General features: G+C 33.9%; 1 protein-coding gene across 8 annotated transcripts; it reads right to left on the bottom strand.

The window, feature by feature from the left end:
* Positions 1 to 14,182: 14,182 nt before the first annotated feature.
* Positions 14,183 to 68,635, bottom strand: FMRFaR (FMRFamide Receptor). Of its 8 annotated transcripts, XM_036370755.2 has the most exons (4): positions 68,499 to 68,629; positions 66,885 to 67,218; positions 42,126 to 42,267; positions 14,183 to 19,398 (listed from the first exon to the last, which is right to left on the bottom strand). In XM_036370755.2, exon 4 carries the CDS (start codon positions 17,871 to 17,873, stop codon positions 16,209 to 16,211), a length of 1,665 nt encoding a protein of 554 aa, XP_036226648.2. In that variant the 5' UTR covers positions 17,874 to 19,398; positions 42,126 to 42,267; positions 66,885 to 67,218; positions 68,499 to 68,629; the 3' UTR covers positions 14,183 to 16,208. The 8 variants fall into 8 exon arrangements, with proteins under 8 accessions (XP_036226648.2, XP_036226650.2, XP_036226649.2 ...); XM_036370757.2 differs by lacking the exon at positions 42,126 to 42,267 and having other exon boundaries at positions 68,505 to 68,635; XM_036370756.2 differs by lacking the exon at positions 42,126 to 42,267 and having other exon boundaries at positions 68,495 to 68,629.
* Positions 68,636 to 72,089: the final 3,454 nt, after the last annotated feature.

Raw genomic sequence — 72,089 nt, 5'->3', positions numbered from 1 at the left:
CTATTTCCGTACAAAGTTCAAATAACATAACCGGCTTGTTTGGTACAAGGCGGCGAAGTATGTAATGTTATAATATTTGGAACCCTTTTCTTAAATTCGTATCAAAGAAACTGCGAACAAGTATTATATTATGTTATCTATAGTGGCAAACTAAACAGATATGCACATGTAGTTTTATAAATTTATACATATACCTATTTCTATCGTATACCAAACGTTTTGCGGGCTTGCGGTAAGAATAGTGACGCCAAAAGTGAAATGGAAAAACTTTTACTGTCCCACAGCTCTGCTTGCGATAAAAGCAGCAGAATTTCATCGAAACGTGAAAGACGGAACCTGACGCAAAAGGATACGCTTGTAAATTACAACAAAAAGCGTCGTCGACACATACAGCGGTTGAGTCACTTTCAACTGACTTTCGATGACGTAGTTGTAAACATGCATATTATAAGTATTACAAGTAGTACCCGAGTGTGTGTTTGCAAAGGGCGAGCGAAGGTGATGGTAAATAGATTTTTAACTGTAACAATTCAATGAGTTTTGGCACGTCGAATATAATAAAAGCCAGAAATGAAATTCAGGCGCAAATTTCGGATATTTAGTATCAGTCACGTCGCACAAATTGTTCATGACATCACTGAACAAAGACATTACTATTACATTACTGAACATCTCTATACTTATATAAGTAATAAATTCTGCATTAATTAATTTAACCGTCTAGGAGATTAAAAGCAATTTGCATGAATTATGAAGTGTAGACTGATTGCTGAACTTTATAACGGAGGGTATACATGAATATTCACATACCTTCACTAATGACAAGGCTTTATTTACACTATGGATAGCATCGCTAAGCTAGAACAGCTAAACATATATTAAAGGATGTTTTTTCAGAAGAATAGAAAATAAAAAAAACGAATTAAATAGTGAATATTTTCAACTTATTCATTTAAAATTTAATGACATTAGGTGTTAGGTGAATTTTGTGCAAATGATGACTGAGATCGTGGTTTATGAAAATAACACTGTCGGCTGCATATTGTGCCTCTTTTCCATTATAGCCAGCATTTTTTCCAACTGGCCAGCTATCCTCTTAGAAAATTCTAAAGTTCTAAAAAAACATAGTATAAACGTCCTTATTGAAAGCTAGTGGAGAACTACATTGTCAATTAGCGTCACTGATTTTCACATGTCAGTGTCCTACAACGGCTCTTCTGGAGTACAGATTACTGGATGAGACAAAATGAATGCGTGATAGCATTTTCATATAATGGAAAATAGTCAACTCCGCCAACAAAACTATTTTAAACATCAAGAAGGAACTTGACGGATAAAATTTGCATATTATTACACCATTAGGTGGGCTATAACTTTACAAACTGAAAAGGTATATAGAAATCGACTAATTTCGATCGATTCGATTAAGCTGTAGTAGATCGACTATTATACGTTCACTTAATTTTGCTAAGGTCTTTAACAGATTGACCGTTAAATACGGTATAAAGCTAATCGGCCGTTTAATATTTTTATACTATGTATATTGGACTTACGGGTAGTATTAACCCGATTTTATGCATTTTTCAAATAAGGGTACATTATTATCAGAAAATTATTCTCTCTGCATTTCAATTTAACATCTGACAGATTGCCCGATATTTTTTTATAAAAAATCATTCATACGCACTGGGGTTCACATATTCGGTATCTGGGAGCTGAGAATCTCCCATAGGAAACTTCCCATTGAACCAAGGAACAACTGTATAATCAGTCTGTTCAATCACGTTATCTCAACTCGTCTCGTCAACCCATTCATTTATATATGGTATAAAATATCCTTGCTACAAACTTTTATCTCCTCCCCGAAAGTTTTATATTTTTGTAGTTTTTTTTTTGTAAATTCGGTGAAATTTATTCGAATTCGATGAATCAGTTAAAAAGTGACGAATGTGCTTTACGTCGCACCTTAAGTGTAACCCTGACCTTTATTTTGTTTGACCTAAGTATTTCAGATGGTTTATTTAATCTTGGCGGGTGTGCCAAAATAACTTTTCCCAAATTTTTTTAGAACAAATCAAGTAACAAACAAACAAAGAAAGTTTCAAAAGCAAAGATGATTGCTCGAAGCAAAACATCACAAGACATCTACATAAGTATGTAGTACACTTAACACATTTTCTCCGTGGACAGATACTTGTAATCAAGTGTTATTCGACGCACTGTACTAAGTTCATCTTAATATTTGTAAGGATTGTTTCCTATCACTAGGATTACAGATTTGGATAGGGTGGCAAATCTAACTGGTATAGATAAAACTTTCGTATTAACTTTAAAACTTTGTTGCTCCTTTCATATGTAAATTTGTTGATAAAATTTATGTATCTAGTCAACTGGAAGAAGTATTATTTTCTTATTCTTGAACGTATACATAAGCAATTTACTATACATTTTAAAAGCCAGGTGCCATGTTGTCTAGTTCTTTTATGTCTAGAAATAATGACACTTTGGCAATATTCACATTTGGCAAATTTTCAACGGCAATTCTTGCGATTCTATTAGTCAGTGAAACTAGAAGTATTTCATTTTATTTCCTACATTTTATGTGGGCACAAAGCACTCGATAGTATTTCGCTACAGCATGCCAACGGCAAATTGAATGCGAAAGTTATTATCAAACGAAAGGACGCCATGTACGTCATTAACATGTAGAACACAGTGTTATGCTATTTTATACCATATTTTATACCATTTACTCACATACATACATATATTATATATTTATATATACTGTGTAAATACAAGCAAACCCTATAATACTTGTATAAGTAAATGTATAGTTTTACATTACCATTGGTTTTACCCGCGAAAATTCCATTGTGTCCAAGAGAAAAATAAGAGATTAACAGAAACGCTTAGCGATTAACTAAAAAAATCCCTGGTGTCTTTCACGCAAAGGCTTATGTGGGAGTGGAACCTGTAAATAAAAGGTCCATACGTTGCGACAGTGCTTTTTACTTACATCTCTGACCAAACTTACCGAGGACGCAGATTTAAAAGAAAAACGAACACTTTTAAAAGATAGAACAAGAAAAAAAGTTAATTCCTGTTGCACCGAAGCTATAATACCGTTCACAAATACAAAGACTCCTTACAAGAACTTGATTCCGATCGTTCAATTTGTGTGGCAGCTATATGATATAGTGATCCGATCTAAACAATTTCTTGGGAGATTACATTGCTGCCTTAGAAAATAACATGCCAAATTTTGTGAAGATATTCAAATAAAAAGTTTTCCTATACATGTACTTGATTCCGATTTTTCAGCTTGAATGCCAGCTATATACTGTAGTGATCCGATATCGGCCGTTCCGACAAATGAGCAGCTTCTTTGTGAGAAAAGGACAGGTGCAAAATTTCAGACCGATAGCTAAAAAACTGAGGGACTAGTTTGTATATATACAGACAGACGGACATACCGACGGACCTTAAGACCGACATGGCTAAATCAACTCAAGTGATCATTTATGTACATATTTTATCTCCGACGTTTCCTTCCGGGTGTTACAAACTTCGCGGCAAACTTAATATACCCTGTTTAGAGTATAATAATCACTTAAGAAAACCTTAATGCTTTTAAGTAACTACATAGTATATATAATGTTGCAATAATTATAAATTAATAAGCTACATTTATAATAGAGCATAATTATGGAAACAATTTATGACGGCTACAAAGGTCATAATAATTTTTTTAACAAAAACATTATTTTAAAAATTATGCTAAAGGATTTTATTGATACACTGTTATAAGAAAGAGATTATTTCTTAATTTCATTGAGATTTCTTACGGATTGACCGACTGATGCGCTATAAAGTCAACCAGTAGTTCGAAAATATTGATATTATGTATAAGGATACAACGGAATTTCAATACAAGACCTCACAGAAAGTAGACGTCGTTGTAAAGCGATTTCACCCACTTTCACAGTGTGTGACACGAATGTTTGGGTAACCTTTCTTTGAAAGTGGTCAAGAAATTCCCGAGGTATACAATAGGACTTTACCTAATGGTGGGCGACAGACAGACAGCTACTTGGAATTCAATTTGTCGTGTCATCCTGATCATTGATGTATGTATAACTTCATATCTAACTCTAATAGTGTCAGCTTATACAAACAACCGTTAGGTGAACAAAACTATTGTACTCTCTAGCAACAAGTGTGAGAGTATAAAAGCAGCAAAAGTATACATACACTGGGCAGAAAATGTCTGCGTACAAGGTACGAACAAAAATAGACTGTTGGAAAAAAAACTTTATATTATTTTTATAAAAACCAATTTATTTGATATTCATTAAAGGACGTTAATTATGTAGTTTTATTAAAATAAAATTTATTAAATAACCGACAGTAACATAATAACAAAACATACGGACGAAAAAAAAATCTATTAGAAAAAGTCTGCGTACAAGGTACATCGAATATATATTTAATAGGAGTTCGGATATCCCCAACGTTTTAAACGTTTAAAATTTCCGCTAAGGGGTTTGGCATGGAATATACAAGCTTAGAGGTTTCTGTAGAAGGGATGTGAGCCCATTCCTCGTGCAGCACATCTTTGAGCATATCGTTTGAGGTAATTATGTGTTGTCGGATTTTACTCTTTGCTTCAAATTTATTTCCAAGATATTAAGGTATTTCACCTAAACGATACAAAAACGCCGGGTTTGTAGTTTTTATTACTCTTTGTATGAAAGAATGTGTTATTCCAACAATTCGACCTATTCCAGTGAATGTTTTTTCTTCTCCAAAAAAAAACCATTAGTTCCCTTCCAAAGGGAATTATTTTCTTTATTTTATGAACCTGTGGTGTCAAATTTTTATTGCTTTAAATGCTATGGGATTATGCAGTAGTCTAAACAAAGCGCATCGAAACCTAGGAAAAAATTATAAAATATCATAAAACTTTTAAGAAAAATCTGCTGGTATTCGTAAACAACGAAAACCTGAATTTTATGGCCAAGTAGCCAGGAAAACGCCCCTATTAGCAAACCAAAAACAAAAAAAAAAACAAGTAAGGAAATTCTAAGTTCGGGTGTAATTGAACATGCTATACTCTCGCAAGTTGCAAGCATCAAAGCCCGAGAAATTACTTCAGGTGTTGGCAAAATTTTATATTAAAGGAAGTATTGATCCGATTCAACCAATTTTTGACACAAAACATACTATTATCGAAGGTTTCATTTACTTATTATATGAAATACAAGGAGCGTTCCAAAGTAAACAGGACTTTAAAAAAAAAGACAGAACAAATGGTTTTATCGACAAAAACAATTAATTTTATTCAAAATAGTCTCCTTTTGCTTTAATACAGCTTTTTGCACGATCCAAAAGCATGTCGAACGAGTGTTTTAGCTCGTTGCCCGGTATGGCCGCCAGTATGCCGGTGCAAGCCTTTTGAATGGCCTCCACGTCTGCATAACGCTTTCCTTTCATCGGCAAATGCTTTTTCCGAAAAGGTGGAAGTCGCACGGTGCCATATCAGGTGAATACGGGGAGTGGTTGATTGTTAAAATGTGATTTTTGGTCAAATAATCGGCCACAAGCGTTGATCGATGAGACGTTAAAGATACCTCAATTCTTACTCAAGTTACAGCTTGCACAGGCGGACAGACAGTCACCCGGATTTCAACTCTTCTTTTCATCCTGATTATTTATATATATATAACCCTATATCTAATTCGATTAGTTTTAGGTGATACAAACAACCGTTAGGTGAACAAAACTATTGTACTCAGTAGCAACATGCTGCGAGAGTATAAATATAACTTACGGGCGATCTGAGGTCGGCAAAAAAATGGGGAGGTGAGCGATTGAATTTTTAAGGGTCAAAAATGGTTTATCTCGGCAAAACTACGAGTCCTATTGAAAAAAGTTATGGCGTTGTTGTAGGTAATGAAAAGGTCTAGAACTTTTTTAATAGACTTTTTTCACGTAACCTTTATAAAAAATTTTTTGAAAATTTCATATAACCAAGTTTTTGGGTATTTTTATTTTTGTCTTACACAAAAAAGTATTTCTTTTTTGAAATTTGGTGGAAGCTTACCTTCTTATGTCCAAAATACACTGTATTAAAAATATTTATTTTGTTTCCTTAATTTGTGGTAATATAAAACAACACTAAATAAAAACAAAAACTCTTAAGTTAAAAGTCAGTAGGCTATATAAAATATGCTGAAATCTCTTCTTTCTGGTATTAAAAATATATACACTACTGTGGTAAACTGCTGCTATTACGAAAGACTCGGTCCGTTCGTGCAAGCAATAGCATGGGCAAAAACTAAGATTTCTTGATGAAACTTCGTACATATATTCACTGGGGTTGGTATTGCAGATGGTCGGAGTCAGTTCCTTGCCACGCCCACAAAGTGCTGTTAGGAGAAAACTTATATAGTGCCATAACAAGCACTTAATTAAGATACAACTGTAATTTGGTATAGGGGATCACAGTAACAAAGGACAGCTGTGGTTTGAAAATGTTTAGAAAGTGGGCGTAGCCCCGCCCTATAAATAACTTATTGTAGAAATCTACCAAGCCGCTTAAACTAAATTAACTTGCTGTGAAAATGAGTAAAATCAGATATTAAACACTCCCCTTATAACGGTTTTGTTGAAAACTACTAAAAATGCAATAACTCACTGAATAAATACGCCACAATCATTAAAGTTCCCAACCAAGATGGTAGGGAAGGTCTTTATAGGAACAGAAGTAAGAATTAGACAATTGGCGTTGCACCGCTTATCTTTAGCAACTACCCAACCAATTTCATTAAAATATGGTATGTGAGGTTAACTAAACATTCCTGTATCACATTGTCAAAATAGGCGAAATTCGATAGCAACCACGCCCCATACAATAAATTGTTAAATTCCTTCTGATTCTTTAACTTTATATTATACAAATCAAGTATCAATAAAGTTATCAAAATCAAACTTTACACAAATAGTATCCTCAAGGTATGTCATCTAAAGACCAAAAATTGTCGAAATCGGACTATAACTTTCTTAAGCTCCCAGCCATCAAATATGTGAACCCTAGCGCATACGGCTGATTTTTACCGAACATATCGGTCAATATGTGAGGTATAGTATTGAATCAGATTACAACAATGCCTACTTAACATAGAACACAATTTTAAATTCCACCAATGGAGATATCGGGATAAAATCTTGTAAATTTCAAATATTTCATCTTAAGTCTAAAATTTGTTAAAATTTAATCGAATATGTCGACCTCCATGTCGGTAGCTGATTTTTGACTGAAAATATCGGTAAAACTCTGAGATATATGATTGAAATTTAGATATTGATTGTTAAAATCCCTTGCAAATTTGAATTCACACAACAAGGTCTACCAAGAGTTGGTAATTGTTGAAACAGACACAGTATTCTACGAAAAATTGCTTAATGGTTGAAAGACAGTACAGATCATATGTGAATACAAAGTTCAAAAATGTAAACTCCTCTTAAATAGTTAATTTATACTATTTTTCGTGGAGAAAGCAATGATGTTGTGGAACTAAAATTTTTTGAGGGATTGGACTACCGACATATGTACGTTTTTAGCAACACTCTTTTGCTAATGTATTTGCCTCTCGACTTTAAGTTTTAACTACCAATATTTGTAAAGTTATTTCAATCTACCGAGTCGTTTGTGCTAGCGATCATTTCCATTCCATCCATTTTAATTGAATCCAAAAGTGGATATACTCTTGCATATATTGCAAGCTTTATAACAGTATTTATGGAGAAAGTAGCGTTTGTGAATATGGGACTTGACTGGCTTTCATGCTGTACGAAGCTGCTGTAATATTATATGTTATATTATATTATATAATACTAGGCGCCCTCCGCTGCGTTCCGGGACGCTCGCTTCGCTCACTCGCCTACGTCCGCCCCCCGCCGAGCGCGAGCTAGCTCGCTCTTATGTTAGTTGATTCTCGACAGCAGCAGAAAACTTTTATATATTATATAATAGAGAGATAATATAAAATGTTTCGTAATATGTTAAGATGTTTTACTGTTTGCCATAGCACAAAAGAATATGAGATTGTGTAAGTATAGCTTATTTAAACAGGGAAAGCCTTTGAAAATAAGTGTCTTTTATTCACTATATGACATCAATGGCCCCACTTACTTTTCTAAAAGAAATGACAAGAGGAGCGAGTCTAGTGATGATCGCGGACAAATTCTAATATATTATAGGCTGACGATTGTTGTCGACATGGTTGAATCTCGACTGAAACGTCTCTGTAGGCTGGCTTATGGCAACAGTATTTTTTAGTTGTTCCTTATTTGGTCATATTGTAATCCAGAACAGTTTTTAAATTGTGAAATATTTTTGATATTTGTTTCGTACCTCACTGTAGCGCACTGGTGAATTTAAACTTTTTTTTCGAAATTACAAATCTACTACGTAAACCATACCTATCATTCAAAAAACTATTATTTCATGTTTGCAAGAGATTATCGCCAATTTAATCTGTTCCACACGAAAAATATACTTGTATTTTAGTACAGATGGTGTCGACATGGCAGGTTTTCTTTTTAGTTTTATTCATTTATTTCCAGTCTTCAAAGGTATTAATTACTACTTACAAAGTAATTAATTAATAACTAATAAATATGTATAGATAATTATGTTTATGAGTTTACATATTCATACTTACATTTCATGTTTCCTTGCCACCCTGAAATACTTAAAACATCAGATATATGTGCTTGATATATTGTCAAGCCCACAAAACACCGAAAAAAATATATTGGCAAGAGGCTCACAATAGAAAAGAAAATACCTAATGAAGAATCTTTTAACAATTTTAAAGGACATATGTCACAAACTACTAAAGCTATATGAACCAAACTTTCTTTAAACCTTCCCTCTATGAACAAAAACATGAAATTGAAATCAGACGAAGTCCGACGGTAAATTTTACGGCCCGCAAATGGGTGAAATCAGGTCAGCACTTCCCTTAATGTCATGTTCCGACCGACACCTAATCACATGATTTAGGCTGTTGAATGATTATATCACTAGTCTACTGGATTTAGAAAGATTGCGCCATAGAAAAATTAGACATGTCAATCTCGTCACCGAGGCGATTTGAATCTAATCTACACGAAATCTCCCTGTTCGCCTCTTATTTAGCGCCATCTGATTGTCAGATGGAAAATTTATCACACCAATACAGGGGATTTACCATAGATACTACAAAGAGTAAAATATGTAGACAAATAAATAAATTATAAGCAATGCATTCGAATTCACCCGGCATTCGACATACCAATTAAAAAAATTCGTCCATTATTTCCATTAAACTTAAAATAATGATTACTAAGGGACCCAGTTAATTGGGAATACACTCAACACCGTAAATAAGATATTTATAGTTGTAATGCACCAAAACTCGCAGTTAATGTTTAAGTGTAATTTTTATATTTTCTATTTATTCGTGCACTACAAGTATGTTACTATATATAATATATATGTACAATACATTCGTAATTAAATTAAAAAATGTAAAGTTGACGCGCAAGGCGGCGAGGATCCAAGTATGTATCAAAAATCACTGGTGGAGCTGCCGATTAAGTTGACACCGAAAAAAAAAGATTATGTGTAATGTCCAGTCACTGCATCGAGGTGACGTAGCGAAAAAAAGGGCAACGCGTTGAATCGTTGTTTCATCGAAAGAAAGTAGCGCACTGGATCGCGTTCGTATTGAATGTGTTGAATTGAAGATCCAATCCCTCTTTTATTGTTGATTGTGTGGGGTGTCATCGAGTGTGGTGGTAACTTCTGTGGTGAGATCGTGTCATATATGAAATTTCAGACTTTCGGTTGGCTTTATACACTATATATTGGTCAACCTGTGACATATCCTGATGAAATTCTGAGTTACTACTTTCCGAAGCTAGGATTTTTATACTTCAGACTGATTTTATATATAACACTATATCATTCAATTTCAATTTCTCGAACATACTTTAGTATAATGTCAAAAGTAAATGCGATCGGCTCAGAACTCGCCTTAGAACCAATATATCCAATATTGATTAATTTGTTGACTTTATATGTGATATTTTAGTGAAATTAAGTTGGCATGTTTTTTTTACGAAAATTGTCTTAGCCTGGAGTGTGAATGAAATCGGTCGAAGCGTTTGACTAGACCCTATATACCCAAACAATTGATTTCAGTTCTCTGTATGACCTCATACGCCTAATATATTGAATTTAATTTAAGTTTATAACGCATACATACATATGTCGATTATGCCACCCAGTAACAAATTATTTTTTTATTAATTCTTTTTCATCCTTTTTTTATTTACAGAGAAATCGAAAAATTCTACGACGAACGTAAAATTTAATTAAAAATTTAAATCTACTAATCTACAATTTTAACCCATGTAACTATTTAACCATTTTAACAGTATTCCCTAAATTTTCACTGAATTTTATAAGAATATAAAATGTTTGGCTGCAACCTATCTTAGCCTTAGTTAACGTAAATAGAGCGTCAAACAGACGCTGGAAGTTCTTCAGTTTTCAACCCAACTTTTGGTTGAATTTTTGAAATCCGGTATTATCGATATGCGATATGAATTGCGGTTGAAGTGTTGTCAAACTTCCCCTTTTTATTATTACGGGATTACGGGATTACGGTTTTCCACTCTGTGTAGGTGGGGTTGACTGTAGTATTTAGGTGTATCCCAGTGTGATAATTTAAAAAAGTCGATTTTTTTCATATTTCTATAGTTTATACCTTTAAAAATAACATATAAATCGATATCTCAAATAGTTTTTGTTTTGAAGACATTTAAAGGGTGGCCGTTCAGTTCACTTCGGTACACCAGTTTATTTTTAAACACGTTTTTCTCCAGACAACATTTTTCGAATTTGCTGCATAGTTCTATATATAATGCTACATATTTTTTGGTTTGATCTAAATAGGAATGGTAAAATTATACTTTTCTTTGAAAACGCCTCCATTTTGTGAAATTTTATACTCTTGCAACATGTTTCTACAGAGTAGCACAAGAGAACGCAGTAGCAAGGGGCACCTACGGGCTGAAAAGTTTGAAAAATGGGCGTGGCCCCGTCCTCTAAGAGGTTCAATGTACATATCTCTTAACCCAATAAAGCTATAGATGGATCTATTTCGAGGTTTCCTACTTTTTTAATGGGAATGTTTATTATCATTCGAAAGAACATTCTTTAGCATTTATTTTTAGAGGAGTATCACTTTCAGTTGTCATATGGTCCATCCGTTGAGTCTAATTTTCGATGACTCGTTCGAGTATCTTGACTTCGAATAACACGAGTGTTACGTCAGAGACTGCACCTATTATAACAATGCAATATATTTTATATATGAACTATAGGGCGATAGTTCACTATGTTTCTCTTATGTATAAAATTACCACTCAGCAATACATATATTGCAAAACAATCACCGTAGTTGATAACTTTCGATTACTACAATACATTGTTGTTACCAATCTCTCATTTCATTTGTTAGTGTATTTTTTTTTGATATTTCTTATTGACATCATATTCCATTGCTTCCTTCGAATTGTTCTTTGTCACAACAAAGCTACAAATCAGTGCTACAAATCAATTTGTGTTGTAACACTGTTGCCATTGTTTTATTGTTTACAAATAAATTTGAAGTGGGCGAACCCGGAAATTATTTTGATGTTTATATGAAAATTTATGAATGAGTAAGTAAAGCAAATTTTTTGTATAAAAGCCATATATTTCAATTTTTTTATTATTATTTAATAAAGTTAAAATAAAGAACCTACAACTCGTCGTTTCTTTTACTCGCGTGATATTTTGTTCCAAGGCCTGAATCAAGGGGTTTGTCCGTATAGACTTTAGATGTTAGATATCTCCTCAGAAAAAAGGTAAACAGTGTAATATTACACGATCTTGGTGATCAATCGACCGGCTCCAAATGTGAAATTATCTCCTCACCGAAGTGTTCTCTTAATAAATCCAATGATTGATGCGATGTGTTGGAAGTGGCGCCGTCTTGTTCAATTTCAGGCATCAAATTGTCGGTTATCATGGCGCGACAACGGTCGCTATTGACGATTATGTTCTCACCGGCATCATTTTTGATTCCACCGGACCACAAACCACACCAAACCATTGGTTTTTCTGGATGAAATGACAGATCTTAAATGTCTTCAAATGCGGCAATTTTGACACGACGAAATTTGTCAAAAAAAGGTATTAAAAAAAGTACGTCTTATTGGATCACCCGTTAAAACATCTAAATTTGCTCAGTATAAATCGCTTAAGCACCACTACTGACACTGTACAAATTGATGAAAGCCCTGCCCACTCCATATATAACGGTACTGTTAAAAACTACTAAAAGCCTGAAAAATCGATTTATACATACGACATAAACATGAAATTTTACATCCGAGATGGTGCGGGGAGACTTTTTATCTCGGAACCCGCTCGACTGATTTTAACCAAATTCGGTAGATAATAATGCCACCACGGCATTCTTATGCCGCAGTGTGAAAACGGACGATATCGGACTACACCCACGGCTGCTTCCTATACTTGTATTGTACAATTTAAAATTCTATCTGATTCTTTCACATTCCAGTATAAAAATTAAGCACCAATCAATGTATCAGAATAAAAGCTTGAACAAATACTGATTTTTCTAAATTGAAGCAAAACTGTTCAAGACCCCAGACACCGAGAGAATATGAACGTGGGACAATAATGGGTTAAATCAGTCTCCACATTCCTAATAGAAACAAGTAAGGAAGGGCTAAGTTCGGATGTAACCATACATGTTTATGTATTTACTGACAACACCAGGTATTATATGAATTTCAATTATATATCTTATACATTGACCGTATTTTCAATAACAAGTCCAATATAGGCATTGGAGTCCAAATATTATGTACATAGGCGCTTAAACAGTTTAGTTTGATTTAGACAATTTTGGTTACAAGGTGTCATATATGAAACGCATTATTCACGCAAAGTTTTACCCCGATACAATCATTGTTGCTTGATTTGCATAGTGGAAAGTGAACGAATCTGATGGAATTCAAAATGGTGTTATATGGGAAATAGGCGTGGTTGTAATCCGATTTGGCACTATTACATATAAATATGGGAAGAACGTTATGTACTGAATTTAGTTGAAATCGGTTAAGCAGTTCCCATGATATGGACTTTCACCTAAACGTGGGCGGTGCCACTGTCTAATTTGGAACCCCGTTCCTATAAAGTCATCTCATACTATCCCAGAGAGGAAATTTAATGTCTGTGGCGTGTTAGGTGCTTGATTTATCGCGCTTTTAGTAGTTTTTGACGGTACCGTTATACGGGGTTGTCAGCCGCTTTCCCCCAGTTTCAGACTGCCGATAGAGGCGCTAAAATCATTTGTTCTCAGTGAATTTAGTTATTATACAATAGCTGTAACTTGAGTAAAAATTTAGTTGTCTTGGTGAAACTTGGTACACATGTTTCTTGGTGCGTAAGACGGTTGGTATTGCAGATGGGCGTAATCGAACCACTGCCACGCCCACAAAACGCCATTAATCAAAAACAAAAAAAATGCCATAACTAAGCTCCGTAATAAGATACAAGATTGTTATTTGGTATGCAGGATCACATTGGGAAGGGGCATCTGCAGTTTACATTTTTTTAAAAGTGGGTGTGGTCCCACAGCAATTAAAGAAAGCCTTCTTGTTCTAACAAGGAGTTTGCCCACTACAAGGAATACATATAGGTATGTATATATTTAGCGGCTTTAAAATCACTAAAGTCTTTCAGGGTTCTAGTGGCCTCCAAAAGGCTCAGGTGCGTCGTCTGACAATCATTCTGCCTATCTATCAAAACTAATGTCTCTAATAAATCTTCACCTTTTCACAAGCAATAACTGAATTGAATTGTTTTTATTTTTCGTTGGAAAACTTTCAGCTGTTTAATTATCTGTCAAATATTAATTTTTTAGATTGGCAACCCAATGAAGCTTCGATTTAAAATAGTAGAAGTTCGTAATACCAAAAAAGAGTGGGATGAATCTGAAGTTGAATTGGCGTAATACTCACCCAAGGTGGCGGTAAAATAAACTGCATATTTTCATTTCTTTAAAACTGTTTTATTTGAGTTATTTTATTTCATAGATTTTGTATTTAACAATGCTCATTAAATACAAGGCCACGCCACGTAATTAGACCAATTCTGACTTTTGCCAAACTTATGAAAAAATATATAAAAACCTAAAAAATGTATAGTGTATAATTATATTTCGTGATGATTTAAAACTTTTTTAATTCTGATTAATTTATCTACTAATTCTTTTTATTTAGTACCAAAACAGAACACGCGCAACTGCTGCTTTAAGTTTCAGCATTTGTTCTAATTCTAATCGACCAATCAGAGATCAATTCTATATTATGTCACTGGAGGACGACACATATTTTTGTAACTTGAGTGGCGTGATCTTTTATTTTATAAACCGTATGTAGTTAACCAATCCGTTATTATTGTTTGTTTTTGTAACAATTTTGTCATTTAATATTTTCAGCATAACAATAGATACACATAATATATCGCTTGAATAAAATTCAAATAGTTACATGATACTTGTTTACTTATGTCTAGAATTTGTCATTTATATTTTTATGTAAGTATTTACATACACATGTAAATTTATAGGTGTCTATTCGGAAAAATAGTTCATATTTGGAGATTTAACTATTCAAATAATTAACTACAGAATTTATACTAAGTTTTACAGCTAAGATTTAGGTCTAATATTTTACAAACTTTATTCATTTGCATAGATACAGTTACCTACATACTCGTACATATAAGTAGTATATAAATTCAAGGGTAGCGAAAGTGTGCATAACGCATGAAACTGTTTAACTGCAAATAGGATGTGGATACGAGTACGCATTACGCAGGAGCGCCTTACAATTACATACACATATACAAATGTTCAGGGTACACGAATAGGTTGGATAAATTTGGCTGTTTATAACAGTTGTAGCTAAAATGTAAGCATTTTACATCTACCATATATGCATACTTGTACATATGTGGTGTTTAACATTGAAGAAATTCTTGTAAAAAACTTGGTTTGTAGACATCTATATTGAACTTAACACCAATCAGCCTGTACCATATTATTACATTTTATTTTATTTTATTTCTTTTTATTGAGGAGTATTTTTGTGACAAGAAATTAACAGGATATTTATAAAGTTAATATGGAAGGCCTAAATCGAATTAAAAATAAAAATCATGCCATGCATATACTTGTAGATAAGTAATTACATACAGCTTCCGACGACAGCATAAAAACCACATTAACGTTAGTTTTTGAATTTATACAAGTATTTCAAAAGAAGCTGTGTTGTTTTCCGAATATTTTTATACATGTATGTGCTTAAAAGCTACAATACAAGTTTATATGTGTGTACGTTACCAAAGGTATAAGCCGAGTAACTTTTCAGAAATTTACATAAATTGTCAGAAACATGTTAACATGATGAAGCAGGGCTTCTACCGCTACAACATGATATCATTGACTCGTGGTTTGAATTCTCTGAAGATGCTAAATTAAAAAAAAAAAAACCAAAGCACCCAGTATTGCCACACTCGTATAAACAGTGTACAGATTAAAATATTCACGTTAGAAGCGAAAATCGAAAAAAGGAAATGTGAAATTGCCGACGTTTATTATTCGAAATCATTCATTTCTATATTTTAATATGAATATAAATAACTCTGAGAACCATATCAAAGGAAATAAAATGGTAAGTGAATTGAGCACGAGTGAACCGAGCTAATTACGCTAGGAAGTCGTGGGCAGATCCATAATATACATACATTCGCATAAACAAGCTTAAAATCACTATAGTCGTTCTACTGTTTCATAGAAGATTGTGTTGATGTGATGTGATTTAAATAGAATCTTGCAAAAGTAATAATACTATTACTTATTGTCATAATAACACCGCTTGGTTAATATATCTCGGGTAAATTCCAATTAACCGCACGATATGTGAATAAATCAAACTCGTTTACAGCTATACCCTTTCGCTACAAACACACTTTCGCCGCCTCCAACCGTATCTGTATTGTTCGTATGCTTTCAGATCCCCGAAGTCATTTGTCCGTTCTTTCCGTCAATCCAATCACAGCTTACTGTCGTGTTGTTGTTCGACGCTAACGCCACCGGGGTCACAACCGTCGCGCGTTGAATGTCTCGTGCTGGGTAGTACACAATCGGTCCCGGCGAGGGCGCCCGATTGCGTTTGATCTTCACCACACCGGGTGACCCTGTCTGCACCAAACGCACATTCTTCAAAGTACTGTTGTTCGAGCCGCCTCCGGTAACCAGGTACGTGCCTGTTGTACTGCGTTGCGTACCGTGTCGTGAAAACCGGCCCGATGAACGATGATTTATTGTGCCGTCACCGTTGTTCGATATAGAACTCTCGTAGTGAATAAGATCGGGTTGGTCGCGGCTGAGGCGGCGTTTGAAAAAAATCAACAGGAAAATACGTTTGAACTTCTCGCCGAAGATGACATAAATCAAGAAATTCGCACTACTATTGATCGTCACCAGCAAATTAGAGATTTTCGTTAACGAGTGATCAATTTTATTGTAGAAAGCTTCATCAATATTTACGACAAGGGCAAGAAAGTTTAAGAGAAAAAAGACGATTACGATGAAGATCAACATAGTAGCTAAGCCAATTTCACGCTTTTCGGAGCGCGATAGTCGTTGGCGTTCGCGATTCGCCCGTTTCACCTTTCGATAGATCAGGCAATTGAGTATGGCTAACGTAAGGAATGGTATTATATAATTAATAATCAGATAACACCAATGTATGTAGATATTGATGTATGTTTGATTTTGTCGTAAAGGTGACGGACGTAAGCAGTGATACACTATCTCACTACCCTCAGGCTGGTAGCTCACCGTCATAACTTCCCAAAAGCGCGGTAGGTTGTAGATCAACGATAACGTGCAACAAACTATGAAGTAGATCTTAGCTCGACCATAAGTACAGAGCGCACGTGACTTAAGCGGATGGCATACGGCTACATAACGCTCCAAAGTCACTGTGAATGTCATGTATATGCTAGCCGTTTGCGCCGTCAGGCCGATTGGGAAAACCGACGGTGATATAAACGGATAAACGTAGTTGTAATAATAGAAAAAATATCCCGAATATGGATATACACAGGGAATGCCAAAGAGCAACATGGATGTGATGATCAAAGTCGTATCACAACGTGCCAAGCCAATGAGCAAATAATTTATGCTGGAGCGCATTTGAGGTCGTGACAGTATAATCATAGAAATGATATTGCCAATAATACCGAATATGCCGACAATATTCAAAACAACGCCACAAACCCAAAACTCTAGGCGGGTGTCGTCATCCGGATGATAGACGTCCTTGCACAATGTGCCATTGGACTGGTTGCTGTAGAAATTGTGGAAGGTAAAATTCTCTGTCAACTGGGGAAAGAGTGTGCCGTCATCCGCAATGCTGTTGCCGAGGGAGAATATTGTAGAATCTGTGGGTGCAATATACTCGACGAAGACGTTGCTGTCCGACACACTTTGTATAAAATCTTGCAAATTAATCGGCGCCGCGTCGTAATCGTGCGTCGAACTATCCACAACATCAGCGGGTGGTAGCAAAGCGGGCTCTTGGCGTAGCAGATCCTGAATGCGTTGAGATGACTTTAGTTCATGAAAAATGTTCGGGTCGAATTCGCGCGTTGTATTGAGTTGAGTCATCGGTCTGTGATTAGAAGCGGGGCCGCAAACCTACTGGGTACTATAATATATTCTACCTTAAAACGAAGTAAGACAAGAAGAACAACCCGCGCTCGTACTAAAGAGGTAGTGGTGCTAATTTTGAGTTTTGAATAAGTAATTAATAGTTATTCCAGCTCAAATATCTGCTGGGGAAATTACGGAAGAAAATTATGTATTTCAAATCGATGTACTATTAGTCGTTGCGCCAAAGCTTAGGTAAGTTAGTTTTTAGTGTTTTAAAATTATGAACTACCTGCTGAAATAACTCTATATAGTGTGCTTAAATGAAATTTATAATTTCTTTTTGTTTATCAACGCTGTCTTTGGACTTATCTCTGAGAAATATATATCTGAGACCCCAAAGACGTTAACGTAATTTTTTTTTTTCGTTTTGCTTTCAATTGTCTAAAATTTCATATTATGTTTCGTGTAAATAAGTTTAAGGCTTCCTTTAATATATGTAATTTTGTTTGCAAAATCCAATCTTTTGCATACAAGTAAAGCTGGAAAATATCACACAACAGTTCAACAGTTTTTAACCGATAATGTTATTAAAAATTCTTGTAGTGTAATTATTTCTCAATTTTTTTTCTATACTTTAACAAAAAACTTCAACGTGATTTGTATGCGTTTCAAATTATTTATGGAAATTTTAAAATTGTAAAACGTTTTAAGTTATTATTAATTTTATATTTAACTTTTTACTGCTTTAATTGGAACACTTTTTAATTTTTTTATTTTTTTTCTATTATGTAAATATTTTAAATTATTTAATTCTATCAGAAATCTCTTGCTGTCTGTTCTAATTTCCTTATGTTGAAATTATTTTTTACTCAAAGTATGAACTATTAAAAGTCACTCAAAGGTATTCACAACCTTTCAGCAAAAGGGGTTTAATAATTATTCGTGTGCAAATATAACATTTTGGACAATTTCACTGATTAATAAATAATACATTTATATTATTGTTATGCAAAAGCTTTACTATTTAATGTCTGACTCTCGAATTTAAAAAATTTTTCTATTCCAAAGTTAAGCACAGCTCATTCGAGGTGGTAGACTTCTTACAGCCACAGCTCTTTTTTCCCCAACAAATTGCGTTCACAGCGCTCCATTAGCGTTTTTTCTACGTCGATGTGAATATGTGCTTCAAGTTGATTTCAAGCGGAAGTCCCGTTTTTGCTAAACTGCCTTCATCTCCCTGCAGTTTTCCTTTCGTTGCTTTTTGAAGTTTTCGTTGTTGTAAGAATATGACACTAGTCAACGTCTCTGCGGGTGCATATCTCACAGTTGTCTGTGTCTGTTTGGTTTGTCGTCTCCCTTTTGCTGCTTTATAGTTTTTCCGCATTTTGCAGAGTTTGTCGCCAGTTGGTTTCAGTCGTCATCCAAATGGTGCACTTTATCAAATAATATGTTGCATAAAAAACTTTCAAATGCAACTACTTAAATATCACAAGAATGTTGGTGAATTAGATTGGCAAGTGAGGACTTGCGTACGTGGAAGCTGCAAAAAAAAAATTTAATGAAATTCAACGTTAAATTATTTGCAATTTTTAAATATGACAAAGAAATTAAATTACTTGATTTTTCTGTCAAACGCCCTCTATAAAGGTTAAGGGACGATACTATCGTAATATCTATTTTTATAACTCTTTTATTAGCTTCACCTGTACGTTTGTAATTTTTTTCAGTGGTAAAACGCGAATGTATATATTTGAGTGTCACTATTATAAAACAATCAACAGTTTGAGCACTACAAAAAACTAAACAAAAAAAGGAAATACTTCCCCAAAACTATGCATGGTGTAGTTAGCTAAAAGTATCAACAACCGATGTTGTCCAAAATTTATAAATAATAACAAATTTACTCAAGCCTTAGAGAAAGTGACAACACCACGTGAGCTAAAGAATAAGTATGGCTTAAAAAACTAAAAATAACACTAAAAATCAAGTTTTTCTAAGAAACCTTTTTGTATTTGTGAAGGGTATTAAGCTTCGTTGTTTTTTTGTTTTTTTCTCAAGTTAGAATATCTGTCATGAGAAAACATGTAAACCTACAAGTCATTCTGTCAATTAATTCTTTGTTTACAAGCCATTTGAAGTTAACGTGTCATTTTTGTAATATCGAAAAAAATTAATATCGCGCAGTGATTAGATTTCTTGTTTTGAAAGGTTTAAAAGCAAAGGAAATTTATGAACAATTTTTAGAAGTGTATAAGGAGGCCTCTCCTTCAAAACGTCCCGTTGAATTTTAACCTAGTACTACTTGGTTTGAAAACAATCCACGCGAAGGACGACCTGAAACCGCAATCACATCAGAAATCATTTAGCAAGTTCATAATATTTTTAGTGAAGATCCAAGTTTGACTAAGCGTGAAATTACAAATGTCATAGCCAATCAGACGAATGAGTACTACATATTTTACATGGAGAATAACATATGAAAAAGCTGTAGGAAAGTTAGTGCCGCACACATTAACAACTCAACAAAAACTGGAACGAAAACAAATCTCTCAGCTTTATTTGGAGCGTTTAAACAGAACCAATTTCTTACATCGTTTTATAACTATGGATGAGACTTAAAACAAGAACGTTTACAATGGACTGAAGCTGGTTGTTCAGCTCCAAAGTAGATGAAGTCACAACGATTATCAAAGAATATTATGGCAACATTTTGTTGGGAAGCAAAAGAAATTTTGTTGATTGATTATGTGCAGAAAAGTAAAACAATCAACTCTGAATATTATTGCAGCCTTTTAGATCAGCTGGATGCAAAAATTCGTGAGAAAAAACTTTTTTTCAGCACAACAAAAAGAGAATGCTAATGTTCACAAAGGTGTTTTCACCATGACAAAATTTAACGAATTAAAGTACAAATTGGTTAAGCATCCACCGTATTCACCAGATTTGGCTTCCAGCAACTACTACTTCTTCAGAAACCGGAAACAATTCCTTCGTGGAAAGCGTTTTTCGTCGAATGAAGAAGTTATTACAGCCGTAGTCATTATAGGGATGGCATAAAATTATTAGAGGATCATTAAAATAAGTGTATTGAAGTTAAGGGAGATTATATTGAAAAAACAATATATATTTCGTACCAAAAACAGTATTTTTCCTTTTCGAGCGGGGAAATTTTCAACCAACCTGTATATAACAACAATAATGAATGGAAGGTATTTTATTATGTTGAAAAAATGGGGTACTTTGTGCTATATGTGTCGTTTATCGAGCATACCATACTTTTCTCTTAATAATGCAAGTGTTTTTTCGGTCAATATTACTGTTAGATTATATCAATGTTTTTTTTTATGTATAGTTACATAGACGTCATGACGTGAAAAGGTTTGTTCATGACTATTAATTTTTTGACCTCCTCTTGTTTATCAAAATATGTACAAAATGCGGAAAAAATCTTGTCCGGTAACCCAAAGTCACTTGTAGCTATTGCAATGGCATAGGGAAACTACCATTACATTCAGTCAGATCTGGACTTATTGCTTTAACTTGTTTCATTATTTAAGTGCAGTCGAGAACAGAACAGTTGATTAAGTATAGGCGAGATCACGCTTACCATTCAATATATATATATTCAATTCAATGTTTCTACGCAATGTTATGGATATAACTGATATACTGTCTGACATATAATATTTGGAATTTTTGACATTTATGAAAGTAACGAAAATCATTATATTATATATAGTATACGCGAGGTGGGCTAATTAGTGCTACAATTTCCCACATTTTGGGCTTTAAGCTACTGTTTACCAATATTTAACGTTCACTAAATTGTGCAAAGATATTGTAAATATTAACAATATATACGGTACAAAGCCAGCCGAAAGTTTGAAATTTGTTCAACATTCATATGGGGCTAATATTAATCCGATTTTATCCATTTGTGAAATCACGGAATATTGTTATCAGAAAAAGCGCTCACTTAGTTTTATTAAGATACTTCAAAGATTGAGCGGTATATATGGTATAAAGTCAAAGGGAAGTTGGAAAATCTATATATTATATAATATTAAGTTAATGGGCGCTAGGCGAAGTATTGCCTACATTTTATCTATTTATGTCTCAAGAGCACATAACTATCGGTAACAAATTCTCTTTACATTTCAATAATACACTTTCCAGATGAACAGTGATCATTTATATCTTTAGCTTATTATTTATACATTATAGACGTTAACAAAGTGCAATGACAAAAGGACTTACTTTAAATTAAATAGCACAAAATAAACAAGAGGCTTTTTATAAAAGACACGGTCCTTTTTGAGCTCGTACATGTGGAGTATTCCAGATAAGCTATGCTCGTTGCTGAAAGTCTAAGGTTCAACTTGTTTCTACGTATGCATCCGTTTGAAATTTATGAATCAAATGCCGACTTTGAACTTGCTTACAGGCATGCGAAAACGTCGCTTGTAAGTATGTGCTAGAGTATGTGTGAGTACGCGCCTGAGCATGTAGATGAATTCTATATGCGTGGAAGCATTTGTATAAATAACCACTTAAATCAAGTGGGCGCCAGTTGTGTGAATTAGCTAAACAAAAGTCTGACCTTTGTATATGAAAAAGTTAGAGTGTCGTAAAACTGTCGTTCCACTTGGCATGTCTCGTGTGGGCGCAGCGTCGATTTAGATATATTTATGCTTTTAATTTTGCAATGCAAGTATATACAACAACCCAAGTATTTCGTTAAAGCCATTCGCGCTTCTCTTGTTCTTATAAATAAATCCGATTTATTGGCGGACTTTAAATTGCAGTCAATAACTTCAAAAGTGTCCAAGCCATATTGGCGCCACAAAGCTTAAACGACGCCATTTCTGGCAGCTAATGGTCGCGAATGAGTCAACAGACGTGACTTCAAACACATTTCGGTTTGTGAATGTGTGAGTGCCTCTGTGTATGCAAATGTACCCCGCAGGAAACGAGTTTTTTTGAAGTTACGAAACATAGAAAAACGGTTATCTTGGAAGGATGTCTACATAGATTGCAAACAATTTGGTGATGAACAAAAAACCGTCATCATCTGAATATACAGGGCGATACTGAAGTGAGGGCTGCACTGATTTGAACGTAAGTATATGCATTATTATTTTTCGTGGTTGGGTCTAATCTCTGTGGTTTCTTTAAAATAGGGAAATACTGGATGGGTTGGGTTGGTTGAAATAAATTTTGCAGAGCGTTGTCGCCTATTTCTTTTAAGTCAAGTGATTTAATAAAATTAATAAAATAAATCAATATATATATAAGTGTGAACAGATTTGAGAAAATTTTCAGTCTGAAAATTTTTCCAATTTTTGTCACCAAATGAAAGTTATGTAGTAGTAGCTATTATTAATGTAATCGCTGGTTTATGTATCGCACTTCAGTCATAAAAATCAATTACAATTAGGGAATTCATAAGTGGTACTTGATTATCTACACGGTGCGCTATTGAATTGGTACAGTTATGCGATGAAACGTATGCACATACTGTACTATTTCTCATCCCCAAATAGTACATGCAACTATTTCGATAATTTTGGATAATTGGAGGCTCGATTGGAAAAAATAATGCTCAAATTTCAGCGGATACGTTTGAACTTTCTCTTAAATAATTAAGGCCTTTAAAAATGGAATAATCGCTTTATATTAAAGATAGCTTACTTAATTTTGTTGATTTGAATTCGTTAATATAAGGTGCGCGACAAAATGATAAGGTCACTTCGAAGTTAGTACACTATAAGCAAACGGAAAATCCTTGAAAATGGTATCTATGTTACAAAAATTCTATATATAAAGAGAGTAAAAATCGCATTTATTTAAATAAGTACAGAATAAATTGCGACAAAATGATAAGGTCGGTAAATTTGATGACGAAATTTTTATTTCAATTGTAACATTTTTAATTTATTATTAATTTATTCAATTTCCATTATTTTCAATTGTTTTATAAACTTTGCTGGGCATGAAATTTATAAGGTTTTACATTACGTCAAAGCGAATTTGTCACCAAATGTTACAAATCGCCACATTTAGTTCTTCAATTGATAAGTACTATTTATTTTCGGCATACACCTGGCGTACTAGCAGTCTCCATAACATTCATATAGGGAGAACGTGTTGGCCAGTCAAGCAATTCAATATTGTGGTCCTCAAACTACTGCCTTGTGGATCCACTTATATGAATTGCTGCGTTATCTTGTTCAAAAACTTTTGTCGGAATTTTCAGCAAGATAAGGCAGCAAACCGTCAGAGAGAATGATACTGATACTTCGGGTTGTTCATCCGATTTGATGAAAAGTTTAGTTCTAACTGGAACTGAAAGCGCCCCACACCATCAACGAACCTTCACCAAAATTCCGCTTCGAAAAGCACATTGGTTCCCTACGTAAATCTGCGCTTTAAATTGTGTGCTTTAGTTAATTACGGCACTTTTTTTAATTTAGATCGTACATTTTGGGGTTGAGCATTGAAAGATCTCTAAATTGCCCTAATGAATGCTTTTAGACAAAAGATCTTCCTTAATTGTTGCCGCACTTTTCATAGAGTTCGATGGCATTCGTGAAATAGCACGGGTTTCACGTGTAGTTAGAATCTTTTGCCGACCTGCACTTTTTAATTTCTGGTAATTTTCTCTGTTCTTGACAAAATTTTGTACGACGCACAAAGATCTGCACAAACTTTCGATAATTTCTATCATGCTTATTTTCTGAGTATACAACGCAGAAATTTGTCCTTGTTCATAGCTAGAGAGCGACTTACCCCGTTCCATTTCCTCTTTTTAATACTCAAATTTTGAATAGGAAAACTTTCTGTATCGAAACTAATATCGAGCTCACTAATCAACAGCTTTTTAAAGACTGACCTTATCATTTTGTCGCAATGTATTGTGCACTTGTTTAAATAAGTACTACTACGAAGTGACCTTATCATTTTGTCGCGCACCTTATATGTTCAAAATAGCACACATAATAGTCAACTAGACATATTTTGAGAGTTGTAGTATATTTACATTTTACTTGTAAACCAATGACAAGTTCAGGAATGTTATAGTGGAATAAAAAAGACCGCAAATAAGACAAATAGCACGAGTAGTGAACTCACTAATTATTACATTCAAAAAATAAATACTTAAGGAAGGGATAATCTCAGGTGTAATAAAATTTTTATACTCTCCCAGGCTTTCACAAAACTGTATTTAAAACAAGTAGGAAATTGCTGATGTCTGGGCTCCTGAAAATTTAAATTAGATTTTGACAATTTTTGGGCGTGAGATGAAATACCATAAGGGTACTATTTGTGCAAAGTTTTATTCTGATAACTTCATGGGTAGTAGGCGTGGTTATTATATGATTTAACCCATTTTCACAGCGTATGAAGAAGTGTTAAAAAGACTTCGTCTCAGCAAGTTTGGTTGAGTTAGTTTTAGCGGTTTGGATATGTACATTAAACCATTTAGAGGGCAGCGCTTCCACCCCTTTAACCAAAAATTACCAAACAGGTGTTCCTTATTACTGCGATCCTCTGTACCACATTACAGTTACGTATCTTAATTAAGTGGTTAGTTATTGCACCTTATATGTTTTCATTTAAAGGCGTTTTGCCGGCGTGTCAGTGGTTATGCCCATCTACAATAATTTTCATCAAGATTTTTCAATTTTTAATTAAGTTTTCGCTTGTTATATAATATATAAACCTATATCTATCTCTTTTAGTTTTAAGAGCATGTTGCGAGAGTATAAAAAAAATTTGTGTCGGAGAGACCGTGAATGGATTACAATCATATTTGGTATCTTATTAATTAATATTACTATTAATATCTTCAATATAAACTGAATTAAAGGGACGAAATTTAATATTATGAGTGTATGAGGAACTTATAATAATTGTGCAAAGCTTTATTTCGATAACTAACTTTGAGTATAAATATGTTTTGATAAATGATTGTTCCCTAATGGTGAAAATCACCGTCGATGCAAAGATTGATAAGTGTTACTCAGTATATTCAAGCACTGCTTTTGCTGAATTTTGACGTAACCGCTAATGCACCCCTTGCACTGGAGTTAACAGTTCAACAAAAACTGTATCGAAAATAAATTTCTCAGCATAATTTGGAGCGTTATAAGCAGAATAAAACCGAGAATAATAAAAGACCTGGTTTGCAGCGCAAAAAAAAATAATTTTTCATCAAGACAATGCACCAGCTCACAAAGGTGTTTTAATAGTGACCAAATTCAACGAATTAAAGTACGAATTGCTTGAGCATCCACCGTATTCACCAGATTTTGCTGCCAGCGACTACTACCCCTTCAGAAACCTGAAACAATTCCTTCGTGGAAAACGCTTTTCGTCGAATGACAGCAGATACGGGTATTTTGCTGAGCTTCCGCAAAGTCACTACAATGATGACATAAAATTATTGGAGGATCTTTGGAATAAGGATATTGAATAAAAAATATATATTTCGTGCCAAAAACAGTTTTTTTTTCATGGCGAGTGCAGAAAATTTTCAACCAACCTGTATAATAGTTTTGTTCACGAAACGGTTGTTTGTATCATCTAAAACTAATTAAGATAGATACAGAGTTTTATATAACTATAGAAATGATCAGGATAACAAAATGAGTTGAAATCCGCGTGACTGACTTTCGTGGTCTGCCCGTCTGTCCATGGAAGTGATTACTTGTGTAAAACTTGAGATATCTCGATGAAACTTGGCACAGATGGGCATAATCGGACCACTTCCACGCCCACAAAAGCTTATAAAGTGCCATAACTAAGCACATGATAAGATATATAACTCTAATTTAGAACAGAGGATCGCAGTAACGAGGGACACCAGCTAGCTAAAATTTTGTAAAAACTGGTCGTGACACCGCACCTTAAATGGTTTAATGTACATATCTTATTAACCGCTAAAGCTGAATGAACCAAGCTTACTGAAAAAAAATATTTTTTGTACTTCTTCATATACTGTGAAGACAGTTAAAATCAGGTAATAAACATGCCCTTTCCTTATACAACGTTTATATTGAAAACTTCTAAAAGCGAGATAACTCCCTGAATAAATGCGACACAAAACTCAAATATCACAACCAAAATGCTAAAATAGAGCTTTAAAGGAGCCGGTGTAAAAATTGGACGATGGGCGTGGCATAGCCCTCTTTTAGGTGAAATCCTATATCTTAGGAGCTAATTGACCAATTTTAACCAAATTTAATTTGTGAGATTATACAAAAGCGAATGAAAGTCACTTCTCCTTTCTATATAACAATTTTTTGAACCCCTATAACTTTTCAAGGACCTAGGCACCAAATATGAGGATCCGAGTGCATATGACTAATTTTTTAAAGAACATATCGGTCAATCTATGAGGTCTAGTATGAAAACATACACTTCTGTTAAAACTGAATAAAATCCCTTAGTCCCCATGTACCTAATACCTATATATATAGATTTAAGCTTTCGATTGATTTTATAACGCATCTATCGGTCAATGCATGTATATGAAATTTACATGAAATTCAGAAATAATCTCTTTATAATAACAGTGACTCTTCTTGCCTGTGACTATAAATAATGGATGCAAAATCCTAGCAGCAATAGTTTCAAATTAAATTTAAATGTACCTACGCCGACTTATATTTTAGACAAGTTTGATATTTAGTTTGATATTTTGTTCCAAGGGGACATTATTATACCGCAGAGTGACCGCTAAAACACTATTCACAGTCAATTTGCGATTGTTATGTTAGAGGCTGTTTCTGGATAATTTTGGGTTTCTAAAACCGCAAATAATATGTTTTGTGTTGTAGTCATGGGGTGTAGGGGTCAAACCACCACCAGTTACTAAAATGACCAAAATTGCTGTACGTGATGGAACATTTTGGAACTCAGATTCGTAATCAGGACACCTCAAATACCACAGGCCTCTTAGCACATCAGTCGCAAATTTTTCCTTTAGATTTGTTGAGTAGTGTTATAGTAGTCAAAGCCAATAGTAAGACAACATGTACATATATACGTTGGTAGGCCATGCGTTAGTAAGGGAAAAATCATTAAACATAAAGCATAGTAAGAGGCGCTTAAATTTATCGTTTAATTTGACAAAGGAAATAGGTTCGCTGAAACGTTATTGGCACAGTAGTTGCGTTCTCAGTTAGCGTTATAAAAATCCGCAATGTTGCAATGTTTTGACGGAAGCTATAAAGTGTTGCTTGTAGCTGACGCACTTCATTCTTCCTATATCAATATATAGTAAGATCTAAATTTAGACGTACATATAATCGAACGGTTTAGAATTAGAAGTTAGGGTTTGAAAATCATTCGACATTGACTATTATAATGCAACGTTAGTAAGTTAAGGAAAGTGATACAGGTCCACGTCTACCCTTTATTTATGTTAGGCCATTGATTTCTAATGAATTGAGTGTGCAAATATATGAGTGTCTTAATGAGCGTCCTGAGATCCTAGAGAACATGTCTCATCCACGACTTCTATCGACTGCATATCTTTTTCGAAAATAGATAGAAACTTTAACATCTGATCTGTGCAAGACGAGAGCTATGCGACTTGACTTTTATTGAAAAAACGTAATTTCTTGTTGCCATCATTTAATTACCTATGGATCTTGCGCTACCCATTATTCATAATATACGATCCTGATAATAACAAGTAAGGAAGTTCTAAGTTCGGGCGTAACCGAACATTTTATACTATCGCAACTTGCAAGGATCAAAGCCGGGAAATTACTTCAGGTGTTGGCAAAATTTTATATATTGAAGTAAGTATTGATCCGATGCAACCCATTTTTGACACAAAACATACTATTATCGAAGGTTTCATTTATTTATTTTATTATATGAATTTCAATTATATATCCTTCACATTGACCGCTATTTTCGGTAAAAAGTTGACTATAGGCACTGGGATACCTAGGGGCTGGAACAGTTTTGTTTCGATTTAGACAATTTTAAGTCACAAGGTGGCACATTTTAAATGCATTATTCACGCAAAGTTTTACCCCGATACAATCATTGTTGCTTGATTTGTATAGTGGAAAGTGAACGAATCAGATGGAATTTAAAATGGTTCTATATGGAAAATAGGCGTGGTTGTAATCACTATAACATAGAAATATGAGAAGAATGTTATATACCGAATTGAAATCATTTCACATCGTCGATACAGGGGCTAAAAACATTTGCTTCCAGTAATTTTTGTTATTATAGCTTTAGCGGTTTAGGAGATATGCAAATTAAACCTATGAGGAGGCGGGACCACTTTTTTAAACTGCAGATGCCCCTCCCTAATGTGATCCTGTGTACCAAATAACAGTCTTGTTTTCTATTGCGGAGCTTAGTTATGGCAATTTATGGTCAAATTATGGCACTCAAATGTAACCATCATTCACCTTTAATGTTCCGGTTAGTTGAATAATTTATTCAATAAATTTTTATAAATCGCACTTAGTAAACATGATGCAAAATAAACATAAATTAAAATTCCATTTTATGGCTTTGCCCATTTACATATATACCTATATGTACCAATACTAACCAAAGTGTATTTGGTTATATAGTTTTTATGGCCTATCTCCTTGACACATTGCTTCGAAAAATGGGTAAAATAATGTTAATATAATTTATTAACCTAAAAAATTTTTATTTAATGCAATTCTAAGTCTGCTTATTTCAAATTAGCTAACTCGCATATTAAACAAGATTTCAAAATAAAACGGCATATATACTCGTATGTAGATATAAGATATATCAAAAGCTGATATCATACTCAACCAGAAAAAAGGCTTAGTTCGAGTGTAACCAAACATTTTATACTTGCGCAATTTATGTGGCTCAAAGGCAGTAAAATACTGTTGCAAAAGAATTCCCTGTTCGACGAAATTGTGAAAAGATTACAATCAAATTTGGTCTCTTATTAACTTATGTATATTATAAGTAGTAAACTCATTTAGTTTCATTAATACTTTTTGCATGTCCGAAATATTAACACTAGCATCAACCTAATAAGCTTATACTTGTATGAGGACTATGTGATATAAATTCAATCAAAGTTAAGTTCAATACATGGGGTATATAAGGAAAATATCAACCAAAAGATGGGAAATCTCAATTTAATTCTGTACATTCTGGACTAATGCGATTCATTATATGTAGTATATGGAAGCTGGGATTTGAATCCGGCGGTGAAAAATCTATGGATAAAACACCCAATGATACCTTCATAAGGCTACGTTAGAGCTCAAGTTGGGCATTAAAAAAGCTTTGGAAGATTTTGGTCGTACGAAACTGCAAAATTTAGTGAACTCGATGTAAAATAAAATTGGAAACTTATAAAATATGAGCATTTCAAAAATTAAGTTGGTGCATTTAAACGAATGTGTACTTCTTTTTAATCATATTTTTAAACGGAATTGAATTAAAAATAACAACACAACGAAAACAGATTTTTCAACTAAATACAGATTTCCGTTAGCTTAGCAAGCAATATGATTTAGAATTTGTTTTAAGTAAGTCATTGATAAAAGAGAAAGAAGGAAGCAAAATTTCAATTAGGGCTGCGATTAAACGAATATGTGGCACTGTATCATCAGTCACTATGTAAGAGTGTACTTGTTTGAAAAAATTCTTTCAGAATTTCTCTAGTTTCCATATACCTGATATAGTAATATTGGCCAATCTGTGAGGTCTCTTAATTAAATTCAGAGAATATGTCTTGATACCAAAACTGGATAAAATAGAGTCCAAATATTTCCTATACCTTATATAAAAAACCGATAAGGATCATATGTTAGCAAAATTAATACATCCAATGTTTTTATATACTATAGTTTACCTAAAATGTGCGATATCGATTCACGGATTACCCCAGCTTCCATATACTACATATGTATAATGATTTTCGCTAGTCCAGCAGTATTTGAGCCAATACGCCTGTCATTGTGTAAATAAACTTCACAAAATTGCGTGAAAACATGTTCTCTAATACCATCCGTGAAGATTTTCCTCTATTCTCAATGTACGGTTGATGTTTTCCTCATATACCCCATATATTAAATCTATCCCCTTTGAGTGAGTTAATGTCACTTATTCTCTCATCTCATATTATCAGTGTTAAGTAGACTGATATTAATATAATATTAGCAAGCGAAATGTAGTAATGAAACTAAGTGAGTCTATGAGAAATAATATACCTTTTCTTAGAATGTTACCTTTTAACCAGAAAAGTTACAACATTTTACAACTCACGAGTGAGAGTTTTAAATCAAGTTTTCCTACTAATCATAATGAATCGCTCAATATTATTAAGCTCAATAATGTAACATATCCATAATGTTGCCATATAAGGAGGCGACATTTTCGTCGAGAAAAAAAAACTCTATATCAAAATTGGAGAATGATACGATTAACTGACTAGTTTCTGTAGTATATTACAAGTAAGGAAGGGTGTAACCGAATATTTTATACTCTTGCAACTTGCAATGTTATCAGGAAAGGATTCTCTCCGATATTCAATTATATATCGCACACATTGACCGATATTTTTTATTTAAAATTGAGAAGCAGGCGTGGTTGTAGTGCGATTGCGGAGCCACACCTACTGTCCAAATTTTTGTACTGGTTCCTATAACGCTTATAAGTACGAGGTATAACCGATTTCACCCCTTTCCACACTGTCGATAGGGTCCTAAAAATATTTGTCTTAGGTGAATGTGGTTGTTATCGCTTTAGCGGCTTAGGAGATATGTACATTAAACCAATTGTAGGGCAGAGCCACGCCCAACTTTGTCGAAATTCGGTATACTTTGTGTAGAAAAATTAGGCGAATTCTGTAAGTCTTTCAAGATTGCACGAAATGCAAAAATCCTATACCAAAATATACTAGAAGACGAGAACCCTCATTGCAGCAACTATATATGAAACAACTAAAATAAATTACCAAACTCTCGCAAGCGAAAAACCAACATAAAACACACTTTCGTTTAATGCATTTTTTTTGTATTCCACCTACTTTGAAAAAATTGTGTTATGAACAAACCGCTTTTGATATACGTTAATCAGTAAATTTTATCTAAAAACTGTTTAACAACTCTTTATTAATTAATAAAGTAACCAAACTTTGCAGCTATTTCATCTTTTTTGTCCGAGGGATTTTTTATTGCTGCATTGCACAGACTAGAAAATTAATTAATTTATCTATTTACAATATTAATATATATTTTTTGATGAGTTATGCTTTTTGTCCTTTATATTTTGTGATGTTCAAATAAAATGTTGCAATGTTCATAATGTATATACTTTGAAGTACTATAAAATTAATATATTTCAACTGATGATTTGCAAAGCACCGCTTAGATCTTCATACTTATTATACTCTGAGCAATCTATATTAAATTTGCGAAGTTTTTAATACCTAGAAGGAAACGTCAGAGACCCTATATATAATATTAGCATGACGACCTGAGTTTATTTAGCCATGTCAGTCTGCCTGTCTGTCCGTCGGTATATACCTATGTTCACTAGCCCCTCAATCGATTTGAAATTTTGACACATTCTTTTCTCCCCAAGAAAATAATCATTTGTTGGAACTGCCGATATAGCACCACTATGTATGACAGCTAAACAAACTGAACGATCTTAATAAAGTGCTTGTATAGAAAACTTTTTTTTTCTCTTCAAGAAATCTGGCATGGGTTCTTGTCTAAGGCAATGATGCAATCTTTGAAGAAATTGGTCCAATCGCATCAACCGATGCAAGATGCGCAATCCGCATACGAGCGGAAGTAGCCGAGTCATGAAAGACATGAGAGTTGTTTAAGCTTCGAGATCTAAAACTGCTCATGCAAAGGGATTATATATAAATGACTGTTTCCATAATGTAGGAAATTTACTCTGTGTAAGAGGGAGAATTAAATATTCTTGTCAAAGGCAAGTAGATACATAATGGCCCAATTTCTGAGGAAGCATGAGGGTATCATATATGGACCGTAAATAAAACACGGTCTTAACTTATTAAAATTATACAAATAGCATTATTAAGTAAATAAAATAGAGTTAAATAAATAAAGCAACTTTTAATACAAACTCTAATACATTTTAATTCAAATAAGCCGGTACCAGGATTGATGTCCTTGTTCAGAATAAATAGAAGACTGAACGACAAAAAGAACACCTCCTCCGATTCTGTTCAGTCGATCACATCTGAATATATGAATTTCACTGTTTAAAATCTCATTATGAAAAATATGAGAGTTCTGTAAACCAAATAATAATCAATACTGTTTAAGTTTACAGTTAATTTTGTATTAAACCACACCAAATTTCCACCATACAAACTGAACGATCAGAATTAAGTACTTGTAAGGCATATTTTGTATATGTGAATTTTTCTGGTTTTATGTGAATTAACATATTTACACTATCTAAGCAATTACTAAACTATTAAAAATTTTAAAGCAAATTTGATAAAACTACTTTCTAAACTTTTATATTACTATATATATTATTATACATTTATATATATATATATTATAAGTTAAGGTGTTGGCAAAATATTTATATTGAAAGAATTATTGATCCGATTCAACCAATTTTTGACACAAAAGATACTATTATCGAGAGTTTCATTTATTTATTTTATTATATGAATTTCAATTATACATATATATTACACATCATACCATCCCAGAGATACAATTTAAAGTCTCTGGCGTGTTTAGTGCTTGATTTATCGCGCTTTTAGTGGTTTTTAATAGTACCGATGTATGGGAAGTGGGCGGGGTCGTCAGCCGCTTTCTCCCATTTTCAGACTGTTGATAGAGGCGCTAAAATCATTTGTTCTCAGTGAATTTTGTTAAATATAGCTTTAGCGATTTAGGAGAAATGTACGTAAAACCTATTAGGGAACGGGACAACACCCACTTTTAAAAAAAATTTGAACTGCACATGCCCCTCCCTAATGTGATCCTGCATACCAAATAACAGTCTTGTATGTTATTGTGGAGCTTAGTTATGGCAATTTATTTGCTTTTGATTAATAGCATTTTGTGGGCATGGCAGTGGTCCGATTAAGCCCATCTACCAACTGGTCCTTACTTTTTGGCAAAGAAGCATGTGAACCACGGTTCACTACGATATCTCAATTTTTACTCAAGTTACAGCTTGTACAGATGGACGGACGGACAGACAGTTACCCGGATTTCAACTCGTCTCTTCAACCTGATCACTTATATATTATATTTATAACCCTATATCTAACTCTATTAGTTTTAGGTGATACAAACAACCGTTAGGTGAACGAAACTATTATACTCTGTAGCAACAGGTTGCGAGAGTATAAAAACAATGAGATCTTCATTTGGAGGGCATGTCCACTTACATTAAAAAGGCTGAAATAAAATCAGCTGACTTTGACATTTGCATAACTCACAGCATTGGCGCAGTCAAAACATACGGTTGCAAAATACTAATGAGAATACGTTAGACAATTGCACATAGAAATCTGAAAATCGAGCTGTCAAATATTAAACTTGTTTGCGACATTATTTGGATCAATGTACAGAAAATCAAAAATTAAATAAATTACAGCAACCTAGAACAATATAATAGCACACACATTTCCAAATATATGCATTTACAAACAGGCACATTGCCATTTCAAATAGCTCGCACCCATATATATATTATTGTACATATGCACTAATTTATTTATACATAAGTAGAATTTTTAAACTTGTCATAACGTCAGAATAACCGATAAATTGCAAGCATGTTAGATTGGAACATACAGGGTAGCTCACAAATCGTGCTACAAATATATAAACCGTAAAAACTTTTTATCTGTGTGAGTAATCGACTCACTTTTTTTGGCAGGTTATTATTAAAATTTTTTATAAAGGCATGCTTTGATTTAATACGTTGAAAACGTTAAGGTACCATCACCAATATATAATGAGTAAAGTTAACCGCATGTTTAAAAATTCTGATATTAGTTATTTGAAGCTAGGGCAAGCTTTCACGCAATTTTTCCGAATTTAAAATATATATCTTACATATTGACCAATATTTTCGATAAAAAATCAGCTCAAAGTACTTACTCAACAATATATAAGGAGTAAAGTCAACCCGATGTTTGAGAATCGTAATATTAGTTATATAGGGGCTAGGGCAAGTTTCCATCCGATTTTATCTATTTAAGGTACACAGATGCACCGTTATTAGAAAAAGACGCTCATTCAATTTTATTAAGAAACTATATATATTGGATTTTTTCCGAATTCCAATTACATATCTCATACCTCATAATTTTAGTAAAAAGTCAACCATGAACACTGTGGTCCACACTTTCTTTATATGGGATAGTTTTAGGCCGATTTTGACAATTTTTCTAGATCGCATATCTAGAAGGCACTCTTTTCGAAAAGTTTTAATTCAATATATTCATTAGTACTTGATTGGTATACTGGAAAGTAAAAAAATCAGATGAAATTTAAATTTGTTTTATATGGGAAGTTAGCGTGGTTGTAATTTGATTCCTTCACAATCCTCGCCCATTTTTACTCTTTGACATTGGCATGTCAAGATAATGTTACCAAATTTGGTTAAAAGCGGTAAAGTAGATCCCGAGATATGGGTTTTCACATAAAGATGGGTTTGCATAAATATTTGAAAGTTCTTATTACTCAGTGCATATGTATAATGCTTAAGTATATTGAATTTTAAATAGAAATTGGCTTTGATAATTTTTTATTATAGGTGTATACACATATCATATTGGGATCATATTATTTTTTTACAAAACTGATAATATATATACACTTATTTTAGGTCAAGTAAAAAGTTCGTCCGGTTTTTTATTGGTTTTTCAAAAGATGATAACTTCGTGCACATTCGTCCGATTTAAGTCAAATATGCGCCGTTTTGTTCGTAAACTTGTTGCCAACAAGATGCCAACTTCATTATACCCTTCTCGTAGAAGGCTACGTCCCTATTGGCAATAAACTCGATGAGTCAATTTTCACTCTTGAGGCCATGTTTTCACCATTAAGCGCGTTCGCCATGGACAGGAAAAGATGGTAATCACTTAGTGCCAGCTCCGGACTATAAGGTGGGTGCATCCAAAAACACAGCAAAACCTTCCTGGCCATCAATCCGGTCTTCTCCACCGTCTAGGCCGCTTCCCCGAGCTTTGACCACGACCGTTTGCACTCGATTTTGTCGTAAGTGACCCATTTTTCATCGCCAGTCACAATCCGCTTCAGAAACGGGTCGATTTTGTTGCGTTTCAGCAGCGATTTGCAGATGGAAATTCGGTCCATCATGTTTTTTTGCGTTAGTTCGTGTGTCACCCAAACATCGAGCTTCTTTTTAAATCCAAGGTTATGCAAATGGTTCCAAACGGTTTTCTGGCTTATCTTTAGTTCCTCAGCAATTAAATAAGTGCTCACGTGACGGTCTGTTTCCACTATTTCCATGATTTTATCGCAATTTTCGACGACAGGTTTCCCGACGCGCGGTGCATCTTTGACGTCGAAATTATCGGAACGAAACCTACCAAACCACTTCCGTGCTTTTCAAAGCCGGATAGTATGACATGATGCGATAGGTAACACTAGTTCTATGACCAATAACGCCATCTCTTAGATAAAAACCGAACTTTTTACTTGACCAATATTATATATATAAGTTATTTTTTTAAGTTGTTATCTTAGTATGAGGTAAGATATTGTAAATTGAAAGTGAGAATCGAGTCTAGGTGTTTTTTACAACATATCGTTCGTAATTATTATGCCGTCATTTTTCAAAAGTTCAAAGGTTGTTTTCAGTAGTAATGACGCCAAATATTTTTAGTTCTGTTCTAAACTTCATTGTGACCACAAACGATTCAGCATGAAACACGTGCATTCTTCAGTAACCTTGAAGATGAAACAAGTGATGATGGTGATGCTAAATTTGAACCGAAGTTATTTATCTACAAAGCAATCATTTTCCAGTAGCGTGAAGAACGTGAGTACAATGACTGTAACTAATGCCACGGAACTTTTTGATAAAGATCGTCTGATAAAGGGATATAATTTACTACAATAATTTGCAATGAAATGCTGTCTTCGAATGTTTTCAAGCTACTTATTTCTCATATACTAGCATTTGATGATAGGCAAAGAAGATCAGAACAAAGGGGAGATAAACTTGCTCCTATTCCCAAATTTTATGAGCAATGGACTCAAATCTTGCAACTGCTTTACGTCCCAAATGCTAAAATTACACTTGACGAACAGCTTTGTTCTTCCCGAGGTAGAAGTCCTTTCGCATGGGAAATATGGCATAAAATCTTGGATAGCAGCGGATTCTGACACCGCGTTTTGTTTAAAATTCCAAATTTACTTGGTCAAAGTGGGAAACAATGCTGTACGGAACAAAGAAGGGTTGTTCTAGGCATAGTGTTCTCATATCGTGGAAGAAATGTGAGTACGGGTAATAAACTTGCATTAGAACTGTTAAAGCAAAAAATAACTACTGTTGGTACAGTGAAAAAGAACAAACGTTTATTGACGGTTCATGCTACAATAAACCAATTGCGTAAGTTTCCAATTTACTCAAGTAAATTTTTTTCACGAAAAATAAACTGTTGTAATGTAGATATGTTCCAAAAATATATTGCGTGGTTTAATTGCTTGGCACTTTTCACTTTGGCAGCAATAGTTTTCAAGATCATCAAAAAAAATACGGAACTAATTGAACACCACAACTCGAAATAAGGGGAGTGGACATAATGGACCAAATGGTTCGTACATATTCATGCAAACGAAGAACCAATAGGCGGCCAGTTGCCCTGTTCTCTAATTTACTATTTATCTATATCGGCCGAAGTAAACCCAAAGTGGCAAGAAAATTGCAAAAGAGGCGATTACTTTTAGTGCAACTCCGAGAAGCTTTAGCTCATGAAAATATTAAGAGGAGTAGTCCCGTACTAAATACCCGCCTACGACTGTCATTCGACGAAAAACCTTTCCACGAACAAATTATTTCAGGTTTCTGAAGAGGTAGTAGTGTTAGGAGCCAAATCTGGTGAATACGGTGGATGCTCAAGCAATTCGCACTTTAATTCGTTGAACTTTGTCATTGTTAAAACACCTTTGTGAGCAGATGCCTTGATAAAAATTGATTTTTTGAGCTGCAAACCAGGTTTGTTTTGCAGATAATCAATTAACAAAGTACCCATTGCATCCCAAAAAACCGATTCCATAACCTTCTTTGCTAATCGTTGTGACTTCACCTGCTTTGAAAACCCAGCTTTAGTCCACTGTAAACGTTCTTGTTTCAATTTAAGATCGTGGTGGTAGATCCAAGTCTCATCCATAGTTATAAAACGATATAAGAAATTGGTTTTATCCTACTTAAAAGCTAAAAATACCGCTGAGCGATTTGTTTTCGTTCCAGTTTCTGTAGAATTGTTAACGTGTGCGGCACTAACCTTCCTAACAGGCTTTTCATATTCTCCATGTAAAATATGAAGTAATCGTTCGTCTGAGATACCTGTGGCATTAGCAATTTCACGCTTAGTCTAACTTCACTAATAATATTGTAAACTTGCTCAAGTGTGGTTGCGGTTTTTGGTCGTTCTTCGCGTGGAAGCCTAGTACGATCACGTTAACGATTGTTCATAAATTTTATTTGCTTTTAAACCTTTCAAAGCAAAAAATCGAATTATTGCGCGATATTAAATTTTTTCCATATTAAGAAAATGAAAAGTGCTCTGACACGATGAAATGGCTTGTAAACAAATAATTAATTAATAGAATGACTTATAACTTTGCATGTGTTCTCACAAGAGATGTACCAAGTTGAAAAAAAAAAAAATTGGAGTTAGTAGTGTTATTTCTTGGTGAACACAACTCACTTTTCAACCAACCTGCATTACTATACTTTCGAAACTTTAACAACAGTTTTTGAACTATTACTTTTAAATTTTCTCTATAAAAATATAGGGAGTCATAATATGACCCGAACATAACAAATGTATGTAATTTCTTTCTAACATAGTAGCAGGGTTAATCAAAACCGTTATATGGGGAGTCACAGTGTCGGAAGGGGTGTTAAAAGGATTTGCCCTAAGTGAATTTGGTTTTTATAGTAATAGTCGTTTAGGAGATATGTACATTAAGCTTATTAGAAAGCGGGGCCAAACACACTGTTTAACAGATTTCTAAACCGTAGATAACATCCCCCCTTTGCGATTCGTTATACAAAATAACAGTTTTGTATCTTAATGTGGAGCATAGTTATGGAAATTGATTGGTTTTTGAATTTGTTGGCGTTTTGTGGGCGTGGCAGTAGTCCGATTACTTCCATCTACAACACCAACACTTTCTTATAGTGTCAAGAAACATGAGTACTAAGTTTCATCAAGATATCTAAATTTTTACTCAGGTACAGAGTGCACAGACGGACGGACGGGCAGACAGTCACCCGGATTTCAACTTGTCTCTTCAACCTGATCATTTATGTATATATAAACCCATATATCACTCGATTGGTTATCTACTCTGTAGCAACGTGTTGCAAGAGTATAAAATGAGAAAAAATAGAGACCATTTTTTAGAGCAGTAAATTTCGTACAAGACTGTGAGCTTTCTCATTTTAAATTATGTTTTTTTTTTTGAGTTATAAAATTGAAAAGAAAAAATAAAATTTGCCTTAAATAGTCAAACTTCAACCGTTAAACCGTTAAGTTTGCGAAAAATTGTATTAAACCGTGTTTGAAGAGCATTCAATTTCCTACAAAATCCATTAAACGAAATACATTTTCAGGTAGTTGGAAGCAAGATATAAATTTTCTATTTGATAATAAGGGAAAAAAAGAATACTGTAAGGCGGAGGACCTTCCCGTTACAATTACGAGCTCATACTTGGAGAGACTTTCTGATAGGCGTCTATCGAGCAATTTTTCAGAGCACCAAGCGAAAAAAAAACATCCGTTTTTGACCCACCTTAATGTAAACATTAAACCTACTAGGGGACGGGGCCGTGCACACTTTTATACTCCGCGTCAATATGTTGCATAAGTATAAAAATTTATGTTTGTGATTAACCTTCGTAAGGAAACTGTGTAGTTCTGAAAGACCCTACTTCTGGTAAAATGCGCACAGCAAATGTTTGAAGGTTTGAAATATTGCCCCTTCTGTTGTAAACATCCTTTTGATCTATCTTGCATCTTAAATTCTGTGTTAACCTTAAATCAAATATCCAGGCTCCTCAGGTACATTTTTGTTGTAGAGCAATCATTCATTAAAAATTGGTAGCTTTTTCAAAAAACCAAAGAAACTACTGAGTTCTTTAATTCACGCTAGTTGGAAATTTAATTTCTCACAACATACTTGTCTGATTTAAAATCCCATCTAGATGGTTGGACTATATTGGGTTGATAGTGATTATATTATCGGTCAATATGTTTGATATTTTATTAAAACTATGTAGGTGAACAAAATTTTTACTTCTCTTCCAAAACGAAGTAAATAAAGTAATATCTGCGTTTCTGATTGATTGTACCCAATTCAAAATTTCATCGAATAGATCTCCGCCTTTGATCCTTGCAAATTTCGGGCTTATAAAATGATCGGCTGCACTTGAACGTAGAACTTTCATGATTGTTGCTGTATTTACTTTATCTTAGCATGACAAATATGACCAAACCGTTTTAGAATTTTGAGACCTCAAAAGCGCTAAGTGTTAAAAGATTCGATCATAAAAAAAAGGGCTTGGAGTGAAAGTTTTCTAAAAATGTTTAATAAATGGTTTTTTATTTCTAAAAACCGTTAATCATACTTATCTCTAATTATTTTACTTTAAAATGAGCAACAGGAAGGTGTTTTGATTATTTTGTTTTTACAATCATACGGTGGTTTTCAGATAGGTATATCTACGTATGTCTTTCCTATCGCAATCCTATGACTTAACCGAACAAACGGTTGATAAACTTGGTAGCGAACAGTTTGAAAGCGACATACTCGGTATACTCTTGCTAAGCGCATTATCGTGTTTTGTTTTGTTTATACATATTGGGTATTATTAATCAATACACACATTTATCGATTCTAATCGGAAGTCATGACACCATTTCCAAGTTGGAGAGCTCACAACGTTCCATTTTATTTATTTGTAGCGTTCGCATCATATGGTCATAAATATTTAATTACAACAAGTAATGAAGGGTGTAAGCGAACATTTTATACTCTTGCAAGGTAAAATGATATACGGGATTTTCGTATATTTTTATCCATCCATTATTTACAATCACAAGCAAGAAGTTAAACTATTATTGGAAGATATTCTTTCGAAATTTGAATTTCTTACATACGTCTTACAGATTTACCGGTATTTTCGATAAAATGTTCGCTGTAAGTGGTCCGCATATTCGGTATATGGGACTTGAACAGTTGTAGTCCGATTTTGACAAGTTTTGGTCATAAGGCGGCATTCTTAAAGCGCACTATTGGCGCAAAGTTTTATCCTGATACATTTATATGGTATGGATTTGCATATTCGAAAGTGAAAAAAACGGATGTAATTTACAATTGTGCTATATAGGAGTAGACGTAGTTGTTGTCGATTTCGCACCGGAACAAAGAAGGTACCAAATTTGGTCGATAACAATTTCTTCAATTTGGGTGCCACGCCCATCGTCTCCTACAGAGCTCACTCGGACCAATTCGAGTATGAAATTTCTTGTTTCTGGCAAATTTTATTTATTTATTTATCGCGTTTTTAACAGTGGTCCGATTACGCCCATCTACAAACTTTTCTGCACATTTTTGCTAAGGAACACGTGCGCCAAGTTTCTGACGATATCTCAATTTTTGCTCAAGTTACGGCTTTCCCACATAGACAGACATCCGAATTTCAACTCGTCCCGACATCCTGATAATTTATATATTATATCTTCATATTTATATTTATCTCGATTAGTTTTAGGTGATACAAACAACCGTTAGGTGAACAAAACTATAAGAGTATAAAAATGTGGATTTTTATTAACTAGACTGTTACGTGTGTAGGCGTTCGGAGTTAATTTCATTCATGGCAACAGCGCCTCTAGGTTTTAGGTGTCAGCAAGCTTATAAAAGCATTAACAAGTAATAAATAGCACTATTTATTTATATATAGTATGTAGGTTTATGATAAACACATATAACAAATTTAATCTTGTTCTCATATACAAACCGAAATGTTCGTGCAAAAGTTACTGTTTGTCTTATCTCGTTGGCGCCCATTTTGCCGCACCGCGCACTATTTAGGTGAAATTTCGGTTGCTATGGTACTCGAACGTTATGCACCTAGCCTTTAACGTATTTTGGTCAAACGCCTGAAAGTGTGTAAGTAGTTATGAATATAAAATCTATCGATACATTACCTTAATAAGGTTGAGTGAAACTACATTTCATTATTATCGATTGAATTGCCTAAAAGCACAACGTGTTGTTTTTGCAAACATACTTGGTAACTTGCGCACAATTAACTCATTATTTTAAGGATATAAGGTTTGGAGCAAAGTCTATACCTTTTTCATTCATATTCACACACAATTCTTATGAAAAGTTATTCATTTAATTTTATTAAAGTATCACACATTTTGTCAGGTGGAAAATCGGAAATTATTATACAGGCTATGTTGGGGACAGAGAAAGGGATTGGCTGATTGAGTTAATTTTGACATTTATAATATATATCACAGTAACCGACATGTTCGGCATAAAGTTTGTTAGGACAACGAAAACCAATAGATATAGTATTAGGAAGTTGGGGTACTTCCTAAGCTAAATTCACATATTTTTGGCATTAAACTATACATGCTTGTATATCTCAATAACATGGCCTAATTATAATGGTAATATTGAATTGAGCGTGTTGCATTTTAATAACAATATTACGAAATTATTTGAAAAGTATGTTCCAATAGTAATTGTTAATAAAAGTATAGGTACGTGGTTTTTGAAACAGCTTTAAACATTTAAAAAAAACCGGTTCACTAATTCTAAATATTCTGTATGGCGTCTACAATATTTTGACCTAAACAAAAAATGTTATAATAATTACTTAAATAAAGTAGAAAAGAATGTTTTAAGTAATCCACAATCGTTTTATGCTTTCGTCAACTCCAAACGCAGGATTTCCAAATTCCGTCCGCGATGAAATACAAATCTATTATTTCAAGTGACAATGATTTTATATCCAACATGTTTGCAGAATTTTTCAAGTCAAACTACTGTAATAATTCTTCAAAAACTTTTTCCTATCAGCACGTGCTGTGTCCGAATACTTTAATTAACGCTCCAATTATTTCTAAAGAAGACGTCCTACTTAATTTATATGAGTTAAAACCATCTTTTAGTTACCGCCCAGGCATGATATGCTTCTTGGAAATCATGCTTCCTAAAAAAAAGTGCCAAATATATTTACTTGCCTTTGACCAGGATAATTCCATCAATATGGAAACACTCATTTATAATTCCTTTGTACAAAAGTGAATTTAGATCCAACATTGAAACTATAGAGGTATCGCAAAACTATCAGTTATACCTAAAAATTTTGAAGCTATCATCACGGACTATATAACCTTTTCGATTTCTCCGTTAATTTCCTCACTCAGCATGGATTTCGTAAAGGGAAATCGACTCTAACAGACTTGCTTGAATTTGTAAACCATGTATTATTGGGTTTTAGGGAACATAAGCATACGGATGTTATATACACAGACTTTAGCAAAGCTTTTGATAACGTAAATCTCTCGATTCTTATACATAAACTTGATCTGCTTGGCTTTCATCCAAGATTTTTTAAATGGCTAGCTTCTTATCTTTATAGTAGAACAACCGAGTGATATTTGACGATACTCTTTCAGATACAATTAATGTATCTTCAGGTGTTCCGCAAGGTAGTCATCTTGGCCCGATTCTGTTCTTGTTGTTTATTAACGATATCTCTTCAGTAATAGAATTCTCAAAAATTTTATTATACGCTGACGACGTAAAGCTTTTTAAATCATACACTTCAACTGAGGAAAGGTGTCTGTTGCAAACAGACTTAAATAATTTGGTTGCATGGTGTGATAGAAATGATTTGCCATTGAATCTCAATAAATGTAAGATGATGTGCTTTTCCCGTAGATCTGTGCACCCCTCTTCTTATGTAATAAAATACCATATTCTAGAGCAAGTTTTAAACTATGTTGATTTGAGAGTTAATATGGACCTTAAGCTTAATTTTAGTCTTCATATTGACACCATGGTCTTGAAAGCAAAAGCTGTCCTCAGTTTTGTTAAACGTTGATCTAAAGAATTTAGAGATCCGTATATTACTAAAACACTTTATACAACTTTGGTTAGACCTATATTGGAATATGATCTGTTGTATGGTACCCTAGCTACCAAATCCATTCTGACAAGTTAGAGTCGGTTCAAAAACAATTTTTACTTTTCGCCTTAGCGCATTTCCGATGGGATTCTAGGGTAAGTCTACCTCCACACACTAGTCGTTTAAAACTTATAAATCTACCTACACTTTCTAGTGCTTGACATAATATTCTTAGTGAAAATCTTGAATGGAACAGTTTGCAGTTCTTTTCTCCTGTCTGAAATTAAATTTAAAATTCCGGTTCGCTTTTCGAGGCAGTTTAGACCTTCACGGTTAAAATCCTGTAGATCAAATTTCGAGCTAAATGAACCATTCCGCCGTATATGTCATGATTTTAATTCTCATTCAAAATTAAAAAGACTTTATGGTTTTCTCTTAATAAATGAAAATGTAACAATTTATTATATCGTAACTATAAATCTTAGATGTTAAAAATTTTTGTTTTTGTAGCTGAGCAGTTTCAGATCTCAACACGTAAAAAACTCTCTTGCCTTTCCTGACTCGGCTATTTCCGCACGTATGCGGATTGCGCCCCTCGCGTCGGTTGGGCGGGAGGAAGGTAATCGCTGGGTTATTATTATTATTATTGAATAGTATATTCAATATTATATGTTAAGCTATAGTATACCCAATAGTATACGTTCAGTTAATTTTGCTAAGATATCTTACGTATTGACTGATATATAAGTTTGGCATACGGCCAAGCGGAAGTTTGAAAATCTTATATTAGGTATATGAGAGATAAGGGTTTTGACTCGATTTTATCTATTTGTGGCAATACAACATACTATTAACAGAATCAAATACTCCCTGAGTTTCATTAATGTACCTCACATATTATCAACAACATATATGTATGGAGTAAAATCAACTGGATGTTTGAAAATTCTGTGGTTAGTTATACGGGTGGTAAGGCAGATATATTCTTCGGTGCTTGATTTGTATACTGGAAATTGTATAATTCATATGGAATTTAAAATTGTGCTACAATATATGGGAAGTAGGCAGGATTGTATTCCAATTTCGTCTAATTTCGCAATGTAAATGCGATTGTTAAAATAATTATATGTGTTAAATTTGATAGAAATTGGTAGAGTAGTTCCGGAGATATGTAATTTCACCAAAATGTGGGTGTGCTACCTCTATCGTCCAATTTTGACATTGGCTCCTATAAAACCCCCTCGAACTATTTGGATGTAAAATTTAATGTCTCTCACGCATTTAGTTGTTGATTTATTGTACTTTTAATAGTTTTTAACCTAACTGGTATATGGAGACTGGTCGGAGTTAACATCTGATTTCATTCATTTTCACATTGTCGAACAAAGAGTCAAAAATATTTATTCGGTGCAAACTTGAATAGTTTAGGTACATTAAAATTATTAAAGGGCGCGGTCACGCCCACTTTTAAAACAAAATTGCATTCATAAATGCCCTGCCCCAATGCAATTCCCTGTACCAAGTGACAGGTTTATATTTAATATTAATTAGAGTCTCAACTTTGTTGCAAGCTATATCTTCGGGTTACAAGATAAAATCAGCAACATTTTGGAGACTATGTTCTTGATCCCACAAAGTAGCTGGTTGGCAAATATACCTGATTTTAATTCCTCCATCGGTGCATAAAATTTTACTCCATGGTTTTGAAGTTATAAAACTTTCCTTGGTTCAAATTGGAGAGCTTTCTGAAAAAAGTTGGCAGACTAGGATTAAAGATATAAAAAAGTTTCCATTACAACATACACGGAAACTCTCACGCGTCGCTTAAAATTCAGATTTAATGGACATATTTCTTTACAGCTCTGATCCTTTTATTATTGCGCACCGAAAACTAACTTACATATAGCCACAATTCAACGCTACAAAGATAACTATATATTTATTTACTTGACGAGACAATATGAAAAGGATTTCGTTTTTTAATTAAAATATATAAATGTTGTTCTTGGTTTATTTTTCTATTATCACAACATTTTTAAGAATCACCAATCAATGCGAATATTTCTAAAAGTGTGTATTTTACTTTTGTATTGTAGTATTATTAGTAAAACCACGCCCAGTTTCCCTTATAACACAAAAAAAAAAATTATCTAAAAGTATATATGGCCGCAGCTCCCATACAATCGAAATCACAGGGCGTTGCAAGATTTTGTACAAAATTATTACAAGTAATTAATTTTCGCCTATTTCTATATATTATAGATATTATTATATAATATTAGAATAGAATATACTTATGTTCAATTCCATTCTCGTCTATTTGCACACTGTAAGATAGTAATGTCGGCGTTATGTTGTGCACCAAATTTAGTAGCAATTGGTCAAGAAGATACGGAGATATGTGATTTTACCTAAAGGTGAGCGGTGCCACGGTAATTGTCTAGTTTTTTTAGTGGCTCCTTTAGAACTGGTTTTTGCCATCTTGTAAAATTTAATATCTCTAACGCATTTATCGCGCTTTAAGTAGGCTTTATAACAGTTATTACATGGGAACTAGGCTGTCGGAGGGGATAACAAAAGAAAATTCTGAGCAAACTTGGTCGATCTGGCTTTGGTGGTGGTTTTGAGAGATATGTATGCACATTAAACCTATTAAAGGTCGGGGTCATACTCACTTTTTATAAATATTTCAAATCACAGACGCCCCTTGCTAATGCCTTTCGTTGTGCTTGTATCTCATTTGGCGTTAATGGCGTTTTGTGGGCGACCAATGAATTTCGCTTGAATATAAATTTTAACCTCAATATTTAATTATATAATTTTACTGTTGCTGTAACTTTAAGAAAAATCAGATGTTATCATTAAGTCAATATCATTTTAAAACGAATTTATCACTCTTCATTGGTTTCTTTGGATTTAAATTAAACATTTTGTTACGGACCGTTTAAGAAGTTTGTCCTATAGAGTCGGTTTGTGAGGGTAGTTAACCAAATATGTCATTTAAGTCAACTTTAGCGACCACAAAGGTTGCTCAACAAATGGGGAACGTACACAACACACTCTTTTAACATATTACTGATGCTATATTAGAAAAAAAATTAACGAACATCTGCAAAGTTGAATAAAAATACTCAAAACTATAATATTATGGTGTAGATACTTAAACTGAGTATATTAATACAAAAATGAAAATGTGCTAAACTAAAAAAGAGAAGAAAAATAAATTAATGAGTACATTTTTCCTACATTTATTTATTTAAAAATATAACTTATGATTCGAAAGCGTTTGATAAGTCAATATCACCGAGATCAATAGTCCAATTTAAACAGAAAAAAAGATAATTGCCTTTGTGGCACCTTGGGAATTCAGATACTGACAAAGGAGCTTAATATGCCATTCAGCATGACATTTAAAATTTGATGAATGAAATTATAACATATACCCGTACTGTCTAGACGAAATGCGTTTAGAGACAAGAAAAGTTTGGAGCCAAATTACACCAACAGTTTGAACAATGGTACTACATACGTACATATTTATTTATCTAAATATATAGTTATGGTAAAATAGCGCTTATACAGAAAAGGTTATTCTGAAAGCTTAGGGTAACGACACGAGACGAAGCGACTGGTGGGACCAGGGATAGGGGCAAAATTAGAAAAAACAAGTAAGGAAGGACTAAGTTCGGATTTAACCGAACATTTTATACTCTCGCAAAGTCAAATGGTATACTCGTTTGAGATTTCTTTGTGGATTGACTGATATTTTCGGTAGAAGGTCAACTATTAGCACTGGGGTCCACATATTTAGTACGTAGGGGTTTGAACAGTTTGGGTTCGATTTAGACAATTTTTGGCCGCAAGGTGGCATACTTTAATTGCATTATTCACGCAAAGTTTTACCCCGATATAATCATTGTTACCTGATTTGCATAGTGAAAGTGAAAGAATCAGATGGAATTGAAAATGGTGTTACATGGGAAGTAAGCGTGGTTGTAGTCCGATTTCGCCCAAAAGAACGTTATGCACCGAATTTGGTTGAAATCGGTTGAGCAGATCTCAAGATATGGGTATTCATCTAAAAGTGGGCTGTGCCACGTCCACTGACTAATTTTGAACGCGGTTCCTATAAAGCCAATTTATACCATCTCAGAGATAAAATTTAATGTCTCTGGCGTGTTTAGTGCTTGATTTATCGCGCTTTTAGTAGTTTTTAACAGTACCGTTATATTGGGAGTGGGCGGAGTTGCCACCCGATTTCAACTATTTTCACACCGTCAATAGAAGTGCTAAAAACATTTGCTTCTAGTGAATTTTGTTATTATAGCATTAGCGGTTTAGGAGATATGCACATTAAACCTATTAGAGGCGGGACCACGCCCACTTTTTAAAAAAAAGTTTTAACTGCAGATGCCCCTCCCTAATGTGATCCTGTGTACCAAATAACAGTCTTGTATCTTATTGCGGAGCTAAGTTATGGCAAGTTATTTGTTTTTGATTAATGGCGTTTTGTGGGCGTGGCAGTGGTCCGATTACGCCCATCTGCAATACCAACCGTCTCACGGTATCAAAAAACATGTCTACCAAGTTTCATAAAGATATCTCAATTTTTACTCAAGTTAGAGCTTGCACGGACGGACAGACGGACGGACAGACAGTCACCCGGATTTCAACTCGTCTCTTCATCCTGATCATTTATATATATATAACCCTAGATCTAACTCGATTAGTTTTAGGTGATACAAACAACTGTTAGGTGAACAAAACTATTATACTCTGTAGCAACAGGTTGCGAGAGTATAAAAACGTTAACTTCTGTTGCACCGAAGCTATAATACCCTTCAAAAATACAAAACATTCCTTAAAAGAACTTCGATCGGTCGGTTTGTTTAGCAACTATATGATATAGTGACTCAATCTGAACAATTTCTAAGGAGATTGTACCGTTGTCAAATGAAAAAGTGTTCGATATAAGCACTATATTCCGAAAGTTTCGTTTGTATGGCAGCTATGTAAATGCTATAGTCCTCCGGTCTACCATACAAAAATTTCCAACAAATGATTTACTTCTGCATGTAAATATACCTCTCCGTTTATATGTATGTTTTTATACTTGCAACATGTTGCTGCAAAGTAACTATAATCGTTTTGTTCACCTAACGGTTGTTTGCATCCGAGTTAGATACAGGGTTATATAAAAGATCAGGATGAAGGGACGAGTTAAAATCTGGATGACTGTCTGTCCGTCGGCCTGTGCAAGTTGTAACTTGTGTAAAAATTGAGATATCTTGATGAAACTTTTGTACACATCTTTCTGGATAAAACTAGTAAAAAAAAACCAATAAATTTCATAACATATAACGGTTTGATTAAAACTGCTAAAAGTGCGATAACTATTCAATTAATCAGAGATTTTGAATTTTACACATAGGATGGTACAATTAAGCCTTATAGCTGTATTCATAAATGGGTTGAATCGGGTCAATAATTTCCCTTAGCCCCCGTATACCTAATATAAAAAATTTTTAACTTTCGGGTGACTTTATACAACATACAATTTATCGGTCAATATGTGAATTATCACAACGAGAATTAGAGAACGTGTTTCAATCATAACGATGTATCTTTGCGTCTAAACTGTATAAAATTGGGCGAAAACTTGCTCAAATCGGGTCAGTACTATCCCCAACTCCAGTATACTATTGTATTTATAATGATTTTCGTTATTCTATCAAGTTTTATGACGAAAATGTCGGTCAGTGGGTATTATTTATATATAAAATTGTTTCAAAATATGTTCTCGAGTATGCCTGAGTAATGTCAGAATTTATGTAATCAGTCCGTATCTTTCTCTATCGCCAATATACCCCATAGAATGATTTCCGTCTTTCCACCTGTCTTTTAACTGTTTATGTTGGCCAAAATGTGTAAAATTAGTGAACAGGTTAAGCGCTAAATTACAATGGAATCGATCTAAACCACATATACCTAATATAATGAACTCCGATCTTCTGGTTGATGTTTTCCACACAATATAATAACTTTAATTTGAAGGGGTTTTTAGTAGAATTTTAGCTGACGCATATAAAATACAGTCTAAGTTAATAATCTTCAATATAAGTCAAGAAGGTACCAAATTTTAATGTAATTTATTCACGATTTCATCAAATAATGGATGTTTAATTCTTTCGCAACATTTTTATACTCTTGCAACACGTTGCTACAGAGTATACTAGTTTTGTCCACTTAACAACCTAAAAATAGTTGAGGTAGATATAAGGTTATATTAATGATCAGGATGATGGGTTGAATCGGATCAATACTTCCCTTAACCCGTATACAGATAAAGATTTTCGAACTTCCAGTTGACTTTATATCACATACATATATGATATGTTATGGATAGTTATTTGAATGAAATTGAGAAAGCTTGTTTTTTCTAATAACGGTATATCTTTGAGCCTAAAATTAATAGAATCTTGCTTGAAATTAAGTTCTCAAGTATACCCGAGCAATGTCAAAAATTAGTGCAATCACCCATTCCATTTCTATGCCCCCAATGATTTTAGTATAATTTTTGCTGACGTTAATATGATATCAATTTTAATTGTAATCCATTCACCACTTCGTCGAACAATGACCTTTTCGTTAAATTTCCTAACATAAAGTTTTGCCAAAAACTGAAGGTATTTCCCGGCTTTGATCGTTGTAAGTTGCAAGAGTATAAAATGTTCGGTTACACCCGAACTGAACCCTTCCTTACTTGTTATAATATTTAAGTAACGGTTGTTTGTGTCCGGCTGTATGCGTATCCGTGGGAGAGATAACTTACTACATAAAATGTAGCACACTTAATAACGAAAAACTCGCTGTGTTCAGAAATTATATATTAACTTTTTTGCTGGAATGAAAAATTAAAACAATAGGAAATTAGCTGGAAATCTTAAGGCCCGGCTCATCAATACATAGTATAAAGCAAAGTCGTTTTCTCTGCCCCTATATCCCGATGTATGCTTAAATCTTTAAAACTACGCAACGGATTTTGATGGGGTTTTTTTAATAGATAGAGGGGTTGATGAGGCAGGTTTATATGTATAATAACATCCCTTAAATAATGGGAAAATACTGTTTTGTTTAAGGTTTTTAATGTGATGTCGTATATAATAACATTCATTCCGCTTACATGGCAAACGCAGGCTGAACCCTACGAGATTTATAGAAATAATGTACTGAGTATTGTACACATTGAAAAGGTCTACAGAAAACTGCGCGATAATATATCTATCTCTTATGGATATCCATATTTTTGTCATTTACTTTTTACGACAAATAATGGATAATTTTCGAAGCGATTTTAACCAATACAGCATTAACCCTTATCCAATTATATCTTAATCTATATGGCCCTTTACAGCATATTATTTAAATTAATATTTTTGAAGATATAACAGATTTAAAAATTGCGGAACGTAGCGGGAGCGTGCCTACAAATAGCGAGTCGGAGTCTGCGGTTCTCCCTATAACATCGGACGCGTTTATTATCGGAGCTCTCTAGCGAGGAAAATAACAATACTTATATATATAAATAATAATTATAAGTAAGATACGATAAATAATTGTATGATAGTAGTTTTAAAATATAAATGGTATTCTATTCTAAGGTTAATTTTTAAATCTCACGTATAGTAATTATAAGAGAGTAATTATAGAGAGTGAAGGATTCCCCGAATCCCTCTAACACCATCAGATTAACCCTTCCAATTTAAACTTACGGAAACGGAAATTACAGTTTCCGGTTAAGACATCTTTTGCAATGACCATTAATAAATCGCAGGGTCAAACCCTCAACGTTGCAGGCTTAGACATGGCCAACTGTATGTCGCTCTTTCAAGAGTAACCTCTAGAGAAAACATGTTTGTATTGTCTAACTACAAGAAATCTGTGAACGTTAAAAAAAAATTAAAATAAATTGGTAAAAATGTAAAAAGTAAATAAGTAAAAATGGAGAGGGCCACGGCCAGTAATGAATAAATAAAAACTACTGGATCGATTTTAATCAATTTTTCAGTGAGTGACATAGACTGTATATTTTATACCCGTGAGTATTTTATACAACGTTCACAGTTTTTCTGTATAGTCCAGTCATTTAAGCTTAAATTAGGTAAGAATCTCGGAATTCAGATATCCAGCTGTAAGTCTGTAAATACTTGTATATTGCCACCCTAAAAGTTGTCTCAAAACCTACATATGGTAGGGTGTACGCAACTATTAAATTTCAAGGTCAAAGGTCACAAAAATCGGTTTTTTGCGCTTTTTTTGTAAATATCTCATTTTCTATGGGTTTTTTGCTATTGGTATTTATTATCAATATTGTAGAATACAAAATTCTTTACAACTTTTGTTTAAAAATTTTTTTCATACGGTGAACCGTTTTCGAGATAGAGGGCTTAGAGCGCGCGGTCACAGCATCACTTCAGGTCAACCGGTGCCTCCGATCAAAAACGCGCCATATATAGTTGATGAACTATCGATAAATCAATGATTATAAATATTTGTCAATTTTTATTAACTATTATATTATATTTTATCATTTTCTTCATGCCTTAAATCTTTATCTATTCAATAATACTAATCACCGTTTCCTAAAATTAAAAAATAATGAAGGGAAAAACTTAAATCTTACTATAATTATATTCCCATTAACACTAATGACATATTAATTAGAAAATAATTAAGTGCATCTTCTTTAAAATCTGTAAATTTGTAAATAATAGGACAAGATATTGATTTACTCATCATTTTAATTGGGCGTACACTGTCTTACGAACAAGAAATTTTCTTTAAAAAAGTTGGGAAAGGCAATGTAAAAACGGAGATATACTCGACTAAAAGTTTTGATAATTGTCCTCATTCCAAAACACATATTTTATTTCTGCACGCATTAAGTGGATGTGACACAACTTCTGCGCTTTTTAAAAACGGAAAAAAAACATTTTTTAAAGTTTTTGAGAAACTGACCAATTTGGATGAACTAGCTGCAGCATTTGAGGAAGAAAATTGTTCGGCCCAGAGATTATTAGAGAGTGGAACTCAAACCTTATTGGCAGTCTATAATGCTCCGAAATCTGTGGAAAGTCTCGATCATCTTCGTTATATGCATTACGTCAAGTCTACAAAACTTAATAAACCTGTGCAGCTTTCAAATATTCCACCCACAAGTGCAGCTGCTCATCAACATTTCGAACGTGTATATTATCAAGTTCAAACTTGGTTAGGGCTTGATTTGGAACCCCAGGTATGGGGTTGGGCAATGCGAAACGATTTTCTGGAGCCTATCATGACAATTTTACCACCTGCTCCAGAACATTTGCTAAATACAATTTTCTGCAACTGCAAGAGTGGTTGTGGTTCGCGATGCGGATGCAGGAAAGCGGGCTTGCAATGCTCTTTAGCTTGTGGCCAATGTAAAGGGCAAGCTTGTCTCAATCCTCTACCATATCAGAGCGACATAAACGAAGATGGAACTTTTGACCCCTCAATCATGGAAGAACTTGAAACAAATGTCGTTGAAGACGATAATGAAGACCAGTTTGAAATTTACCAGCAGCCGGAAGACGACGATGAAGAGGAAGAAGATGATTAAAATTATAAATTGTAGTTTTGTACCCTTTATTCCATTTTTTTACTTTTAATAAAAATAAATGTATTGAATGATATTTTTTAATAAATTTTTTTATTATTTTTTTTTCATGTAAGAAGTTATTAATATTAATAAGGTTTAAATTCAAATATAATTCCTATATTTTCATTAACAATTCTGCAATTTCATGGGCAGGTAAGTGTTGTTAAATAAATTAATACTGAATAAAAAGTGGATAGGTTAGAAAAAAATGATAAAATATAATATAATAGTTAATAAAAATTGACAAATATTTATAATCATTGATTTATCGATAGTTCATCAACTATATATGGCGCGTTTTTGATCGGAGGCACCGGTTGACCTGAAGTGATGCTGTGACCGCGCGCTCTAAGCCTCTATCTCGAAAACGGTTCACCGTATGAAAAAAATTTTTAAACAAAATTTGTAGAGAATTTTGTATTCTACAATATTGATAATAAATACCAATAGCAAAAAACCCATAGGAAATGAAATATTTACAAAAAAAGCGCAAAAAACCGATTTTTGTGACCTTTGACCCTGAAATTTAATAGTTGCGTACACCCTACCATATCTAGGTTTTGAGACAACTTTTAGGGTGTCAATATACAAGTATTTACAGACTTACAGCTGGGTATCTGAATTCCGAGGTGAACTTACTATAATGACTGGACTAGTAGTGTATTTAGTATCAGATTTGTAACCTTGCGAAGCCAGGGTGGGTCGCTAGTTAATATTAATTCAGTTTTATTATTTTTATACTCTCGCAATTTGTTGCTACAGAGTATAATAGTTTTGTTCACCTAACGGTTGTTTGTATCACCTAAAACTAATCGAGTAAGATTATTATAGAGTTATATACAATACATATATATAAATGATCAGGATGAAGGGACGAGCTGAAATCCGGGTGACTGTCTGTCTGTTCGTCCGTCTGTGCAAGCTGTAACTTGAGTAAAAATTGAGATATCTTTATAAAACTTAGTACACATGTTTCTTGGTTCCGTAAGACGGTTGGTATTGCAGATGGGCGTAATGGAACCACTGCCACGCCCACAAAACGCCATTGATCAAAAACAAATAAATTGCCATAACTAAGCTCCGCAATAAGATACAAGACTGTTATTTCATACACAGGATCACATTAGGGAGGGACATCTTCAGTAAAAAATTTTTTTTTTTCAATTGGGCGTGGTCCCGCCCCCTAATAGGTTTAATGTGCATATCTCCTTAACCGCTAAAGCTATAATAACAAAATTCACTAGAGGCAAATGTTTTTAGCACTTCTATTGACGGTGTGAAAATAGTTGAAATCGGGTGGCAACTCCGCCTACTCCCCATACAACGGTACTGTAAAAACTACTAAAAGCCTTGTGACCAAAAATTCTCTAAACTGTTCAAACCCCTAGATACTGAATATGTGGACCCCAGTGCCAATAGTTGACTTTTCAGCGAAAATATTGGTCAACATAGAACAAGGCGGCAAGATCCACAAGTATCCGAGTATACCATTTGACTTTGCGAGAGTATAAAATGTTCGGTTACATCCGAACTTAGCCCTTGCTTACTTGTTCCCCCGTTCAGCTAACACACATACAAGTATGTATGTTTTAAAATATTTTTTTGCAATTGAAGCCACTATTAAATTTCGGTCAGAAACCTAACCTGATCAACTAAATGAAAAACGAATCAAAACAGTTTAAACGCTAACTTCGGCTGCACCGAAGCTATAATACCTTTCACAAATAAAAAAGTTTGCTTACAAGAACTTGAATTTTATCTGTCAGTTTGTATGGCAGCTATGCAAAGGGTGTTTTTGTAAAGGTATAGAGCTTTGAATTGCAATAAAACGACGATGGGTTATTCGATTGACATGAATTTTATTTATCCGAAAGATAATCTTGTGGCATTACATTTTAAATATGATTTCTGGCATATGTAACCTTGGTTAAAAAAAGTGAGGTCGAGTGACACGTCCACAAAACGCCATTAATTTCGGAGAAAATTTATTAACCATTAAAAAGTAAAGATTTTGGTATATTTAAAGAATACTGGCTTTATAAAAAATTTTGATATTTTAACTTGAGAATGGCCGAGCCAAAATATAATATATTTAACCTTCTTACAATTAACGCTGAAACGAATACGACACAAAACGGAACAGCGAATACTTAGTCAACTGTTAAACGCTAAACATATAGACGACGGCAGCAAATATTAACATGTACACTCTAAATTAGAACACTTCCTATTTTTGTCAACGATAATGGGTAACTGTAGTGATGCCACTAATATGTGAAATGTTATATTATTAAAAGCTCTAATAACAAGTCTAACGAAGTTATTTTACAAACAGAATCATAAAATAGCTCTGATATATCATTTCTAATAACAATTGATCATTTAAAACAAATGAATCGATTTACTTATTTACAATTGTGCAAGCTAACTTCACACGTACGCTTAGTAGGGATGCAAGTCAAAAATCTACATCCAAGTTTTTTTCGGTATGATATATCGAAACATTACATCAATGCCTATCGATATATCGTATAAAAACATCGATATTTTCGATGCATCGAATAAAATGATTAACAGTTTCTTTCAGTTGTAAACAAACAACCAGAAAATGATACAATAAATGTTTAAGTATTACCTCACAGTAAAATGTATTTATGTATATTGATTTATATAGTTACAAATCCAAGCTTTTTTTGCCCAAGTTTTGTTTACATGTTTTACCAGCATTATATTGTGCTTCTGATTTAACACGTGAGAATCCCAAAAAAAGTCTTTCGGAAGGTACTGAAGTTGCGACAACCGTTAAATGTTTATACGCTATGTAAAACAGTTTTGGTAATAGCTGTTTAAAATCTGCCCAAATTTCTTAAGAGCTTTCATTTAACCGGCGATAAACTGAAACATTCTCAATAGCGCCCATTCGTTTATTGCTTTCTCTTAATGCGAGTTTTTTTACCTCCAATAAAACCGGTTCGTCAAACAGAAAAGCCTTGATTTTTGAAACCATCCAGGTGCACTAAGGGAATCACTTTACTGCTTGTGCAGTATTTTTCCTGATATTTCTTTTGTTGCGGCTTCAAGAGGGTAGGATGTAAAGCAGTGATGACGCAGTGTTAAGTTCCATATCCGTGAGCGTTGGGGGTCTATTTTTGCCAAATTAGTAATTCACTGACGGTGTTTTTAAGTTCCAAAAATCGTAGGGCCATGTAGTAGGTGCTGTTCCACCGTACTTCCTGTATTAATTTCTGTTCCCCGTGTACGGACAAAATATTGTATTGTATTTTTCGTCAAGCCATCCGGTTAAGGTTGGCCTGCTTGGAATTTTATAATGCGGAGAAATAACTTTCAGAAAAATTTTAAATTCCTCATTTTCTACCAATGAAAATGGCCTGTTATCTTTGGAAATCAAAATCATATAAAATTGCATGATCTATTTTTCGTGATTTGTCACTAGTAGAATAATATGATAATATGTCTGCAGAACTATTTGTTAATGAAGTTTGTGTCTTACAGTTTCTCGGGAAATTCTATATCTTTGTCGATGGATGTCGATTCTATATCTTGATGTCTGGTGAGTCGATTCAGCTGGTGCAGTACTCGATAAAGATGCCTCAGTACTGCTTTGGGTTTCACTTACTTGCACCATATTTGATATTTTTCTTGCATCAACTGTGTTTTTAAATTCTAAATAAATCGCTTTCTGACCGTTTTTTATGTGTCCCATTAGATTTGTAGTATTTCCTGCCGCACGAATACATCTTTTAATAACAATAATAATAACAATAATATAAGAAAATGTGTGCCGCAGCATGTTGCTATCCTCTTCCTCGCTTATTCTTGTAATGTGCTTCAATATAAGTTTATGAGGAAAACAAACAGCGGTACTCACAGTGAATTTTTCCAGCGTCAAATATACTTTCAAAAAGTTAAAAGTAGTGCAGATACATTATAATCACAAGTCTCTGCATTGACAAAAATACATCGATATATCGATGTATATCGGAAAGTCAGAAACAGTGGTTTTTTTTTTTGCATCCCTAACGCTTATTCTCTATCGTTCAGTCGTTGTCGAGACAGCGACGAAACAACATCGCGTATGGTCATGTCGCGAAGGAAAATGTGAATGTTATTACGAATGTTTTATTTTGTGTTGTAAGTTACTTAAAGACTGTAAAATGAAGGTTTTTAGGGTGTAATATATTTATTTTAATCTTAAATAATTAAGGAAGCATGATTTAGTAGTACTTGTTTAAAGTGAAAATGAAAAAGATGCACACAATTTAAGGTAACAGAATTCTTACTAGGTGTCTTTATTTTCGTGCTCACCTACACAGTCGCAACTCCTCTCATGCCAACCGCTGTTATAAAAGCAAATGTTCAACTCTCTTCTTCTGCTGGCAGCCACCACGTGCGCATCGTAATTAAATAAACCTTTGTTATCGCACAATAACTACTACAAAAAATTAAATTTGAAATTAAAATAAATATAGTTTAAAAAACCAAAAAACACGCTTTTAAACCAATTCATACAAAAAAGTGAAAATAATTCCTTATGTACATATACATATAAACTGACAGTAATAGTGACCGACAAATACTAGTATTATTGTGAGAAAAGTGTGGTATGCTCGATATTCGAAAAATATGGCTCAAACCATCCCCCGCTTTTCTCACAACGTCACTGTCAGTTTATATAAGGAATTATTTTTCACGTTTTAGTTTGAAGTGCTTGAAAAGCGTGCTTTGTAGGTTTTTATTAAACTATATTTATTCAGTGAGTTACCGCACTTTTAGTAGTTTTTAACATAACCGTTATATGGAGAGGGGCGTAGTTATTATGTGACTTTAAACATTTTCACAGCGTATGTAAAAGTGATAAAAATACTTCCTCTCAGCAAATTTGGTTGAGTTGGCTTTAGCAGTTTGAAAAATATGTATATTAAACCATTTAGGAGATGGGGCGACGCCCACTTTTAAACAAATTTCGTCCAATAGGTGTCCCTTATTACCGCGTTCCCCTGTACCAAATTACAGTTTAGTATCTTAATTTAGTGCTTAGTTATGGCATTTTATAGGTTTTCTTTTAATGACGTTTTGTGGGTGTGGCAGTAGTCTGATTACGTCCAACGGCAGCACCGACCTCTCTCTGGTGCCAAGGAGCATTTGTAGCAAGTGTCATCAGGATATCTCAATTTATACTCACGTTATTGCTTTCACAGAACAAAGTTATATATTTACAAACATACAGGTGAATCTAAAAATATAATTACAACAAGTAAGGAAGGGCTAAGTGGATTTGCATAGTGGAAAGTGAAAGAATCAGATGGAATTTAAAATGGTGTTATATGGGAGCAGCGAATTTGGTTGAAATCGGTTAAGCAGATTTTAAGATATGGGTTTTCACCTAAAAGTGAAAGTTCACACGCTCTGGCGTGTTTAGTGCTTGGTTTATCGCACATTTAGTATTTTTTACCAGTACCGTTATATGGGGAGTGGGCGGAGTTGCCACCAGATTTCAACTATTTTCACACCGTCAATAGAAGTGCTAAAAGCAATTGCTTCCAGTGAATTTTGTAATTATAGCATTAGTGGTTTAGGAGATATGCACATTCAACCTATTAGAGGCGGGACCACGCCCACATAAAAAAAAATTTAACTGCAGATGCCCCTCCCTAATATGATCCTGTGTACCAAATAACAGTCTTGTATCTTATTGCGGAGCTTAGTTATGGCAATTTATTTGTTTTTGATCAATGGCGTTTTGTGGGCGTGGCAGTGGTCCGATTACGCCCATCTGCAATACCAACCGTCTCACGGTATCAAAAAACATGTCTACCAAGCTTCATAAAGATATCTCAATTTTTACTCAAGTTAGAGCTTGCACGGGCGGACGGACCGACAGACGGACGGACAGACAGTCACCCGGATTTCAACTCGTCTCTTCATCCTGATCATTTATATATATATAACCCTTTATCTAACTCGATTAGTTTTAGGTGATACAAACAACCGTTAGGTGAACAAAACTATTATACTCTGTACCAACAGGTTGCGAGAGTATAAAAATACAGTGTGTTTGAATCATAAGAAGGTAAGTTTACACCAAATATCGTAAAAGAAAAACTTGTTTGTATAAGATAAAAATAAAAAACCCAAAAACTTGCTATTTTGTTTTTTCACAGACATTTTTAGGTTATGAGAAAAAAGTGTAGCATAAATAAGGATACACCGTTTTTAACTCATAAAAATTTAACCATGCCCCTTTTCTTCTTCCCGGCCTTAGATCGCGCGTAAGCTATTTTTTCTTTAATATTTGTTATTTTATCTTTCGTTTCCGATTGGGTTCATCCCTATGAGTTTTTTTGCTTTCAAAAATATGTACCTTGGTCTATTAAGTAAATAAGAAATTGGCTCATACTGTTTTCCAAAAATTCAGCCGCCAATCGCAGTCTATTCGGGAATTTTTTTTGTTTTGGGAAACAGCGAGAAGAATAAATAATCGAGCAGCAACTTAAAAAATTTCACAGATAAATATAAGAATATGAAGTACAGAAATTAATTATAAATAGACTTTAGCTTTTGTGTGCCTGTTGACACACCGTCTCGCCACGCTTGTGTTAAAAATAAAAACATGCATATATGTTTGTATGTATGCCCAACTACATGTATATTCAGATGTACATATGGCAGAATACGAGACACGCTCATAATTCGTATGGAAACATATACAATACATATTTTTTTGGGGAAATAAGAATTGGTGTTTCTCAGAACAAGGACGTGAATACCTGGATATAAACAAATAATATTGGCAAAATGGCTTGTAATCAAATTTGGTATTTTATTTTGTTATACAGGTTGGTTGAAAAGTTGGTTGGACTCACCCAGAAATAGAGCTACTAGCGCCAATTTTTTTTTCTCAAGTTGGTATATCTGCCGTGAGAACATATGCAAAGTTACAAGTCATTCTGCATTTAATTCTTTGTTTACAAGCCATTTTAAATTGACGTGTCAGAGTATTTTTGTAAAATGGAAAAATTGAATATGGCGCAGTAATTAGGTTCTTTGTTTTGAAAGGTTTAAAAACAGATGAAATTTATGAACAATTGTTAGAAGTGTATAAAGAGTCCTTCAAAACGCACCGTTAAATTTTAGGCTGGTGAATTTAAACGTGGTCGTACTAGACTTGCAGACGATCCACGTGAAGGCGACCAAAAACCGCAACCCCACCAGAAATCATTGAGCAAGCTCACAATAGTGTTAGTGAAGATTCAAGTTTGACTAAGCGTGAAATTGCTAATGTCCTAGGCATCTGATACGAATGAGTACTTCATATTTTACGTAGAAAAGTACATATGAAAAAGCTGTTTGGAATGATAGTGCCGCACACGTTAACAAAAACTGGATCGAAAACAAATGTCCCAGTATAATTTGGTCCTGAACCTAAATTGAAACGGTGGATTGAAAGTGGTTTTTCAGCTCCAAAGTTCAACGAATTAAAGTACGAATTGCCTGAGCATTCACCGTATTCACCAGATTTGGCTCCCAGCGACTTCTACCTCTTCAGAAACCTGAAACAATTTTGAATACAAAAATATATTTCGTACCAAAAACAGAATTTTTTTCATTTCGAGCGCAGAAAGAGAGCTTTTCAACCAACTTGTACAGCTATATATACAGTGACCAGCAAAGATTACCATAAAGTTAATCACTCGATTTTTGTGCAAAGACTTGATCATCTTGGTTTTCAACCTAGATTTCTTAATTAGGCATCCTCTTATTTCAATAATAAAACTCAATTACTGATATTTAGTAATACTTTTTCAGATTCAATTAATGTATCTTCAACGATATTTTTTCTGTTATAGAATACTCAAAAATTGTATTGTATGCCGCGGACGTAAAGCTTTTCAAACCATATATTATACTTCAACTGATGAAAGGTGTTTGTTACAAAAATTCTTAAACAATTTGGTTACTTGATGTAAAGAAATTATATGCAACTGACTTTTACAAAAAGTAAGAGCATCCAAATTTATATGTGATAAAAAACTATAGTATAGTATAGCCTAGACTCTACAACAAGAGTGACCAAAAAATTTAACTCTGGGGCATACAACATCGTTATAAATAACAAGTAAGGAAGGCCTAAGTTCGGCTGTAACCGAAGATTTTATACTCTCGCAATTTGCAAAGATCAAAGCCAGGAAGACATCTTACAAATTTACTGATACTCGTATACACGCCGAAGTTATTTTTCACTTTGTACACGGTTTTACTAATTTTTAGCATCAAGACATATTATTACCAAAAAAAGCACACTTTGATGTTCACTAAGATGCATAAATAGCATACCCAAAAATTGATCTAAAAGTTTAAAAATCTTTATAAGAGTTATATGGGGGATTTTAAAAATTCATCAATAGATCCTTAGGTCCACATATTCGGTGTCTAAGTTATAATCCGATTTCAACCATGTTTAGACGTGAGATTAAAGAATCAGATGGAATTGAAAGTTATGTTATATGGAAAGCAGTCATAGTTATATTTCGATTTTTCCTCTTCTACACTGGAATATAAAGATAAAAAACATTATTTTATGTGCCAAATTATGTTGAAATGGGTTGAATTGTATATGGGTATAGGACTTCAGTCAAAAGAGGGCGATGCCACGACCATTCTCCAATTTTGACACTGATCATTTTGAAGCCTTTGAGCAACATCTTTGTTAAGGAATTTAATGTGTCTGACGTATTTACTTAACGAGTTATTTTCAACATAACCGTTATATGCGGAGTGAAGTTTGTTTTTATTCAATTTCGCCCATTTTCACAGGAAGTATTCTTCCTTAGCATGTTTGCCTCATATACAGGGGCTCACAACTTATGCCTAATTATTAAAAAGAAAATTGGTCAAATTTTTTTAGAATTTAATTCAAATAATTTATTCTCAAGTAGAAAACTTCCAATTAAAACAAAAGACTATATAAACAAGTAAGGAAGGGCTAAGTTCGGATATAACCGAACATTTTATACTCTCGCAAAGTCAAATAGTATACTCGTTTGAGATTTCTTTGTGGATTGACTTATATTTTCGGTAGAAGGTCAACTATAGGCACTGGGGTCCACATATTTAGTACTTAGGGGCTTAAACAATTTTTGTTCGATTTAGACAATTTTTGGCCACAAGGTGGCATACTTTAATCGCATTATTCACGCAAAGTTTTATCCCGATACAGTCATTGTTGCCTGATTTGCATAGTGGAAAGTGAAAGAATCAGATGAAATTTAAAATGGTGTTATATGGGAAGCAGGCGTAGTTGTAGTCCGTTTTCGCCCATTTTCACACTATGACATAGAAACATGAAAATAACGTTATGCACCGAATTTGGTTGAAATCGGTTAAGCAGATCTCAAGATATGGGTTTTCACCTAAAAGTGGGCTGTGCCCCGCCCACTGTCTAATTTTGAATGCGGTTTCTATAAAGTCATCTCATACTATTCCAGATATAAATTTAATGTCTCTGGCGTGTTTAGTGCTTGATTTATCGCGCTTTTAGTAGTTTTTACAGTACCGTTGTATGGGGAGTGGGCGGAGTTGCCACCCGATTTCAACTATTTTCACACCGTCAATAGAAGTGCTAAAAACATTTGCTTCCAGTGAATTTTGTTATTATAGCATTAGCGGTTTAGGAGATATGCACATTAAACCTATTAGAGGCGGGACCACGTTCACTTAAAAAAAAAAATTTAACTGCAGATGCCCCTCTCTAATGTGATCCTGTGTACCAAATAACAGTCTTGTATCTTATTGCGGAGCTTAGTTATGGCAATTTATTTGTTTTTGATTAATGGCGTTTTGTGGGCTTGGCAGTGGTCCGATTACGCCCATCTGCAATACCAACCGTCTCACGGTACCATGAAACATGTCTACCAAGTTTCATAAAGATATCTCAATTTTTACTCAAGTTAGAGCTTGCACGGACGGACGGACGGACAGACACTCACCCGGATCTCAACTCGTCTCTTCATCCTGATCATTTATATATATATAACCCTATATCTAACTCGATTAGTTTTAGGTGATACAAACAACCGTTAGGTGAATAAAACTATTATACTCTGTAGCAACAGGTTGCGAGAGTATAATAAAACGATACCCGAAATAGGGATTACGCATTAAAAAATAGAAAACCGCTGAAATTGTGGACTTTATTATCTCCACTGTCCAGTATGTTATCCAACGCTTTGTTCAAGAAAATGGAGTGTAAGATAAAGGTAGTGAGGCCCCAAACAAAGTTTTCACAGAGGGTGATGAAAGATGGGTAATAAGAAAAAGTAAAAAAAACCCAACTTACCAACTAATCTCTTTCCTCATTTGTAATCTGCGACTATTCTACCTGCATAACACTTCACAAATATCCACATTTATCCATTGTCGATTCAATAAACCAACATCACCATATTTCATGCAACCCCACACCTTAATTCCACCATCACCATGGGTGACGGTTTCGTCGAATAATGAATTTTGATTGAAAATCTTCGATTACACCCGAACATTCCACCTTGTCCGGTGTATATCACCGGTTATGAATTGGCACCTGGGGATGGTTTTTCGTTGTGATCACCGTTGATACACTGGCAGCGAACGTGTTTATTTTAAGTTTTGTCAACATCTGAAAGTACCATATTTCCCCCCATAAAACACTCGGTTACACCCGAACGTAGCTCTTCCATACTTATTATGGAAGTATATCAAATGCCGACAAAATACTCAAACTTTAAAATTCTGACAATCAAGGTACCGACAAATCAAAATACAGACAGAAAAAATTTAAAAAAAAACGGGGTGTTCAGAGTTCTTCCGCGTTGAACTACTTCCTGCAATGGTAACCTTCGGCCGCCGTTCAAAAAAATAACCTTGGTCGGTCCAACACCGGTGTGTACTCAGTTTTTTTCGCGTAAAACTTCCTTTTGTGTAAGCCTTGTCGGTCTAACAAACAGATGTACTCAGTTTTTTCCGCGTAGAATTAATTTTTTGCATTGGCGGCCTTTGGCCTGCATTGTTTATGTTAATTATGGCTTGACTTCAACTTTTACTTTGATTTTGCGAATATTTTCCACAAATAGGTATATAGCATAATGCCGACTATCAAAATCTCGAATCATAAAATTTCGACACATCAAAATACCTACAAATCTAAACATCGACGAGTTAACATACCGACAAATCAAAGCATCGAAAAATTAAAATGCCGACAATTCAAAATACAGACAGAAAAAAAATTTTAAATAACGGGGTGTTCAGAGTTTTTTCGCGTCGAACTACTTTCTACAAAAAAATAAAATTATTGATCAGTTACAATCCATTTTCGACAAATAGACATACTATTCTCAGGAAATGATTCTCTCCGGTGGTTGTATTCCGATTTTGATATTGTAACATAGGAATATTAGAACAATGTTACCTACCGAATTCGGTTGAAATCGGTTAAGCAAGTCCCTGTGATATGCGATTTCTCTTAAAAGTGGGCGTGGGCCCATCATATTCCAAAAAGTAAGGACGAGTTCGTAGATGGGAGTTTCATCAAGATATCTTATTTTTACTCAAGTTATCGCTGGTACAGTCGGACGGACGCACAGACAGTCACTCGAAATTCAACACGTCCCATCGTCCTGATCATTTATATATATACAATATATATATCTAACTCAATTAGTTTTAGATGATACAAACAGCCGTTATATATAATATACATATATACATATGTATATAAATGACCAGCATGACAAGCTGAGTCCATTAGCCAAGTCCGCCTGTCTGTTTGTCTGTATATATGCGAACTAGTCCTTCAATTTTTGAGACATCTGTTTGAAATTTTGTACACGTCCTTTCCTTACCAAGAGGCTTTTCACTTGTCGAAACCACCGATATTGGATAAACATAGCACATAGGTCCCATACAAGATGAACAATCGGAATCGAGTTCATGTATGGAAAACGTATTTATTTGGCAATATGTCTTTACAAAATTTGACATTCATTATTACAACAACGATACAGTCTTCGAAGAAATTGTTCAGTTCGGATTACTATAGCATATACATATGTACATAGATAAAAAACGTTGGATCAATATCATGTTATTGTAAGAAATATTTTGTAGTTGTGAAAGGTATAATAATAAAGGTAAATAATAAAGGGTGTAATCGAAGTTAACGTTTTTTCTTATTTTATTGATTAGTTAGACCAAAAGTTTAAATTTGAATCTCGTAAAAATTGTATACTGCATCTTTAAAAGGTGAGCTATTTGATACTGTTTGACGCAACATGACTTCTGATCAATGAAAGTTTAACTTGGCAGAAAAAAATCCAGAACATTCTAAAGGTTCATTCCACTATTATTCATTGCAATATACATAATATAATATATTTTTAACAGTATACGCTGAGAACATTTTTTTTAATTTTGAGCAATATCGATTTTGTAGGCTAACTTCTAAAAACAGACAGAATACTTTTTTATTTATGACTAAGGCTCTTGAAAAAATTGGTTTTGTCCAATACCGAGAATAATACGAGTACAGTGCAATAATAACGTACTTTCTCAGATGACTTAATTATAAACATTTATATGTATTTGATTAATTAGAACAAATAATTTATTAAGCTTATCCCATATGTTTCGTCGAAAAACGAATCGTGAATTTGTTTGATCTCAGCCACTGATTCAAGAACTTTATCACAGGATGTTTAATGAATTTGAAAAAAGTCAGATCTACGCGGCATAACTTGGAAAACAAACAAACAAAAAATAATAATTTCGAGACGAAATACAATCACCTCCCATATATGGATGTTTTTTTCACACACAAGGCAAGGTGCTAATATCTGCTCCTAATGAAGCAGGTAATTATGCAGTACTTGAGGGGGTATTATGCCTACCTTGCAATTATTTTTCGCCTTACAGCGCCATTAGAACAACACGAAATTAAGCAGGATACAGAAAAATGCCTCAAGGGAAGTCATGAGCACTTTGCATTTATTCGCCGTTTTTTTTTTATTTTTTGTTTCTGTTTTCCACTTGAGTTTTTTCGTTGTAGCTTTTTGAATAGGAAACACAATCACTAAAATATCTATTTATATGTTGCTTTTACCACACTTTCTTATGAGTAGGTTAGTAAACGTGTATAGCGGTACTAATGCCTTTCTTTAGCACTTCTCATCAATGTTCACTGTTAGCCGAATGAAAACATAAATATATTGTACGTATATTTACCTAAATTATATAGAACATTAGTAATTACATATTCAGCACATATAAATATACACATACTTATATTTATTGCAAAATTCTACAATAAGCTCCACCGTTCGGCGTTCTACATATTCTTTCTGATTTTTTTTATTTGTTCCTATAATTTTGATTTGAATTCCGCTCACATGTGGTTACATTCTTTTGAACCTAACTGTATTTACCCAGCACTTTTCCATTAACTAACTTAATAGTTTTTTTTTTTTGTTTTTTTTTCGAAATATAAAAGACTATACTATCAAAAAATTTTCGAATGCTTAACTTAGTATATGAAATGTTTTTTTTATATTTGTTAGTATTTTTATCCACTTGGAGGTACATATATGTACACATACACTTGTACTGAAACACTTTTAATAAACATATAAGTATTATATACAAGTGTATCTGTTTGCATGAGTTTCACTTAATTTGATTTTCTTCTGCTTGTTAAAATTAATATATCTTATTCCACATTTATTGTTGTCTTATTTACGCCATACGACATTTCACTTTTTAATTTTTTCAGCATTTGTCAGCGATAATTTTATGCGTATATGTAAGTACTCGTATGCTGGTATGTGTGTCCTCATGCATGCAGATACATCTATACCTACATATGGTACGTACAAAAATATTTATACACATATGTGCACCAATCTATGATATATGTATGGTATGTAGAACTGATCATCTGTTCTTTGAGCTTTTTAATTAACTTACTCAATGCCATGAACACAAGATTATATTGTACATATTTGATTATATTAAAATAAATTTATATGAAAATACCGTAGATTATACCGTATTATTTTTTTAAGAATTTCTCATTCATTTTCACTAAAATTTCTTGTCAAAAATCCTAAAAACTTTAGTGTAAATTTTATTATATCCTAGTTAAGTTCAAAACGAACTTCCATGATCTATTTACGATCAAACATGCGCCAAACACCCAGCGACAATTTCACAATCACACCACATTGACCATAAAACAAAAACAAAACCAATAAGTAGCGTTATTAATTGCCATAGCTTGTCACCAGCTCAGGCTTTTCTCATTTCACACGAATTTGAATAAACCCTCATTACAACAAACACTAACGGCCTCTTACTGCGGTGTACCATATTTCACATTTTCGTTTTGTTTTTACAATTTCCACTTATGTACCAAATGTCACAGCAGTGTAAAACCATGAGCGGACGCTAAAACCACGAGTCACAAAAAAATATAATTAATTTGTTTGTAGTCTTTTACATATACCCACTCGCACATCGGTTCGTTGACGCTTTTCCGTCGCGTTTTTGATTTTTTGAGCTTTTTTTAATTTTCGAACAAAACGTTTCGTCCAAATTCGCTTTTCAGACAGTTCTCAAACGAACTGTCGCTGCCGGAGGTTGGAAACCAACTGGTGACAAACACAAATTCGAAGATCCTTAACCGCCGGTATTTAGCTACAAATGTTTGTAGATGCTCTTTCATTGTTGGAGCACAGCGCAACCGCAATAGGGGTTGCATGGGGAGATACAAATTACGCGTGAGTGTGAGAAGTTTTCGAACAATCAGCTTTCTTTCGAATAAAGGATTTCTGTTTATGAATCAAAATATGTATCGACACGTTTGTTATAATTATAATTTTTACTTCAAAACTCTCTACCTCTAAAAGTGCCATCCTCAAAGCCGAAGAAATACACTTTGGTTTTTAATTTCACACAATTTTAAGCTCAAGAATATAAGAAATTCCACCCTTTTCTTTGGATTTCAGAGAAATAAAATAATAAAAGAAATTAAGTCTTAGAAAATAAAGCATGATATGAAAAGTAATGAAATTATTTCATAATAAATTTTTCAAAAAGGATTTGGTGCTTTTATGGGTACTCACTGTACTCGTTATACTCTTTTGATTTGATAATTTCATAAAAATGGTAATGCCTTTCCAATGCTAATTAAATTTGATATCCCTATCTTCCCTCTTCTTATTTTGAGGGACGACCTGTACTAAAGAAAAACATGTCTCACAATTTATAAATGCTTTAATCGCACTATTTATACAGTTGGCTGAACCACTCGCTCTAAACAAGTATATAATGAACCCCCTAAACATTTTTTACTGTCTCTGTTCTGTGGTGACATTTGCTTTTCACCATGACGTCACTGCTATGTCGCAAGAACTCATTCGTGTTGCGTTTGAGTAGGTTTTCCCGGTAAACAACAATTAAATTGAGCCAAATTCGAAATCTGTTGACTCTTTTTCTCGCTCTCTCACTCAATTACTTAAATACCAATCAGCTGTTTTGAAATTTCATACATGCTTCCAAAAGTTCTCTCGTAATTGAATTCATTACGAATACTACAAGTGTTTAGACTCATACTAGGCGTGCTTATAATCGAGAAACGTTAGTACGTCTCCGACGAAAAACGTGGACCAAATCAGCTGATACGACCTATCTTATGGGAGCTCAATGTAAATTAACAAATTTCGTTGTTGATTTACGTGAGTACCAGCTGGCGACGGCCTTACCTCACGGTGTTCCAAAACACAACGTATCAATACAATGCGTTGATAAGCGCCCCAAGCAATACGAGCTATTTGCAAGTATTTATTTGGATACCAGTGGCAGTGTGTCTGGGTCCACACTACCATCTTGGTGTGATTCGAGGCCGACCTAAAACCTCTTCCGTTTTCGGGTACGGAACCCAGTTGCTTTATGCAACTTTATTTTTGAACTGAAAAAACAGTTAGGCTGAATTTTCAGTTCATCCTGCATTTAGGTTTCAGCCACAGCCACCACGAATCTCCCCAAAGGGGCCATAACCCAGTGAGCAGATTGGACCGAAATCCAAGGGCTTTCTGCTCCCCGTGGTACCAGAAAGTCTCCGGTAAGACTGTGTAGCCGAAACTACTGCCAGTTGAGCAACCCATTACTCAATGACTGGTGACATTTGTCGCTTGAACTTCATATGTCTTTTTATTTGATTTTTCATTTAAAGTCTATAATATAAGTTCAACCTGAGTATTATAGCACTATTTCTGACATACTAAGCTGATATTACTGAGCAAGGTACATAATAATAGTCATAGTGCATTTGGCTTTTAGTCGCCTTTTACGACAGGCATGCCTTACCGCGGGTAAATTCTTACCCCTACCCGAAAGGGGAATGTAAATAAACAGTCACCTCCGGCTCTAGCGTCCGCTTCTACAGATGGTACAGTAGCATATCCCCGAAACTTGGATTTTTCCCGTAGAAACGAGACAGCTGAATGCTTTCTTGCAACGCAAGGTTACCTATTTCGATATTTTGTAGTAATTAAGAAATAAACTTGAATATATTTGAAATATTCTTAAAACAACTCAAAATCACAGTCGAAAACATTTAATTATAAATAGGTAAACTATTTTTATACTCTCGCAGAGTAAAATAGTTTTGTTCACCTAACGGTTGTTTGTATCACCTAAAACTAATCGTGTTAGATATAGGGTTATATATATACTTGTATAAATGTTCAGGATGAAGAGACGAGTTGAAATCCGGGTAACTGTCTGTCCGTCCGTCCGTCTGTCCGTCCGTCCGTCCGTCCGTGCAAGCTCTAACTTGAGTAAAAATTGAGATATCTTTATGAAACTTGGTAGACATGTTTCTTGGTACCGTGAGACGGTTGGTATTGCAGATGGGTGTAATCGGACCATTGCCACGCCACAAAACGCCATTAATCAAAAACAAATAAATTGCCATAACTAAGCTCCACACTAAGATAAAATACTGTTATTTGGTATACAGGATCACATAAGAGAGGGGCATCTGCAGTTTAAATTTTTTAAATTGTATCTCTGGGATGGTATGAGACCCTAGTGCGAATATATCGGTCAATGTGTAAGATATATAATTGAAATTCATATAATAAAATAAATTCATTTAGTATAAATTAATAAAGCAGTTTCATATGCAACGATAGCAGAGTGAGTTTGTAAAGCGTTGTAAAATGAACTTTATTTGTGACGCACGACTTTCTCTGTCACTGCACATTGACTTCCGGTTTAATAAGTATCAATACATGATGCATTGTCAAAAAAAATCCGGATGCATTACAGAACATTATACTTTGTCCTTATACATTGCGTATACGAAGTCAGCTTTAGTTTAAGATTTACAATTACAAAGAATTTACCGAAATTGTTGATTATTTTCTTCAACTTACCTACTCGAGTACCCTACAATATATTGTGAACTTTTCCCCATAGAAGAGCGATTTTTAAGACTTTCTTTTTGAAAATATAGTAAGGTATGTTCTTTGAGTAAGAAGCAGTGAGATCTAATTATTAGATTGAAGGAATTGACGCGATTATGATTACTGCTTTGTAAACATTTTTTTCCTGTATCTTTCTCAGCTGCTGGCACTTTTAACACTTGAAGAGATTTATGTCACCTTCAACACAGAATTCTTGCGTTATACAAGAATAGTGGAGTAAATTAGAGTAAAACTCACACAATTCACAACTATTAAAAATTAAATTTAACAAACTAACTCTTTTAGTATTCCCAGCAAATTATAAAATATTTCCACTGAACATTCTTCGATTTTGCACTCTTTATTGGGTTAGAATATATTTCTTATGTATTATTATACTCTCAGAGTATAATATTTTTGTTCACCTAACGGTTGTTTGTATCACCTGAAACTAATCGAGTTAGATATAGGGTTATAGGTACCTGCTCTGTGCATATAGTTGACTTTTTACCGAAAATAACCGTCAATGTGTAAGAATATAATTGAAGTTTATATAATAAAATAAATAAATGAAACTCTTGATAATATAATAGTATGTTTTTTGTCAAAAATGAGTGCAATCGGATCAAT

Source organism: Bactrocera oleae, chromosome 6 (genome assembly GCF_042242935.1).
Source record: "Bactrocera oleae isolate idBacOlea1 chromosome 6, idBacOlea1, whole genome shotgun sequence".
Classification (NCBI taxonomy): Eukaryota; Metazoa; Arthropoda; class Insecta; order Diptera; family Tephritidae; genus Bactrocera; species Bactrocera oleae.
The sequence above is the reverse complement of the archived record's forward strand: the minus strand, read 5'-3'. Positions and strand labels throughout refer to the sequence as shown.

What these genes read in the sequence shown, in the direction of transcription:
- FMRFaR (XM_036370757.2), bottom strand. Translation starts at nt 17,873, where the DNA reads ATGACTCAACTCAATACAACGCGCGAATTCGACCCGAACATTTTTCAT.